Here is a 72,089-nt window from a genome sequence, read left to right on the forward strand (position 1 = left end):
TGCGCTCACACCTGCCTGCTGCCATTCCTGAGCAAGCTCTGCACTGGTGGCTCTCTGATCCCGCAGCTCAATCCTCTTTAGGAGACCATCCTGGCACTTGCTGGACTTTCTTGGACGCCCTGAAGCCTTCTTATCAATGCAGTGGAACGTTTTTTTCGGGATTAAGTTCATTTTCATGGCAAAGAAGGACTACGCAATTCATCTGATCACTCTTCATAACATTCTGGAGTATATGCAAATTGCTATTATAAAAACTTAAGCAGCAACTTTTCCAATTTCCAATATTTATGTAATTCTCAAAACTTTTGGCCACGACTGTACAGGTAAGAACACAACACTTGTAATACAATAACTATATGCATGTATATACTTCAGATTTTTTTTTTTAGATATTAGATATATTTATATATAATAAATTATATGAATAAACATCAATATTGTATGTATGTATGTGTGTGTATTTATATGTACATAATAAATATACACAGCGCACACACACACACACACACACACACACATTTTATGTGTACAAAAACTTATTTTGGATGTGATTAATCGGGATTAATCGTTTGACAGCACTAAAATATACTTAGTTACTAAAAAGTTGCACATATTCATATTAAACAGCTTTTCTTTTGGATATTGCTTCCAATTAAATCAATCAATTCAAAGGCACTTTTTCATTCCGTTCAACTTTATGAGTTGTATTTCTTCTTAATCTATTTCTAATTCTTCCATTTTAATTCCAAATGTATTCTTTCATTCATTCGATTCCTATTCAATTATAAAATTAAGTTTACACTTTAAAATTATTTTTTGAAACCGAAAGTAAAGGTTATTGTTGTATTTTATTTTATTTTTAAGTCGTGTTACTTGCCGTTTCGTTATACTTACTTGTGAAATGTAGTCATTCGCTTCAAATCGCTTCTACACCACTTTTTAAAGTGCAGCTTTTCTTTTCTACGGTAAAATCATCAGACATATGGTCTTCGAGTGCGTAAGATGCCGTTTTATATGTTTGTTTGTTTGTTTGGATTAAAACGGATTTGATTCAGTGTGACTCATCGCCATCCACTGAGCTGTTTAATCTTTTAACAACACTTGTGTTAAATAACAGCGGTTTAAACTCGGTTATTCTTACATAAACCATTATGAGGGAACAAAGATATTTATAGCAGCGCGCGCGAAGCGTGGCCTCTAGTGGTGGATTTCAAAACCGTTACGTTAACGTCAGAGTGACGTGCGTCTATAGCGTCACGCCGTTCGGCCAATCGCAGTGCTCAGATTACTCTCGTAAAGCGTTTAGACCAATAGCGGCGCTTTATTTCAGTTGCTTAGCAACGTTTTAGGCTCAGGTTGCCGTGGCGGAAGGAAGAAACAGTTACCCGATAATCTAAACACATTCAGCTTTATATGTAATCAATAAATTATTATTTAGCGCTATCTAATGGTCAAATTAAGAGCCAGATGTGTAGTCGTGGGTAAGAGCGCGTTTGTTTGTATGTGCGCGAGCAGAATGCTTATGATTTAATATAAAGTCATATGTGACTGACTCTGTGTGTGTATGTGGTGTGTGTTTGTGTTTGTGTTTGTGTTTTACATGTGTGTGTGTACATATATATATATATGTGTGTGTGTGTGTGTGTGTGTGTGTGTGTGTGTGTGTCTCAGGAGACGCGGCGGTGGGGAAGAGCTCTCTGTGTCAGATGTTCCGCAGTGATGGCGCTGTCTTTCAGAAGAACTACACCATGGTAAGAACAACACAGCATCAGTCAATAGAGACACTGAGATCAGCTCAATACAGATGATAGGTGCATCAGAGCAGGGCCTTGCAAACTGGGGCCTGGGGACTCGAAGGGGCCTGCGAAAGAGTAACACAGGGTCCATGGAAAAGTTTGGACAAAAACTACAGGTGCTGGTCATATAATTAGAATATCTTCAGAAAGTTGATTTATTTCACTAATTCCATTAAAGAAGTGAAACTTGAATAATGTATACATTCATTCCACACAGACTGAAATATTTCAAGTGTTTATTTACTTTAATTTTGATGATTATAACTGACAACTAATGAAAACGCCAGAAAATTAGAATATTACTTAAGACCAATACAAAGAAAGGATTTTTAGAAGTTTTGGCCAACTGAAAAGTATGAGCATGTCCAGCACTCGATACTTAGTTGGGGCTCCTTTTGCCTGAATGACTGCAGCAATGCGGCGTGGCATGGAGTGGATCAGTCTGTGGCGCTGCTCAGGTGTTATGAGAGCCCAGGTTACTCTGATAGTGGCCTTCAGTGCTTCTGCATTGTTGGGTCTGGCATATCGCATCTTCCTCTTCCCAATACCCCATAGATTTTCTATGGGGTTAAGGTCAGGCAAGTTTGTTGGCCAATTAAGAACAGGGATACCATGGTCCTTAAACCAGGTACTTGTAGCTTTGGCACTGTGTGTTGGTGCCAAGTCCTGTTGGAAAATTAAATCTGCATCTCCATAAAGTTGGTCAGCAGCAGGAAGCATGAAGTACTCTAAAGCGTCCTGGTATACAGCTGCGTTGCCCTTGGACCTCAGAAAACACAGTGGACCAACACCAGCAGCTGACATGACACCCCAAATCATCACTGACTGTGGAAACTTTACACTGGACCTCAAACAACATGGATTCTGTGCCTCTCCTCTCTTCCTCCAGACTCTAGGACCCTGATTTCCAAAGGAAATGCAAAATTTACTTTCATCAGAGAACATAACTTTGGAGCACTCAGCAGCAGTCCAGTCCTTTTTGTCTTCAGCCCAGGCGAGACGCTTCTGACGCTGTCTGTTGTTCAAGAGTGGCTTGACACAAGGAATGCAACAGCTGAAACCCATGTCTTGCATACGTCTGTGCGTAGTGGTTCTTGAAGTTCATGCAAGCTGAATCTGCACAGGTTTAGCGCAAATACAGAACTCATGAGACATCATGACATTATGGAGTATATTGCAAAAAAAAAACAAAAAAAACATTCCTACAGAAATGATATGATTAATAGCATTACATGATTAATGATATGATTTGATTAAAAGCATGTTTTTGAATATAACAGTGATTATCTTTAAGATGGACACCCAACATTATATGTGATATTTACCATCTGAATCAACAATTTAATTTTCTTAAAGGTGCTTTTTAAAGGAGACTTTTCTTCTTATCAAGGCTGTTTATTTGATAAAAAATACAAAAAAACTATTAAACTGCAATTTAAAATAGTGTTTTTATTTTTTTTACATACTTAAAAAAATATTTCTGTGATGCAAAGCTGAATTTTCAGCATCATTACTCTAGCATTCAGTGTCACATGATCCTTTAGAAATCATTCTAGTATGCTGATTTATTCAGGCTTCTTTGATAAATACAACGTTAAAAAGAACAGCATTTATTTAAAATAGAAAACTTTTGTAACAATAAACACTTGTTCACAGTTTGGGGTCATCAATTTTTTACTTTCTTTCTGTGAAAGACATACTTTTTTTTCAGCAAGGATGTCCTAAATTCATAGTAAATACTTATATTGTTAGAAAAGATTTCTATTTTGAACAAATGTTGTTCTTTTTAACTGTTTATTCATCAAAGAATCTGGAAAAAAGTACAGTATCACAGTTCCAAAAAAATATTAAGCAGCACAACTGTTTTCAACATTGATCATTCTAATAATAAATCAGCATATTAGAATGATTTCTGAAGGATCATGTGACACTGAAGACTGGAGTAATGGCTGATGAAAATTCAGCTTTGCATCACAGAAATAAATTATATTTTGAAGTATATTAAAATAATTGCAATAACATTCCATAATATTAGTTTTTCCCTGTAATTTTGATCAAATAAGTGGAACTTTGCTGAGCTTTTTGATGAGCATCAAACTATGCCTTTGGTTCTTTGTTTGTTTTGAATATGCGCCCTCTAGCGGCAAGAACTTATATATTGTGCCTTTAATGATGCAAATGACTTATTCATTGATTAATTGATTGTGTGTTTTGCAGAATGTTGGTGTGGAGCTGCTGGAGAAATCAGTGTCTATCCCAGACACCAGTGATGCTGTGGTACACACACACACACACACACACACACACACACACACACACACACACACGTCATACCTGCTCATTGACAGTTTGATTGATTTCTGGTGTGTTTTCTGTCTCTCAGGAGTTCTACATCTATGATTCAGCCGGACGGGAGCCGTTTGCAGACACCTGTGAGAACATGGTGAGTGTAATAAAACTGCCGGAATACACTCAGTGTGAACCCTATGTGTGTCTAATGATGTGTGTGTGTGTGTGTGTGTGTGTGTGACAGTGGAGTCAGCCGTCGGTCATGTGTGTGGTGTTTGACATCACCAGCGAAGCCTCGTTCACCAGCTGCAGCCGCTGGATCGACAGGGTCAGATCACACTGCAACGGGCTGCAGGTGCCAGGTCAGAGGTCACACACACAAAGTGTCACCAGTATTGGCCACTACTAAAAATAATTGACATTAATCAAATTAAACTGAGTACAAAACATTAGATGCTTACAAAACATTGCTTAAGCCGAGTACATTAAAGTACTAACATTACTAAAACTGAAGCTAAAATAAAATAAAATATTACCAGGGTTCAAGCACTTTAAAACATTAGCAAGCCTCTTTTGCAAACACAGGTCATTTACCTTAGAAATATTATGTTTTGTAATGTTATGGCATCGGCTGTGGTCCGATCTCCTTAAAACGTTGCATGCTTGTTTAGAATCACCTGTCGCATGAGCTCAGCAGGTTTTGTGAAGTTTTGAGTTCTCCTTTAGGCTTTATAGGATTTTGACTAAATTCGGACGGACCCCTTTTTCTAAATGACCCCATTATAGCTTCCCCAATTTAAATTTTCAGTTTCAACATTTTGTTGATAATTATTGACCTAGAGAGTCCAGAGAATTGTACTACAGTGCTTTTTTCCAGATTGAGTGAAAAACCTAGGACTAGTTCACAAAATTAGTTTTTTTTACATCTTCTCAATCATTTAACAAATGATTTGATTGACAGCAGTGGTTCTAGAGGCAAATTTGTCTGGAAGGAGGAGTTCTGTCAAGGCCATGCCCCTTTCAAACTTTGGACTTTCTTTGATAATTATTGATATTTGCTCTCCAGAGAATCTCTCTGCACTGGTTTGGTTCCAATCGAGAAAAACCTAAGACTAGTTTGAAAAAATATATTTTGCAAAAAAGCCAAAATACCTGAAAATTTCAGATTGTGCTCACGACGATTTAGGAGTTATAAACGATTTTGTAGTTTAGTGCCCCCATGAGGCCGATTGGGGCGAGCTTTGGTGACGTTATCGGGTGGTGTGAGTACCATCAGTCCAAGCTTCAAGTCTCTACGACTTACGGTTCGGTCTGCACCATCAGTATTACGCAGAGAACGCTGATCCATGCCCATTCTAACAATTGCAATAGGGTAACCCTAAATGTAATAAAAAACATTAACAAAATTACTAAAATTAAACTAAAAGTAAAACTGAAAATATTAAAATTTGAGTAGTATATAAATAATACTAAAAATAGTACTGCACATCACATTATGATATTTTTGATCATGTTTTGTTGATCTTAGTGAAGTGATTTAGTGTCATTTGATCAAACCGCATCAGTGTTTTAGAGAGACACAAACCACAAAATCTCCCTAATCCATCATTGATAACACTCACATGTCACTTCCTGAGGTCAGTGTTAGTGAGGTCCGCTGTGTTTGTGTTCAGGTGTGCTGGTGGGGAATAAGTGTGATCTGTCGTCCAGGAGGGAGGTGGACGCCGCCGCTGCTCAGTCGTGGGCTCAGAGTCATGGGCTGGAGTATCATGAGACATCTGCTGTGAGCCAAACCACCCGCATCTTCATCACCATCATCATCATCACTATCTCTCACTGTCTGCACAGCTGCACATGTGAACTGAAGCTCTCTCTCTCTCTCTCTCTTTCTCTCTGTGTGTGTATTGCAGAAGGAGATCGGACAGTATGAAGCTCCGTTCCTGAGTCTGGCTCATGTGTTTCACTCACTCTATCAGGATCAGATTCTGAACATCCAGAGCCTCGTTTAGCCTCGTCAGCGCTCGTCTGGACAATCAGTCATGTGTGTGTTTGTTTTCTGTTGACCTGAACTCAATGAAATAAAACTTGTTTCTTTCTCTAAACTGTGATGAACATCCTCAAATCTGTGTGTTTGTTACAGTTAAACATGTTATACATTCATTCTATGTCATTTTAGTTTTAAAGGATTACTCCACTTTCAGAATAAAAATTTCCTGACAATTTACTCACCTCCATGTCATCCAACAGTCGAAAAGAAATTCAGTTTTTTGAGGAAAACATTCCAGGATTTTGGACTTCTATGGTGCTCAATGGATTAAAGGTTAAAAATGGAGTTTCAGTGCAGCTTCAAAGGGCTCTAAATGATCCAGCCAGGAATAACTGTCTTATCTAGTGAGACGACTGGTCAATTTCTTAAAGAAAAAAATCATATTTATATACTTTTTAACCACAAATGCTTGTCTTGTCTAGCTCTGTGATGCTCATGCGTACTCTGTGTACTCCAGTTCAAGACAGTTAGGGTATGTCGGAAAACTCCCATCTTATTTTCTCCACCAACTTCAAAATCCTACATCACTGTTTTACCTTTTTTTGTAAAGTGTGTTTTATCTTCTTTGCACGTTCACTTTGTAAACTCTGGGTCGGTACTTCTGCAGCGATGTAGGATGATTTTTCAGTTTGAGGAGAAAATGAGATGACACTGTTTTGACATACCCTAACTGTCTTGAACTGAAATACACAGAGTATGTATGTGCATTGCAGAGCCAGACAAGATGAGCATTTCAGTTTAAAAAGTGGATAAACTGTGTTGTGTTTTAGAAAATGACTGATTGTTTCATTAGAAAAGACTTTTTTTCCTCGGCTGGGATCGTGTTGAGCCCTTTGAAGCTGCATTTTCAACCTTTAATCTGTTGAGCACCATTGAGGTCCACTATATGGAGAAAAATCCTGGAATGTTTTTCTCAAAAAACTGAATTTCTTTGTGACTTAAGAAAGAAAGATGAACATCTTGGATGACAAGGGGGTGATTAAATGATCAGAAAATGTTTATTTTGGAAGTAAAGTAATCCTTTAAGTTAGTAATGTCACGATACAGTGTCGCATAATTACATTCTGAATTAATACATAATAAAGATGTTATTTTTGTTCTTCATTAGGTCACTTGTGGACAGACTGTCTCTCCCTGAGTGGAGTAAAAGACAAATGTCAGCAATAAAACCAAAAAACTGATTTGTTTTGAGAGAAATAAAACAATAAATCACACATACTCATGCACAAACACACACACACACACACACACACACACACACACACACACACACACACACACACACACACACACACACACACACAACTCTGTATAGCTATGTTTATGAGGACACACACTGACACAATGTAATCTCTAGCTCCTTACCTTAAACCTATTCATCAGAACTTAAGTGCCTCACCCAAACCCTTACCCTAAACCTGTTCCTGGAGATCTACAATCCTGCAGAGTTTAGTTCCAACCCTGATCAAACACACCTGTCTGGAATTAACAAGTGCTCCTTCAGACCCTAGTTAATTGGTTCAGGTGTGTTTGATCAGGGTTGGAGCTGAACTCTGCAGGAAGGTGGATCTCCAGGAACAGGGTTTAGCACACCTGCCCCAAACCTAACCTTTATCCAATTATAACCTGATCCATAAAACCAAGTCTTGACCCTCAAACAGGCCTCAGAATGTGAGGACTGGCCAAAATGTCCTCACTTTAAAAAACTGCCCTCACTCCAATCTAAAACTGGCCCTCACAAAGATAGCGCACTCTCTCTCTCTCTCTCTCACACACACACACACACACACACACACACACATGTTGGGTTTACATGTTTTATGGGGACATTCCATAGGCGTAATGGTTTTTATACTGTACAAACCGTACTTTCTATGGCCCTACACCTACCCTACACCTAAACCTAGCCCTCACAGGAGATTGTGCACACTTTTACTTCCTCAAAAAAACTCATTGTGCATGATTTATAAGCCTGTTTCCTCATGAGGACCTGAGAAATGTCCCCACAAGGTCAAAATCTACTGGTATTCCTATCCTTGTGGGGACATTTGGTCCCCACAACGTGATGAATACCAGGTGCACACACACACACACACACACACACACACACACACACACACACACACACACACACACACACACACACACACACACACACACAGTCCTGTGTGTTCGTGTGATGGCCAGCAGAGGGAGTGAGAGTTTGATATTCATGCTAAAGTCTATGATGCTGCTGAAAACCAGCCTGAGTGGGTTTGTTGGTCTTACTTGGTCTAGTCTGACGACTTGAGAGGTTTTTAGGATAGTTTGAACAAACACAAGCAAATGAGTCAACATGAATCCAGCTCTTATTACCCATGATGATTTTATTGACTTCTGATTTGCTCTTTTTTTTGTGTGTGTCTTCTTGAATCAAGAAGTCTATGTGTGGTTTATTAACAGATGTTCATATATCCATGTATGTATCTTTTCTTATATTTATATATAGAGAGTCATGTATCATTAATACATTAATACGGCCGGTTTGTGGGATCGTTTTCTTTTCCCTGGGTTCACGGCGGCCACAAAGGTTCACAGTATTTATGTGCGACAAAATGAAATGATCATGAAGAAAAGAGATCTGAAGAGCTCTCAGTCTGAAGTCTCTGATTCATCACGTGGTTGAAAACTTGTTAGTTTATGGAAGATAAGAAAATCATGCATTTCACTTTTCTTTTTTTGGACTTCAACATGTAAACTCGTCATCATTAGTGTTAGAAATGAGTCCGTCTGCTCCTCGTCGGCCGTAGGGGTCGGCGTCTCTCATACGGGTGTGGTGCGGCGGTTGGCGTCCTTCGAGTCTTTCTGGATGCAGTTGTGCACCTGTAGGAAGTCCGGCTCTCTCTCGGAGTTGTACATCGGTGGCGTCCCGTGCGGAGTCTTCAGCGTGTCTCCGCCGCCGCGTCCGAGGGTGTACATGGAGATATCGGTGGACGGCAGCGCTGCGAACGCCTTCAGTCCCACGGGCGAGGCGTCTCGGGAGTGCGAGGGGTCGGTGGAGCGGCTGGAGGAGCGCGAGCGGCGGCGGTAACGGTAGCGGTAGCTGGGGATTCTGGTGATGGCGGATCCCTGCAGATAGTCTCCGCCGCCAGCGCCTCCTCCGGTCCGCGCTCGAGCCACGCGTAACTCCCGATGGCGGTCGATGAACATGTGAACGGCCAGAACGCCCACCATCTCCGCCATGATGAAGGACAGCGCGCCGAAATAAAAGCTCCAGCCGTACGAGTAGCTGTTCTTCTTCGAGTCGCTCTTGGACGGGTCGCCCGCGTTGGCTGATATGTACACGATTATCCCGATGATGTTACTCAGACCTGAGGATCCACACACAGAACGTCAGTCACAACCGACACCACTGGATCACAACAACTAACGTTTTCCACTTTAAAGAAGAAGTTCACTTCCAAACAAAACTTTACAGATCATTTACTCACTCCCTTGTCATCCAAGATGTTCATGTCTTTCTGTCTTCAGTCATATTGAAATTAAGTTTTTTGAGGAAAACATTTCAGGAGTGTTCTCCATATAGTGGACTTCTATGGTGCTCATGAGTTTTAACTTCCAAAATGCAGTTTAAATGCAGCTGTAAAGGACTCTAAACGATCCCATCCGAGGAAGAAGGGTCTTAACTGGTGAAACAATCAGTTATTTTCTAAAAAAATGTACAATTTGTATACTTTTTAACCTCATATGCTCATCTTGTCTAGCTCTGCCTGTATTCCAGTTCAAGACAGTTAGGGTATGTCTAAAAACTCCCATCTTATTTTCTCCTCAAACTTTAAAATTGTCCTAAATTGGTGCAGAATTACTGACCCAGGGCTTACAAAGTGAACATGCAAAAGAAGATCAAACGCCCTTTACAAAAAATGGTAAAACAGCGATGTAGGACAATTTTGAAGTTGGAGGAGAAAATGAGATGGGAGTTTTTAGACATACCCTAACTGTCTTGAACTGGAATACAGGCAGAGCTAGACAAGATGAGCATATGAGGTTAAAAAGTGTATAAATTTAAATTTTTTTTGGAAAATAATTGATCGTTTCGCTAGATAAGACCCTTCTTCCTTAGCTGGGATCATTTAGAGTCCTTTCAAGCTGCATTTAAACTGCATTTTGGAAGTTCAAACTCAGGGCACCATAGAAGTCCACTATATGGAGAACAATCCTGAAATGTTTTCCTCAAAAAACATAATTTCTTTACGACTGAAGAACGAAAGACATAAACATCTTGGATAACAAGGGGGTGAGTACATTATCTGTACATTTTTGTTCTGGAAGTGAACTACTCCTGAAGGTTCTTGAGGTACAGCATGTGAAAAAAGCTGATTTACATTGTGATTTCATTCACACTGAGCTTAAAACGTTTTTAGATTTTCATCATTTCTGGATAGCTGCATGGCTGAAGCGAAATGGAATGAACTGAATTAGCAGTGATACACCCTTGAAGCTCGTGATGTGCGCTCACCTGCAGATACGAAGAAGATTCCTGCGCTGAGGATGATGTTGTGTCGAGTCTTGTAGAACTCGCTGGCGGCGACACAGAGGCCACCCATGAACAGCAGGATGACACTGAGGATGGGGAAAATACTGGAGGCCCGAACCGCACCTGAAACACACACACATCACCTCATGAGACACTGGATGTCTGGACAGAAAGAGAAAGTCTGGTCTGATCCACATCACAGCATGTTCTGATCAGGATCTGCCCTCTAACAGTCAATCAAACTCCACTCAGCCAATCAGATTAGAGCTTGACATGGGCGTGTTTCTCCTGCGATCAGATCACTGTTTGAGTCTTAGAAATCAGGGCATGCAGACTTACTGTCATTAACTCAAACTAACACTTAAAACATTTAAAAAAACTGAAATAATATAAAAATATTTTATGAAAAACTGAATGCAAATTAAAATTAAATTAAAGCACTAAAATTACTAATTGGATATAAATAAAAAACTAAAACTGACCTAAAGCAAAAAAATAAATAAATAATAAATAAATAATAATAAAAAATAAAATAAAAAAAAGAACCTAAATAGCAATATTAAAACTTAAAATGTAACCCAATTAACATTACAAAAGCACACAAAAAGAAATGACAAAAAATGCAACAAATTTTAATGAAAACTAAAAATATAATAACAAAAGCTAATTCAAATGTTAATAAAAACGATAATAATATATACATAATGGTAAAATAACACTGGAGACCTTAAAGAATCAAACTGGCATGAACATACAGACACTCTGATTCATTTATGATCTATTATTTATCCATTTAAAAGCTGAAATAAATAATAATAATTATTAGTTGAAAAACATCCAACTAAAAAAATTGGACAAAAAATAAAATAAAATTATTTCAGATAAACCTAAATGTGAATATTTTAATGTTTAAAAAGTCACATAACAAAATGACTAAAACCTAAATGAATTAAGTATTCAAATAATACTTTTGTGACCCTTGAGCAGTTTTTTTTTTAGCAATAGCCAAAAATACATTGTATGAGTCAAAATTATCAATTTTGCTTTTATTGCAAAAAACCTTAGGATATTAAATAAGGATCATGTTCCATTAAGATACTTTGTAAATTTTCTACCATAAATATATCAAAACTTTATTTAAATTATTTTTAAAACTAATTTTTTATTAGTAATATGCATTGCTAAGAACTTAATTTAGACAACTTTAAAGGTGATTTTCTCAATATTTAGATTTTTTTGCACCCTAATAGTTTATCAATGGATTTTTTTTATTAATGCATAAATCTCAATTTAAAAAAATGGACCCTTATGACTGGTTTTGTGGCCCAGGGTATATATACATAAATACTACAATAAAAAAGAAATAGAGCAATAACTATTTGATCGTGTCAGTGAGAGGAAAATACACACCTGAGAAATGTCCCCACAAGGTCAAAATCTACTGGTATTCCTATCCTTGTGGGGACATTTGGTCCCCATAACGTGATGAATACCAGGTACACACACACACACACACACACACACACACACACACACACACACACACACACACACACACACACACACACACACACACACGTACATGACCTTCATCAGTGTATCTGATTGACACACATACTGGTCTCTTGTCTCCTGTGTGAAGTAGATCATCTCTAAAGTCTCTCCAGTTTCTCTGCTCAGCGTTTCTGTGTTAAACTGCTGATTCCAGAAACAAACTTCAGAAACTCATTCTCTTTTTAATTGGTGTAATATTGTTTGTCTTCTGTTCAGTTCATCTGCCTTTCCTCAGCTCAGTTCCTTCATCATCATCATCATCATCATCACACAAATGTCAGATTATGTCTTTATTACGTGACTCTGACCTCTAATCATGAGCCGGATAGTGTGTGTGTGTGTGTGTGTGTGTGCCATAATAATTGATTGACCAATGACATCACAACATGAGGTCACCACTTCCTGTCAGTCACATGACATCACTCAGAGCCCATCGATCCGTCAGTTCAGGAACACATGGCACACAGCTTCAGACGTCTGCTCTTCACAATCATCTGTTTATTCTGAGCATGTAAACTGTAGTGTGTGCTTTATCGAACACGTGTCTTTGTCTGTTTGATTGTGCGTGGATGAGGAGGAGAGGATGAAGAGCGCAGGGCATCTCAGAGTTTTGACCCATATAAACTGCAGTGAAATATTTATAGAAATAAGTGACCTAATTAAAGACTTTAAAGAGCAGCAGCAGCTCTGAGCTGCAAACCATCATCCTCACCCTCTCTCTCTCACACGCTCTTCATCTCACCATCATCATCATCATCATCACACACACACGTTTGACTTACGCAGGAAATACTCGGATGCATCGGCTTCATAGTCGGCATCTTCAGGAAAGTGATCGATGTGTTTACACATGCCTTTAAAATTACCTGAGAAACAGAGACAGAGACATTAGTCAAGCAGCTGTTCAGAGATCATTTCAGTTTCTGCTGGTGTGTTTAACAGCTGAATTCTCAGTTAAGAACTAACCCACCCATAATCCTCACACCCACCAATCAGAGAAGACGCTGTTACCATGGAAACATAAATTAAGGCAAAAGAGCTCAATAATGACCTCATCAAATATCCTGCATGACATCATCCAGATCTCTCTGCACTTTAGCTACTTCAGTAAGACTTTCATTCAAAATAAACGAATGCTTCTATTCATCAACACTCTTAAATATAAAGACTCCAAAGGGGTGTTTTAGCAGTGATGCCATAGACTGCCCAACCCTGTTCCTGGAGATCTACCTTCCTGCAGACTTTAGTGGTCAAACACACCTGTCTGTAACTATCAAGTGCTCCTTCAGATTCTAATTAGTTGGTTCAGGAGTGTTTGATCAGGGTTGGAGTTGAACTCTGCAGGAAGGTAGATCTCCAGGAACAGGGTTGAGCACACCTGCTATAGAAGAACCATTTTTGGTTCCCCAAAGAACCTTTCAGTGAACAGTTCTTAAAAGAACCATTTTTTTTTAAATCTCAAGAACCTTTTTCCACCATGAAGAACCTTTTCTGTATTTGAAAGCTTACATGGATGTTCATGTTTCTTCGTGGAGCCATTACAGTTTTTTACAGATGCTAGGACACATTTCTCAATACTTTGGTCACTTTTGCAAAACTCTTGACACAGTGAGCACAACAGAAGTCTATGTGGGCTAAACTGAGGATCAATTATCATTGTTTTGGCACAAAATGCATTCAATGACTACATCTCTCAAATTTCATGAATTCTTTTCTCACTCAGACACAACAACTGACAAAAGTCTTTGTACGTACAGGACATTTTGCACGTGCTTACATACTGTTTGCAAAACTGTTAAACTTATGTTCAAAACAATAACATAATGCAAAACTGAACAAGACAGCAAAATTCAACAGCAATATTTTATTGAAACATTTTCAAATCTAAAATGCAGTAGATTAGCATTACTATTGTATCTGTATCAGTGGATGGTGTGTATACAAATTCTTGTATTTTGGAATTACTTAGTGCAAAAAAATAAAAATAAATAAACAACATAAAATATTGACGAATTCTGCATCATGTCTGATTCATTCCAGTAACATATATTGTAGTTATAAACAGAGATGTGTCCTTGTTTTACACAAGAAAACACTGTGTAATGCTGCATGTTGTTAGTGTTTTTTAGCTCATTGTTTTGTGGGTGACAAAGTGTGTTTGTCTTCTGTCAACCTTTGCTAGTGTTCTGGAAGAAAGAGTTTATTTGAGACCTGAATAAAGTGTTTTGGTAGTTGTAGTGCATTTTGAATGTGAAATGAACTGCTTTGCCAAGCTGAAAGTCGGTTAGGAGAATTGTGTGAAGAGTTTTGCAAAAGTGACCTAAGTATTGAGAAATGTGTCCTAGCGTCTGTAAAAAAACTGTAATGCCAATAAAGAACCTTTATTTTTTGTATTAAGAGAGAAGGATGCATTAAATTGTTCAAAAGTGACAATAAAAACAAAATTATATTTAAAACAGTATATAAACAGTTCTTTTGAACTATCTGTGAATACTGAAAAATAAACTGTGTCACGGATTCCACAAGAAAAACTGGGCAGCACAATTGTTTTCAACTTTGCTAATAATCAGAAACGTTTCTTAAACAGCAAATCAGTATATTAGAATGATTTCTGAAGGATCATGTGACACTGAAGACTGGGGTAATGATTCTGAAAACCCAGTTTTGATCACAGAAATCAATTACAGTTGAACAGATAGAAAACATAGAAAACAGCTATTTTACATTGCAATAATAATACACTGCAAAAAATGCTTTTCTAGCTTAGATTTTATGTCTTGATTCCAGCCAAAATATCTAAAAATTCTTAAATCAAGAAGGATTTTCTAGACGAGTAAAAATTATTGTCTTGTTTTCAGAAAAAAAGTCAAAATTAAGTACATTTTTGCTTGAAACAAGCAAAATTATCTGCCAACGGGGTAAGAAAAATAATCTTGTTTTCTGTTTGAAATAAGATTTTTTTTTCTTACCCCATTGGAGGATTTTTTGGCTTGTTCTAAGCAAAAACTCACTTAATTTTGACTTGTTTTTTCTGAAAACAAGAAAATAATTTTTACTTGTCTAGAAAATCCTTCTTGATTTAAGAATTTTTAGATATTTTGGCTGGAATCAAGACAAAAAAATCTATCTTTTTTGCAGTGTATTTCATTGTTTTTACTGTATTTTTTATTTTCATTTTTACCAAATAAATGCATCTTAGGTGTGCAAATCTCCTAAATCTACAAATATCATAGAAAATATTATATTTAATAAGATAACTATTATATTTATATATTATATATAGTTTATATTCTAAAAAAAATTTGAAAATACATTATAAATAAATTAATAACAATAATCTCTCTCCCTTTTGACTTGCTCCCTTTTTTATCAGGGGTCGCCACAACGGAGTGATCCGCACAGCCAATATGGCACGTTTTACACCTTATGCAATATTAATAATAATAATAATAATAGTAATAATAATAATACAAATATTTCCCAAAAGGTAGAGCAGGTCAGCATTATCATTCCTCCTCCAGCTCTAAATGATGAGTATTGCTGCTGATGTGAGTTTGTGAGTGCAGAACCTTCAGCTGACCTCTGACCTCTGACCCCTGTCACATGATCTCTGACCCCTGTAGGATGACTGTGTTTCTCTGTACAGACTCTCTCTCTCTCTCTCTCTCTCTCTCTCTCTCTCAGCTGCGGCTGCTGTACGCATGTATGTTGCATAACTGCATTACATAATTCACTGTTCTCCACACGTGAGTGTGTGTCAGTGATTAGGAGCATGTCTAACAGGATTACCCTTATTCCACTGATCTCTGAGATGGGCTCTCTCTCTCACACACACACACACACACACACACACACACACACACACACACACACACTGGTCTGGTGTGTTACGCTGTGGACTGTCATCACCTTTAGCAGGTGTGAAATGTTCTCAGTGGAGCTGGAAATGTCTCAGTATCCGTCTGTCTGTCGGTCGGTCTGTGTGTCTCACACTAATAAACAGCCTCATCTGTGTCACTCGTCCAGATGTTAAGTCTAACTCTGATAGACTGACTGTAATAACTGTATGAGAGTCTGAGGAGAAACACACACACGTTGATCTCTAGTATCCTGTAACTGTGAAACGTCTTTAGCTCACACACTCTTTCTCCTCTGACATAAATGTGGTCCGGCTCATCTGAATCTGCTCTCACAGGAACAGGAGGAGTTCACTGCAAAAAAGTCTTGTCTTACACTGCAAAAAAATGCTTTCCTTACTTAGATTTTTTGATATCAAAAAATTCTTACATCAAGAAGAATTTTCTAGACAAGTAAAAATTATTGTCTTGTTTTCAGAAAAAGCAAGTCAAAATGAAGTGTGTTTTTGCTTAGAACAAGCTAAATAATCTGCCAATGGGGTAAGAAAAAAATTCTTATTTCAAACAGAAAACATGATTATTTTTCTTACCCCATTGGCAGATTGTTTTGCTTGTTTCAAGCAAAAACACACTTCATTTTGACTAGTTTTGTCTGAAAACAAGACAATAATTTTTATTCGTCTAGAAAATCCTTCTTGATTTAAGAATTTTTAGATATTTTGGCTGGAAACAAGGCAAAAAATCTAAGTAGGAAAAACATTTGTTTGCAGTGTGAAACCAGGCCTTAGTGTTATAATTCTACATGTAGCATGAGTAATGGTTCATGAAACAGCACTAACTGTAACTTATCTGGTTTTCGAACAAATATGGTGATGCTTTTAATTTATTTTCATTATATTCAACTATCACAGATGTGTAATTAAAGGCATTTGTCACGATGCCATTGTTATCACACCGATGTGATTTATGAGGATGTCTGTAATCTCCTGTTCGGATGTTAGTAGGAGAAAATGGAGATTTTTCATTGTTCAATGCACTACACAACAGAGTAGCATTTCAAATTTTAAATGACGTTATAATTAAACTATAAATTAAACCAAAGAGTGGTATTTTCTAAAACTCTGCTACCTCAGCTCAACTGGTTGAACCAGACCTGACTGAAAGACCTGATTTTACACCATCAGACAGTATCCATAGCAACCCGAAATAGAGCCGACCCTGGGGGGGTCAAAGGTTAAAAGCTTTATCTGTAAATGTCCAGGGAGAGATGAAAGCATCCTGGTCTCAGAGCTGCTGACAGACAGATGAGCTCAGAGCAGCGCATGTATCTGATGTCATCCTAATCGAATCATTCTTCGGCTCTAACTCACTGCTTGTCATCGGTTTCCAGATCCAGCTGCTTTTGAAAAAACACCTTGAAGCTGATTGGCTGATTCTCTCGCTCATTTATAATCACGCAGAATTACATGCAAATGAATCAAATTCAGTCACTATTGCAACCAGTGTTGGAGGTAACGCAAGTTACGTAATAATATGACTTTTTCCAAGTAACTAGTAAAGTAATGCATTACTTTTTAATTGACAAGTAAATATCTGAGTTACTTTTTCAAATCAGTAATGCCAGTTACTTTTTCCTCCATTTATTGATGAAAAGCTCTCCTGTCCCCATGTTGAGAGAAATTGTGAGTAAGATGTTACTTTAGTTCTAGAATAAATGTGAACATGCATTAATTCATCTCACTAAAAAAAACAGATACAGTGTTCTTCAGAATGAATAAAAACAGTTCAATTCAATGCAAACCTGTAATAATTAAATATGTTAAATAATACAAATATCCTTTATGTATTTAATCCCATTTTATTAACCTTCGCTGATCCAATTCATCCATACTAATAAGCAAAAATTACTCAAGATAATCTAACATTTATTTTCCTTTTTTTATTGCTGAAGAATTGACATTTGTTCTTCTGCGGTCTACTGTACAGACGTCAGTTTACTTTTCTCTAAGCCTGAGGCTTTTGGTGTGAAAAGGCTTTTACATTTGACAAAAATACAACTTTTATATTAAAAACAAACAAGCAAGCCCTGCCCAGATTTAAAAAGTAACGCAAAAGTAACGTAACGCATTACTTTGCATAAAAAAGTAACAAAGTAACGTAATTAGTTACTTTTGTAGGGAGTAACTCAATATTGTAACGCATTACTTTTAAAAGTAACTTTCCCCAACACTGATTGCAACAACACATCATTTACAGATTCAACAGCTGTCAGGATTTACAGTAGTCAACATTTGAGAGTGGATCAAAAAAGTGAATCAAAGCTGTCCTAAGACAAGAACAGGTATTGTTTTGGTTTTAGAATGACTTTGATGCAAGGTTTTGATCCACTTCAAATGTTGACTACTGTATCATTCCTAATGTAAACCAATTACTTGTGACTTTTTTGTGATATTTTTAATATTTTTGTCTGTTATGCTCATCAAAACTGCATTTATATGATCAAAAATACAGTAAAAATTGTGAAATATTATTACAGTTAAAAAAGCTGTTTTCTATGTGAATATCTGTTAAACTGTAATTTATTTATGCGAATTGTCTTCAGTGTCACATGATGCTTCAGAAATCATTCTAATATGCTGATTTGTTGCTCAAGAAACGTTTCTGATTATTAGCAATGTTGCTGTCCAATATTTTTGTGAAAACCATGATGCACTTTATTTTTCCTGAGATGAATAGATATTCAAAAGAACCGCATTTATTTGAAATATTAAAAATATCTTTACTGTCACTTTCGATCAGTTTAATGCATTGATAAAAGAAAAAAAATACTGAACCCAAATATTATTGCTAGTGAGAAACTGCTCTTCAGAGTTTCATCCATGTATGATCTATTCAGAAAAAAAAAAACGTTTTTATGCTAATGTCAGCATGAGACTACAGAGGATGTCAGATGGTCCAGTGAGGTCACAGAGGTCACAGGTGACATAACAGGCCATCAAACGCTGCTGTTTCCTGTTCCTCCTGCCCTCCGGACACACCATTGATCCTCCCTCCATAGAAAGCCACAGAAATAGTCATCAGGAAGTGTCATGCACAACCGAACATGAAAATTAGTAGCTGATGAATCTGTGTGCACTTACAGATGGATGCTGGATCATATTTTAGAGTTTGGTTGGTCTGATCTTTACCTGTATGTGAATGAGCTGATCACCCAGGCTTCACTAAAGACACACAACAACAACTAAAACAAAGGGAATCCTGTAAGAGGAAAGACTGATGCTGAATTCAGATCATTCTGTTATTAACATCACTGCCCTACAGCCATCAGTGTGGAAATAAACCCATGAATTATTCAGTGCATCATTTCAGTTTTGCAACGTTAAATTAAGTGTTATTTAGATTGTTATTTGGATAACTAAATATAAAGGCAGAGGATGCACAGCTACAGAGAATCACCAAACCCCTTCATTAATACATTCCCTCAGACTAATCATTCTGGAGATACTCAATAAACTAAATATCAGCCAGAAATTAATGAGAGCAACTGATGTCAGGCCTCATTGGATGAATTGATCAGCCGGTGCCATCAGATTCCTCATATATCACTATAACTGTTTGGCTGATGTTATAAACTGCTGACTGGAGCACAAATCACCTTCTCAGTGTATCTCCAGATCACTTCAGTGAGGAAATTCAAAGCATTAAGACTTTATAGTAGAAACTATATAGTTATACTTTATTCTGTGAACAGGTTTTTTTGTTTTTATGGATTTTAACATGATAAAATGCGTTAAACAAGCACAGTATTTTTTACTGCCAAAAAGTTTGAATACTTCAAAAATGCATAGCCACGGTCTGTTCACTGGAGAACAAAAAAAAAAAAAAAAAAATCACAAACTACAAATCAGAATGTCTGAATTAAAGGAGTAGTTCACCCAAAAATGAAAACATGTTGTAAAATGTGCTCACCATCCGAGATTAGGATGAGTTTGTTTGTTCATCAGATTTGTATAAATGTGTGATTCCATCACTGTCTCACCAATGGATCCTCTGCAGTGAATGGGTGCCGTCAGAATGAGAGTCCAAACAGCTGATAAAAACCTCACAATAATCCACACCTCTCCAGTCCCTCAGTTCACATCTTGACAAGACAAAAGAAACAAATCCATCACTAAAATATGAGTCCATAATCCATAATAATGCTTCCTCCAGTGAAAAAGTCCATCTCCTGTTGTCTCTCAGACCAAAATCCAGCCACATATTTGTTTAAAGCTGTTTTGGCTTGTAAATGGTTCTGGATCTGTGCAGATTTCTCTCCTGATTCAGACCAGTTTCAATGGAGGAAGCGATATTATTGATTATGGACTCGTGTTTTATTTTTAAAAGCCTGAATGATGGATTTGTTTGAGCTTTTGTCGTCTCAAAATGTTAATTGAGTGGATTACTTGTGGATTATTGTGATGTTTTCATCAGCTGTTTGGACTCTCATTCTGACGGCACCCATTCACTGCAGAGGATCCATTGGTGAGACAGTGATGGAATGACACATTTTGCCAAATCTGGTAAAGGAACAAACTCATCCTAATCTCAGATGGCCTGAGGGTGAGCACATTTACAGCACATTTTCTTTTTTTTGGGTCAACTATTCCTTTAATACAATCCTGCAGGAGTTCAGTCTGTGGGGAAACAAAACTGATTTGGTACGATCGGGGTCTGACCTGAACTAATCTAAATTATAAACTCATTCAGCTTCATCCTGCTGCTCCAGAGAGTCACCGTCAGCTGTCAATCCTGCAGCAGCATGTGTGTGTGTTTACATCTGTACATCAATGTGGACAGAACAATGATGGCATTTTTGCCATAGAACAAAAAGATGAAATTTGGAAGAATCGTAATGCAGCTCTTCATAGTGAACCTCTGAGAAAGACAATAAAAGCATCACAGATGTAGCTCATATGACTTGTGTGCTTCACTCATTTGAAAATCAAGGTCAAGGACGCCACAGAAGAACCATTTTTGGTTCCCCAAAGAATCTGTCAGTGATCCACACTGCAAAAAAAAAAAAAAAAAAAAAAAAAAAGCTTTGGTCTTGTTTCCAGCCAAAATATCTAAAAATCCTTAAATCAAGGATTTTCTAGACGAGTAAAAATAATTGTCTTGTTTTTAGGAAAAGCAATTCTTGAAACAAGCAAAATAATCTGCCAACGGGCTAAGAAAAATAATCTTGTTTTCTGTTTGAAATGCGATTTTTTTCTTACCCCATTGGCAGATTATTTTGCATGTTCTAAGCAAAAAATCAATTAATTTTGGCTTGGGTTTTTTTCTGAAAACAAAAACATATTTGTTTTTCGTCTAGAAAATCCATCTTGATTTAAGAATTTTCAGATATTTTGGCTGGAAACAAAGACAAAAAATCTAAGTAAGAAAATCAGTGCATTTTTTGTCTTTGCATGGGAAGATTTTCAGTGAATAATGTCTTAAATTAGAATCTGTTCCTCATTGTATGACTTGGAGCACACAAGTCATATGGACAGCCGTTGTGATGCTTTCATGGTCGTATGAACTATGAAGAGTTGCATGAACGTTCTTCAGAACTCCTCCATTGAACGGTTCTTCTCAGTGCTCCTACCTTCCAGACAGCAGGTCCTCCAGAGGCCAGAATGGGTCATCACCTCCTCGTTCTTCTTGCTGGTCTCGTTCTCGTTGCTAGTCTTTATTTTGCAGACCCCGCGTGAGTACAGCCAGTAGTCCGTTCCCACCGCGATGGTCATCAGGCTGAAGGCGGCGAAGGCGCCCACCGTGGTCAGGAGCATCTGCACTCCGCGCTCAAACACGCCCATGTTGCCGCATTCTACGAAAGGGGAGCCCCCTTTCCGTTTGATGTATAGGAAATAAATAGTTGTAGATTTAAGGGGACAAAGTAAGAAGAAACACGGGGCCTGAGAGACCGAGGGCCCTCGAGGGTTGGCGAATCAAACGATAAGGAAGACAAACCGCAGGCCGCTTCTACCTGCACCTACATACTAATGCAACTCATTAGTCTGATGATGATGATGATGATGATGATGATGATGGACTTGAGTGACACTCCAAACATTAACCTGCTGCCAAACGATAAACTCATCCTCACTCAATCTGGCCTGTTCTCGGTTTTGGTCTAAGGGCATGAGAGAGAGACTGAAGGCTCCCGGTGAAAATGTGAATCCTTCACGTTGGCGAACCGCTGCCGCTCGAGCAGTGGCGTGCGCGTGTCCCCGGTGCCGTTGTCCGCGCGCACATCCATCAATCTAATATTCCAACAATGGATTCAAAGCGTTGAAATCAAAAACAGTTTAAGGGTGAAAATCGTTCAACGCGTCAATGAAATCAATCCATCCTGGCGATTATCAAAGAAGCGGATTAAAAAAAGAAAATCATGAAACATAAAATCACTCGCTTGCCTTTTTCCTAAAATTCTGGTCCCCAGTTTCCATAGGTGGCCTTTATTCCGTCGAATGATTCGAGAGGAAAAGCGCAAGCGAGCATCACGCGATGGCAATCCGCTCGGAAGAAGCGACGCTCCACAGCAGCCCTGCTGTTCTCCTGTCCGCCGAAGCGCTCACATCACACCCGGTGCCCGATCCGCAGCCCACCCGCGCCATCAACCACACGTACAAGTGGGAAAAAACCGAATCACGACGGATGAACCAAACCCCCTCACCGAACGGTCGAGCGCTGCTCCTCTCACGGACGACGGAGGAAAGCGAACATCTGATCCTATTCCGTCTTTCTGCTCGGTGTCGGGTTCCAGCAGATGGAGGTTCTCGTCTGTCTGTCCTCCTGTCTGTCTGTCTGTCTGTCTGTCTGTCTGTCTGTCTGCGGTGCCGCTTGTTGCTGCGAGACTCTTCAACTGCGCTTCAGTTTGGCGTCAGGAACCTCGCGGTTCTTCAGAATTCCTCGAAGAATTCGACCGATGCGGATGTTATTCCTCCAGATGCGTGAGGAACATGTTCAACATCTGGAGCTGAAGGCCCAGAGAGTCTCATCTCAGTCTTTAAAAGCGCAAAATAAGAGTTAGATCACATTTTCGCTGTTTTATGTCATTAAAACGATATAAATGTGTGGTATTTCTTAGTAGTGAGCAGTTCACCTTAGACTGATGGATGTTCTGCAGCTGGTGCTGAAGCTGGACGGATCCTGCTGTTACCAAGGCGACTGTCTCCCTCTTGCGATGGATTCAGCGTTAGAGATGTTTGAGCATTACAGCACCCGAACATTAACCTTCGTTTACATGTCAGCGGCAGCGTAACGCTCACGACAGCCGTATACTGTAATCACTGCATTACTGCTCAGATCGTCTCCCTGAGGTTGGGATGAGACAGCAGGAGCCACTCAGGCAAATTAGCCTCTTTTTTTAGACAGCGGTGTTCCAGAGCAGAGCAGAGGACACACTTTACATTCAGGACGGCGAGCGCCGGAGCAGCAGCAGCCAGTGCGGCACAGAGAGCGAGAGATCAAGAAGATTTATGAATTTAGAATACAATGCGGTGACGTCACGCCAAGGCGGCTTCCTTATTGGCTGCGGCTCTGGCTGATGGTGCTGCAGTTGATGTGTCTGTGCTCCTCATGTCTACATGCCTCACATCACACACACACACACACACACACCATCAGCATCAGACTGAACACAAGCAAAGCAAAACACCAAAGGCACGTTCGGCACACAAGCAGAAAAATGAAGGAGAAATATGGAAATCAAATTTGCATCAAATAAAATCATTTTTTATTAAAATGCATTGAAAGAGAGAGAAAAACAATTGTTTTAAATAATGCAATAAAAGGTAAAAGTTCAGCACTTCATTTATGGCTCACTGTGTTGTCCATGCTCTGAGAATACATATGTGACCCTGGACCACAAAACCAATTATAAGTGTTTTTTTATTATTGAGATTTATACATCGCCTGAAAGCTGAATAAATAAGATTTCCATTGATGTATGGTTTGTTATGACAATAGGACAATATTTGGTTGAGATACAGTACCTACAATACCTAACCTAACCCTAACCCTAACCCTAACCCTAAATCTGGAATCTGAAGGTGCAAGAAAAATCTGAATATTGAGAAAATCGCCTTAAAAGTTGTCCAAATGAAGTTCCTAGCAATGCATATTTCTAATCAAAAATTAGGTTTTGATATATGTACGGTAGGAAATGCTAGGAAAAATATCTTTATGGAATATGATCTTTACTTAATATCCTAATGATTTTTTGGCATGAGAGAAAATTTGATCATTTTAACCCATAGAATGTATTTTTTGCTCTCTACACCAGACGCCTAACAAACTTTCATCTCAGCACTGCTGTTAATTTCACATTTAAAATGCACCGAAAGGAGCAAAACTCTCATACAGTCTCAAATCTTCTCAAATATTTTCACCCAACACTTAAAAACAATGAGCTAAACACATTGATTACAGTAACATTACACAATGTTTGCTTTTGTAAAATTTCTTCTAAACAAGAAATAACACTCTGTAGTTCAGAAGTGAGTTAAACCTGAGAAAATCTCCTTTTGGGGACATGATGTCCTTGTTTGTAAAAACATAATATGCAAATGTGACCCTGGACCACAAAATAAGTCACTTCCTTTTTGATTTATACATCATCGGAAAGCTGAATAAAAAGCTTTCGACTGAGGTATGGCTTGTTAGACTAGGATTCCAGATTTGAAAACCTGGAATCTGAGGGTGCAAAAAAATCACAAGATTGAGAAAATCACCTTTAAAGTTGGCCAAATGAAGTTCTTGGTAATGCATATTACTAAGCAAAAATTAAGTTTTGATATATTTGTGGTAGAAAATGATAGGAAAAATATATTTGGAACATGATCTTTACTTAATATCCTAATGAATTCTGGCATAAAAGGAAAATGGATCATTTTGACCCATACATTGTTGGCTATTGCCACAAATATACTGTGCTACTTAAGACTGGTTTTGTGCTCCAGGGTCACTAATGAAATAGAAATATGCAGTCAGTTTTCTGGTTGAGTTAGTATTTATAATCACTAATTAGATATGTGTGTGTGTTTGAGTGGCTCAATCAGAGTATCTGGCAGCTCTCACATGTTGGTTTATTTGCTCATTCTGCCATCAAACACACAATTCACAGCGGCCATTAGACGGATTACAGCAACTGAGCAAACACCTGTCTGTCTGTCTGCTTTATTCCTCTCAGCATCATTGATAATTCACCATCAGCGTTGTGTCTGTTTCTCGGTCAGTGTGTGAGTGTGTATGAGGTCATCTGTGCTCAAACCTGAGTGTAAACTGAGCATTTCCCTCAGATCAAATGCTGACAACCCCAAAGTCAAGGTTCGATTCCCAGAGAATGCATGAACTGATCAAATGCAGCGCATGTCACTTTGGATAAAAGATTCTGAAAAGTGCATGAATGAAAATTATGTTTTGGTATTCCACACACACACCCACACACACACCCACACACACACACACACACACACACACACACACACGCACACACGCACACACGCACACACGCACACACGCACACACGCACACGCACACACACACACACACACACACACACACACACACACACACACACACACACACACACACACACACACACACTGTGTTCTACAGCAGTCAGCTGAACATGTGAGTGCAGGTGTGTGTGAGTTTGACTGGAGCAGACAGAGACGGCTGCAGATGTGCTGACTGTCCAGTTTCCATGGGAACATCTTCATCTGCGCAGCACTCATTCATTCGTGTGTCAAAGCGTGTGTTCATGTGTGTGTCCTTCACTCCTGCACCTGTCTGCTGAACGTCACACACACTCATCACATCAGCAGCTGGATCAATCCTGTTATACACTGACTTTTCTGTCTCTGTGTGATTTACTTACAGTCACATATTTATAAGAAATGGCTCAAAAATATCCACTCTGTTAGATTCAACAGGTTAGGTTCAAAGTTTTGTAAATAATGTTATAGACTAGGCTAAACTTAATCTTCAGAAGCAGGACTGTAATTTACATCAAGGAAAAATCACCACAGTCTCAAAAACACAGAGATTACATTGTAATAAAATCAAGGTACAGACATCAGATTAATAATGGGAGGTAAAACACTATTTTAAAGCATCTGATCATACATTATTTACATCTAGATTTTTTGTTTTGTTTTACAATTTTCAATAATTTACAGTGTCCCTTAAGTCACCTTCCACCCTGTTAGTATGTGTTTTCTCGCCTTCCAAAACAGACTGCAATTCCATTTCAGGAAGAGATTTTTCCCACTTGAATTCAACCTTACAAATTGAAGTAAGTGTCAACTTTCACTCCACTTCTTTTTTATTTAGTTTTTTAAATGCTTTCCTGCTTGTCACACTCTTAAAGTTCCACCCTGTTAGGCTATATGTTATGGAGAATGTTTGTCTGGTCAAAAAAATTTACATATCTGACATAGTTATCTCTGAATGTTGATCACTCAAAGAGCTACGGCCAACTTCAAAGGTCTCCAAACCTAACAGGGTGGAAATTCCAGAACCCAAGCTTGGAGGAAAAAAGACCACCCACTAGGGCGAGTCATTAAAAAATGTTTAAATAAAGTCACCTTCCACCCTGTTAGTATGTGTTTTCTCACCTTCCAAAAAGACTGCAATTCCATTGAGACCATTTTCAGGAAATGATATTGTTCATTTTTCCCACTTGAATTCAACGGTACAAATTGAAGTAAGCGTCAACTCTCACCTTTTTTTTTTTTTAGTTTTTTTTTTTTTTTTAATGCTATCCTGCTTGTCACAGTCTTAAAGTTCCACCCTGTTAGACTATATGTTATGGAGAATGTTTGTCTGGTCAAAAATTTTTACATATCTGACACAGTTATCTCTGAATGTTGCTCCAAAATTTCCACCCTGTTAGATTCAACTCTGTTATGTTAGGTCTCCAAACCTAACAGGGTGGAAATTCCAGAACCCAAGCTTGGAGGAAAAAAGACAGCCGAGTGGGGGGATATAAAAATATTTTAATGCTGTTTTGTCTGGCATCCTCATGATCGCAGTCTTAAATGAGTTAAATAATGTCTTAAATAAACTTAAAGAGATGAGCAGCAGCAGGTCTTTCAGTCACAGCAGCAAACAAAGATATCAAATCAACGAACAAAGGTAACAGAGATAATTGTAGCTACAATATGGACAATCAAACAAAAAACAATGCAGGACAATGACGGAAAGCTCATCCACTGTTAGATCCTAGTGTTCCACCCTGTTAGACAAGTCATTTTAAATAATAATTTGACAGCACAGTTAAATATTTGGCATAGGTTTGTCTTATTTCATGAGGTGAGGAGCATTAACAGCATATATATGTTTTTGAACATAATTTTTGTATTATTTACCATCCTGTTGAGAAAAATGGGCACAGAAAAAGTGCCTGTTCTTAAAAATCAAGACATATTTTATTCATCAATAATTGTTTTGTAATTGTTTCAAGAATAAAAAATACTACCGTGGCATAAGGGACATGTATCATCCAAGAAAAGCTCATTATTGATTAGCATTTACATTATTAACATTTTAAGAGAACTATTTATATGCCCCTAACAGGGTGGAATATTTTCACAGCTTGTGTCTGAACAATTCCCCAACACTTCCCCAAAATCAACACTTGAATCACGTTTGCATCAGACTAAACTAGAAAGTGGAACATCTGAACCTGTCTGAAAGTATTAAACCTAATATTAAAGACATCTTCCTCTGTCTGCATGCCTCGTGTGTTTTATGTTCTCACGTTATTGCATTGCATTTAATTTTATTCTTTAGCATTCCGCAGCTTTAGAGTGAAATGAGAGTAAATGAATGATCAGTTTATGGATAAACTATCACTTAAATTCAATACCTCATATTCACCTTCAGACTATCAGTCCAGCAGTTTTAAATCAAGAATGACTCTTAATCAATGAATCAATTTATAGAAACACATGTGAACATCAGTCAGGATGGAGAAGCAGTGCTGCCCTCTGCTGGACACAACTGAAGATCCTCCATCATCTAAACCAGGGTTATCCTGTTCCTGGAGATCCACCAACTCAACCAGCTGATGAAGATCTTCAGAAACAGGACTCGAAACTCATGCTCCTGCTCTAATTTACATCAACATTACATCGCCACGATCTCATAAACACAGAGGACTCATATAAGAACATAATGATGGAGGACTCTTTATTGTGATATAATCAAGGTACACACATCAGATTAATAATGGGAGGTCAAACACTATTTTAAAGCACAAGTAAAAATGAAACCCTGGAGCACAAAAGCAGTCTTAAGCAGCACAGGTATATTTGTAGCAATAGCCAAAAATACATTGTATGGGTCAAAATGATCCATTTTCCTTTTATGCCAAAAATCATTAGGATATCAAGTAAAGATTATGTTCCATGAAGATATTTGGTAAATTTCCTACAGTAAATATATCAAAACTTATTTTTTTTTATTAGTAATGTGCATTACTACGAAATTAATTTAAACAACTTTTTAGGCAATTTTCTCAATATTTTGCACCCTCAGATTCCAGATTTTCAAATCGTTGTGTCTCAGCCAAATATTGTTCTATCCTAACAAACCACACATCAATTGAACAAAAACTGACCCTTATGACTGGTTTTGTGGTCCAGGGTCACATATAGTGTTTACAGAAGACAAATAATTGGAAAACACACATAAAACGAAAAAAAAAAGTAAAACCAAGAAGAGATTAATAGAGAATTAAACTGCTGAAAATTATTTCAAGCAGAAGGTTTGAGATCTTAAAAACACCAGAATCTTCAATGCACATCAGAAGCTTTATTGACAGAAACACAAATCACTAACACGGTCAGAACTAACCAGCGCTCACATAATGATGTAGAAACTCATCAAATGGCATAAAACAGAAATCGTGACTAATTATACGTGAGCCTGGAGCACAAAACCAGTCTTAAATAGCCCGGTTATTTTGTATTTTTCTTTTATGCCAAAAATCATTAGATATTAAGTAAAGATCACATACCATGAAGATATTTTTATATTTCTTACTGTAAATATATCAACACTTAATTTCTGATTAGCAATATGCATTGCTAAGAACTTCATTTGGACAACTTTAAGGGTGATTTTCTCAGTATTTTGTTTTTTTTTTCCCCACCTTCAGATTGTCAGCCAAATATTTTCCTATCCTAACAAGCTTATTTATTCAGCTTTCAGATAATGTTTAAATCTCAATTTCATAAACATGAACCCTTGTGATATCAAACACATTTCTGAGTGAAATGGCAAAAAATGCAGGTTGGGAGCAGTGGCACGCATTAGAAATGCATTGATTTCCCGCTGGTTTGAACTGCTGTTCCTCAAACAGCTGCTGATCCTGGAGATGTTCCCTCAGCGTGTTCATCTGAAACCACAAAAACACAAATATAATAGGAGCAAACAGCTTTAGATATCTGACCATGACCTGATCTGGATCTGAACTAACCCGCACACGAGACTCTAGATCGCGGTCTGATGGTGAGACGTCCTCCTCATGGACACATGCATGTGTTTCTCATGTTCACGTGTTTGTAATCTCACAGTTGTTCATGTCACAGCGGGGCAGCTCCATGCTCCGTCCACACGCTTCAGCGCCGCCATGATCTGAGAACACAGGACAGAACCCATGAAGAACCTCCATCACAGGAGCTCCAGCTCAGATCTGTGATCATCAGACGGGCTCAGACTGATCTCAGCACTGCTCTCTTCACGCTCAGGTGCGTCTCATTCGCACGTCAGCTTGCGCAGTGGACTAGTCATCACTGACCACAGACACCATCATCACCAACGCTAACCTGCTATAACCTGACTGTCACAATATCATCATCTATAGCGTTACAATATAAAGTTACTCCCTAAAAAAGTTACTAATTACGTTACTTAGTTACTTTTTATGGAAAGTAATGCATTCTGTTACTTCTGCGTTACTTTTGGGCAGGGCTTGCTTGTTTGTTTTTAATATAAAAAATTGTATTTTTGTCAAATGTAAAAGCCTTTTTACAGCAAAAGCCTCAGGCTTAGAGAAAAGTAAACTGACGTCTGTATAGTAGACCGCAGAAACTCTTCAGCAATAAAAAAAGGAAAATGTTAGATTATCTTGAGTCATTTTTGCTTATTAGTATGGATGAATTGGATCATGGAAGATTAATAAAATGTGATTAAATAGATAAAGGATATTTGTATTATTGAACATATTTAATTATTGCAGGTTTGTGTTGAATTTCAGTGTTTTTATTCATTTTGAAGAGTGAGATGAATTAATGCATGTTCACATTTATTCTAGAATTAAAGGAACATCTTACAATTTCTCTCAACATGGGGACAGGAGAGCTTTTAATCAATAAATGTGGGAAAGTAACTCAGATATTTTCTTGTCGATTAAAAAGTAATGCGTTACTTCACTAGTTACTTGGAAAAAGTCATATTACGCAGGCCTAACTTGCGTTACTTATAATGCGTTTCCCCCAGAGTACAATCTAAACATTTGAACCAATAAATACTGTCGTGTGCAGCACATAACTGATTTGCTGAAAAGTGGATGTTTGTATCAAAAATCCTAGCATTAAATTATCTATTGAACACCGTGTATTTAAGACTAGTAATGCCCACTACCAACGATATCGTTAACTACTTCAGTTATATGGTTTGCGAACCAGGTAGAGTCAACATTTCAATACATAGAGCGTGGTTTTATTTTATTTCTTTACCTTCAGACGCGAACTCATCTTTCTCACACGCGGGTCCTCTCCGCCGGAAGATGCCAGATGATCTGGGACTCAAAGCACACGCAACTTCCGTTTACAGCACCATTTGCGACATGTGCTTGCTAGATGATTTACAGTGCTTTTGGTGGTTAATATCACATTTTCATTATGTTTATGTTACAATATTGTTTTGATGAGTAGAAATGTAGCGTAGAAAATGGAGAATTTGCGTCGGTCATGAATTCCGCTGCCAGAGATGTTTCTGTTATGAGGAGATCCCAACATCCGCGGCTCGGCTATTAGCGGAAGCGTGGCCAGGGTTGCCAGGTCCCAGAAAAAAGCTCACTCAAAACCCGCTCAAAAGGAATAAAAACTAGCCTAGTTTTTGCCATGCCCAATCACAGCTGACAGCTGTTTTATTCCATTGATGACCTTTAAAATAAATATTTTGATTTTATTTATTATAAGGTTTGAATCTAAATTCTGCATTATTATATAGAACCTTTAATTTATTGATTTTTTTTTCCTTTTTCTTTTCACACTTTTCATGATAAAATGTAAATGTAGGGCTGGGTGATATGGCCAGAAATATTATGACTATATTTTTGTCCATATCAAAGGAATGATTTTCATAGTATTCATTTACCATTATTATGCAAGGAAAAGCTTTTTCCCTCCTAGAAATCCTTTTAAGCCAGCTTTCAATTTTGGGCCCCATGAAATTCACATCCATTTTATTTATTTTGTGCTTTATGATTTAATACAAATTTATCATGCAAATATATAATAATATATAAAACTTTTAAAAATATAATATAATTTATTACAATCTATAACAATGAATTTACAACAAAAACATTGCATTTTTAATTTTGTCAAATAAGGTGATGCACAACAAAACTTTATGTTTGATATTAAAACATGGATGAAAAATATTTGGATTAAATGATATTCCTTACAAATAATAGTAATAGTATTAGCCTATTTAAAAAAAAAAAAAAAGAAATACATTTTACTATATTATAGTAATATACATCTGTTAAAAGTGCTTCATGTTTGTTGTTAAGTTCAAATGATACGGTGAATAACTCTCTCTTAGAGGCTCTGGAGATGAAGTTCATAAACTGAGCTTCACATGTGTTTGAGTTTGTGTAACAGACAAAACTATGCTATTTGTTTAAACAGAGGCATGCATACTTATAAACAGTGTTGCCAAGTCCTCAATTTTACAGTGGAATTGGACTACTTTAACCGCAGGTTGTTTTTCATGTCTGCGGGTTTAAGTGGCCCCAATATTGTCATATTTAGCCCCAGTTAAGCAAATTTTATCATAGAAACCATGCAAAAAAATATGTTTTTGCCCCCTAGAATGTGACTTGTACTGTGGGACCTCTTTTAAAATGTGATTGGGCTAGTATCAATTGGGCAGGTTTTGTTGTGAAAACCTGGCAACCCTGCATATAAATGACATGCTTTGACTGGCTGCTGTGTAAAGGCCTTATCATCTAATGTGTAGTCTATAAATACACTTTGAGTGGCCACCGTACATTATAAGAGTATATATATATAAGAAAGTTTACAGCACCGTTCTGCTTTTGTTGTGCTAACATTGCAGTCTCTCTCTATAGCGGCTCTGGCAGTGCTGCTGTTCACGACAGTCGCGGACGCTTTACGGCACAGGCAGTGGCTGCGAGGTGAGCGCGATATGCTTGTTTTCTTTATGAAGCAGCAAAGATACGACTTTAATAAACAGCGTTTAGACGCGCAAAAGTTCAGCTTGATCCGTGTTTGAATGCACACATGTTTAATGATCAGATTCACACGATGGACTCTCACTGTTTACAGTCCAGAATGCTGTCAGTGTTGCTCTGCAGCTGTTTTCCAAACATGATCGAAAACTAAATGAAAGCATCGTAACAGTAGTTCATATCTCTCATATTTCAATTTCATGCACTTTATGCTTTTTTCATGTGTATGGAAAAGAGCTGCATGAAGATTCATAAAGTAAAATATGGTTTTGAAGAATGCAAGCAAGGATATGATGACAGGCGAATGATTTTAATGAGCAGACTCTTGTGTTTTACCTGCACAGGTGATGAGGTTTGATCTGGCTGCTGTCGGACCACTGAAGGTTTGCTGTCTGGTGAGTGTTTGGAATGTTTGGCTTTCATTAGTGTTATAAGTAACGCAAATTACATTATCGGATTACTTTTTTCCAAGTAACTAGTAATGTAACGCATTACTTTTAATAATTTGCAAGAAAATCCACAAACACTTCAGAATTAGAGCACAGCTGAAAGGTTTGTTCAAGTGGCGCCCTCTCCTGTACAGACTAGAATTACATTTCCTTCAGACTGAGGCTCATTTCAGTTTTAATGTCAAAGGGTTTTAAAGTAGAAATTCACTTCCAGAACAGAATGTACAGATAATTTACTCACCCCCTAAATGCAGTTTCAAATGACTCTAAATGATCCCAGCCGAGGAAGAAGGGTCTTATCTAGCAAAATGATTGGTTATTTTCTAAAAAAAAACAAAAAACTAGTTTATATACTTTTTAACCTCAAATGCTCATCTTGTCTATCTCTGTGTTCAAGACAGTTAGGGTATGTCAAAAAAACTCCAATCTCATTTTCTCCTCCAATGTCAAAATCGTCCTACATCGCTGCAGAAGTACCGACCCAGTGTTTACAAAGAGAACGTGCGAAGAAGGTCATATGCCTACACATAAAAAGTAAAACAGCGATGTAGTAACGACTTTGATGTATGATGAAAATGATGGGAGTTTTTAGACATACCCTAACTTTCTTGAACTGGAATACACAGAGTACACATGTGCATCACAGAGCTAGACAAGATGAGCATTTGAGGTTAAAAAGCATATAAATTGAACATAAAAAACAATTGTTTCGCTAGATTAGACCCTTCTTCCTCGGCTGGGGTCGTTTAGAACTGCATTTTGGAAGTTCAAACTCAGGGCACCATTGAAGTCCACTATATGGAGAGAAATCCTGAAATGTTTTCATCAAAAATCTTAATTTCTTTACAACTGCAGAAGGAAAGACTTGGATCTTGGACGAAGCTTTTTTTTTTTTATTAAAACAAAATAGCAAGTCCAGCCCAGGTGAGAAAAAGTAACACAAACGTAACATGCTTTGCGTAATTAAGTAATTAAATTAATTAAAGTAATTAAGTAACAAAGTTAACAAAGTAAAAGCAACTTTTCCCAACACTGACTGTTATGATCAGGTGTGTGCAAGATGATGGATGATGTGTGAAAACACACTTGCACTGCAAAAAAATGCTTTTCTTAGATTTTTTTGTCTTGTTTCTAGCTGAAATATCTAAAAATTCCTAAATCAAGAAGGATTTTCTAGACAAGTAAAAATTATTTTCTGTTTTCATACAAAAACAAGTCAAAATTAAATGAGTTTTTGCTTAGAACAAGCAGAATAATCTGCCAATGGGGTAAGCAAAAAAAAAAAAAAAATTGAAATAAGGATTTTTTGCTTACTCCATTGGCAGATTATTCTGCTTGTTTCAAACAAAAAATTAGCTTTTTTCTGAAAACAAGACGATAATTTTTACTTGTCTAGAAAATCTGATTTGATTTAAGAATGTTTAGATATTTTGGCTGGAAACGAGACAAAAAAATCTAAGTAAAAAAAGCATTTTTTGCAGTGTGAGTGTGTGGAGGTCCCTGAATAACCCTGTTAATGTGTGTGTGTGTGTGTGTGTGTGTGTGTGTGTGTGTGTGAGACGGTTCTGCTGGCTGTGTTGATGCTGCCGGTGCTTCGGCGGCTGGGATTGAGAGCGTTCTCCATGGCATCAGACTCATACTCGTCCGGCACACACTCCGCAGCCTTCGTCACCTGCCCCAACGACACGGTGGCCAAAGAGCTGGCCAGGTACACACACCTGAAAAACACATGACCTCAAAAAAACACAACCTAAATAAGCCTGACAGCTAGTTGCCAAGGCAACATTTCTCATTTTCATTTAGTTTAACTTAAACTATGAAAAACTATACAGCATATCTCATAAAAAAAAAAAACCTAATAATGACACGAATGCATGACAAAATCTCTAAAATGTATCTGAAATACATCCCCAGTGATATATATGTGTGTGTTTTTGTCCTCAGAGGAATCGTGGAGAAGAAGCTGGCGGCGTGTGTGAACATCATCCCACAGATCACATCCATGTGAGTGTGTGAATCACATATATATATCTGTGCGTGTGCGTGTGCGTGTGCGTGTGCGTGTGTGTGTGTGTGTGTGAGAGAGAGATGCGGTGGTTCTGATGTGTGTTTGTGCTGCAGATACGAGTGGCAGGGGAAGATCGAAGAGGACAATGAAGTTCTGCTGGTCAGTTTGACCTCTTCTTCTCTATTTCTCCATCTGATGTTGTATTATACGTTGCATGTGTTGCAAAAGAAAAAAGAATATTCTCCTCAATGTTTTTGTCTTGCTTTCCAAATATATAGACCTACTAAAATCAAGATAGATTTACTGGAAATGCTAAATATGTTGATATATGCTGATGCACATTTCTGGTTTTAATCATAAACTCAAATCAAAACATTTATTTTAATTTGACAACGTGTGTAGTTGAGTTGAACAGGGTAAAAATACTAATAGTTATCACCTTACCCAACTGATTGATTACTTTGATAATAACATTTCTTGTCTCAAATGTTACGCTTAAATATGCAAATTTAAGGCATTATTTAATGAAATATGCGCTAATTTGACTACATTTCTAGTACAAAAATCTAAACACTGGATGAAGTCCATTTTAAAATTCTTGTTTAATTTTTTTTGACATATTAGAGTCAAAAGTCTTTACTGAGGGAATTTTGGGTCTCTCATTTTGTCACTCCATAATTCAGATAAAACTTAGAACAGGAAGGATACACTTTTTTTTTTAAACCTTTTTGGGGGGAATAAAATGTTGCATAAAATCAAGCAAATTATATCTGAACAAATCCCTCTGTAAAAACCTTCAGGATATAGACAGGAATACAATTGTGTGTGTGTAAGTGCTGCTGAAGTGGAGATTTATGGCTCAGTGTAGGAGAAAAAACTCTTGGCCTTTAAAAATATGCATTGTAATTGAAATCGATTGACACAAATAGATAAAATGCAATAAAAGAAACACTTCACAGTGTCTTTTGGGTGTTTTCTTTCCACTAGTCTAAAAAACACTTTATGAAACACCAAAAAGTCCAAAATCTCAAACTTGACAGGTGCATGTGCAACAATGTTTTTGTCTGCTGTGTCTGTCCTCAATAATCTTTAGACATGTGCACTAGAAAACAAGACAGAAATACTTTTTTGCAGTGAGATCAGAAGTACAGTAAGAGTTGTTTTCATATTCTAATGTTTGTATTTAAACATTAAGCTACTTTTTTCTTTTTTGTAAAATGAATTAAAAAGTAATGGAGATTGGTTGTAAGTTGTGTTTTTAAAGTGTAAATTATTTTCAGCTTCCTAGATATTTACATGTAGAGAACATTATTATTTGACCCTCTAGCAACCTCTATTCTTTATTTTTAAAAACTTGCCTTTTTTTAGACTCTATTAATTTACTTGCTGCTTGTTTTCTTCAAGAAAAAAACAAAAAAAACAACAACACTAGCTTTTCTCTTCCTTTTGTATTCTATTTATTTTTGGGCCTCTAACACTAGCTTGCTTTTTCTTTTTTATTCTATCTATTTTAATTTTATTTATTATATAATTAAAAAACCTTGCTACATGTACTGCGTAGGCTAAGTGAGAATGGTCATAGCACTTGCATGTTATTGCTATTTTGTTGATTTTGATTGCTTCCATTCTCCTCTTTTGTAAGTCGCTTTGGATAAAAGTGTTTGCTAAATGTCTAAATGTAAATGTAAATTTTTTATTTGACCATAAAAATGATTAAATGTAGCTCTAGAAACCCTGAATAATTGAGAGGTGCAACATCTTTACAAAATCTGTTTCTGCAATCAGGGTCTACTTTAGAAGATGCATTCAGCTGACGTCTTCAGAAAACATAATGAACACAAATGAGATTAATGTTTGTTTAGATGTTAAATATACAACAACACAATCATGGTGGAAATTTGTATTCATTTACATGTATTCATGCACGTTTTTTAGAGATTGTATCATGGTGTGACAAATAAGTTGTCAAATAAATGTGTTCTTCACATATTGTTTTCCAGATGATTAAGACAAGAAGTTCAAAGATTCCTGCTCTGGCTGAATATGTCCGGTATCAGCTACAAAAACACACTCTGGTTTTATTTGAAGAGTTTCTTTGCTACATGCAGAACCAAAATAATCCGCCTGTTTGTCCAAACACAGCAGTTCATCCACCTTCAGGAAACAATCATATCAGACCCGCTTTCATCTAAAAATACAGCAGAGTGTTGAATAAGTAAAGACGAGCGTGTGGTTTGTTCTGCAGGTCAAATCATCCGTATGAAGTGGCCGAGGTCATCAGTTTACCCATCGATCAGGGAAACCCGCCGTATCTCAAGTGGATCGGAGACATCGTGCCCGAGTGAAGTGCTTTGGATCACAGCTTACGTTTTCATCATTTAATTTCTGTTTTTTTTTTCAACCAAAAGATGTGCATTGTAGCACCAGGAGATGAATATTAAAGACAGTCACTGTTGTGAACAGATTACCAGTTTGTTTAATTTGAAATGACAGGGCCAGCTTTGATCTGTTTTAAGGCGAGACACTGCAGGTGAATAGGGGGAAAAAATAACTACTAGTTCAGAAAAACATTTTGTATTACAAGCTTTTTAAAATGTAAGGTTAAGATATGCAAAGGAGCCATTATTTAATTAAATATGCACTAATTTGACTACATTTCTACTACACAAATCTAAACTGGGTGAAGTCAGTTTAAAAATTCTTGTTAAATTTTTTTGACATATTAGAGTCAAATGTCTCATTTTGTCACTCCATAATTCAGAATTTTTTTTTTTTTTTTTTTTTTTTACTATTTTTGTGTGGAATAAAATGTATAAAACCAAGCAAATTCTATATGAACAAATCTCTGTAAAAAGCTTTAGGATATAGGCAGGAATAAAAATGTAAAGTTCGGTGTGTAAGTGCTGCTGAAGTGGAGATTTATGGCTCAGTGAAAGAGAAAAAACTTCTGACCTTTAAAAATACGTATTGTAATTGAAATCTATTGACACAAATTGAAAAAGTGCTATAAAACAAACACTTAACAGTGTCTTTTGGGTGCTTTCTTTCCACTAGTCTGAAAAAAAAAAAAAAAAAAAAAAAAAAAAAAACCGCTATGAAACACTAAAAAGCCCAAAATCTCAAACTTGACAGGTGCATGACAAAACTGCATTTGTATTGCTCATGGAGATCACAGACTGTGTTTTGTTCTGCTGGTCTGTGGGATGTTCACTTTGTGGGTGTGTTTGAATCAAAGCCTAGCCAAAGTCTTTTGTTTATCTCACTAAAAATAACACATCAGTGACATTAAGAAAGACAGTCCAGCCTTACCACAGAATAAACCCTGATACACGATTACACTTTAAATGCGACTACCAAATTAATAAACAGAGATTCAATATTTATTAGGAGTGTAACTGATTTTATTCTGAATAGAATGAGGGAGTGTGCCGATACGAGAGACGGAGGAAACCATCTGACTGTGTCAATTATTCAGTCTAGAGTCATTATACACAAATAATAGAACACAGGATGACACCAGTGACCAATCACAGCCCAGTAATTATCAACAATAGCTTTTCATTTAAGATGCATTGCTGCATCTCATCCAGCTCATCTTTGTGAGTAGAAGAGCAACGCTGGGTTCCCTTTGAGCCCTCAAATGTCAGTGAACACACACACACACACACACACACACACACACACACACACACACACACACACACACACACACACACACACACTGTCACTGGCTGATGCTTCTGAATAATCTGTTTACCATCAGACTCAAAGCTCAATTGGACTATTTGGACTAAACATTTTTGCAAAAAAAAACCTCTTAGCTTTTTTTTGGCTACGTTATTAAGGCAAAAACAACAATTATACTCGAGGTAGCTCCAGTCACATTACTGCAGTAGATTTCTCCAGTTCTCAGTACAGCAACTGATGCATTAGTACTTGCATTTGAGTTTTGTTCAGAATGCATGCAATGCACATGTAAACAAATATATGAATCAGATTGCAACGTTTAGGGGTAATGTCATGAATCTGAAATCAGATTGGATTCATTTAGAAAATGAGTGCATGTAAACATACTAATGTCTTCCAGTTTCCTGGTTAGTGAACACTTCAGTACATGCACCCTCATAATGAGATTCAGGCAATATTGCAATTAAACATTACCTCATCTAAACACATTACTGAATTGGTGTTCGCGTATAATATGTATATTTTTATAGCCTGGAATGAAATCAAGAGGCTGTAGGTTTCAGGTCTGTACGTTTCACTTTAACAATTCAATGATATGAAGAAAACAATGAGCACAAAACTGCACCGGTCACCAGATGCTCCAATATTCAGCTGTTCCTTTTGGTTTACATGATGTATGCTCTCCATTAGTGTTTTAAATAACTATTTTTATTTTGTTTTATTTATTATTATTATTTCGGTGGCACTCTTCCAAAGAAAACAGTTGCCAAACAGTTAAAGGGTTAGTTTACCCAAAAGTGAAAATTAGTTTACTCACCGTCAAGCCATTCTATAGGCGTATATGACTTTCTTCTTTCAGACGAATCCAGTCAGAGTTATATTAAAAAATGTCCTGGCTCTTTTAAGCTTTATCATGGCAATAGGTGGGTGTTTTTCTTCAACAGGTCAAAAAAAGCCCAATAAAGCGCATCCATCCATAATAAAAAGTGCCTCACACGGCTCTGAGGGGCGAATAAAGGCCTCTTGTCGCAAATTGATGTGTTTTTGTGAGAAAAATATCCATATTCAAAATGTAATAATCACTTAAATCTAGCTTGCACTCACTTTTGTACACGGAAATTGTTCTGTACGCACCTATGATTCTCGTGAAAACCAACATTTGTTTACAGGAGCAAAGGAAGCAAAACTTTCCTTTAGCAAAGGAAAACTAGTCTCCTCTTTGCTTATATCGAAATCCTCCAACATTTTTCTTTACAAATCCTTGTTTTGTACTTCTTATTTGTGACCATTGTTTTGTTTTGATCTCTCCACTTGTGCGTCCACGTTCGCGTGCATCAAATTTGAGCGGCGCATACCCAACATCGACATTCTACGTCATCCGCTGCTTCCATGTATACAACAGTGAGCAAAAGCTAGATTAAAGTGCTTATTACATTTTAAATATAGATATTTTTCTTATAATTCTTAAGATTTTTTGACCCCCCCCCCCCCCCCCCCCACACACACACACACACACACACACCAACTTTTATTATGGGTTGATGCACTTTTTTGGACTTGTTTTGGACTGTTGAGGAGAAACAACCGCCTATTGTCATGATAAAGCTTGAAAGAGCCAGGACATTTTTTTATATAACTCCGAATTGATTCATCTATACAGCTAGGATGGCTTGAGAGTGAGTAAATAATGGGCTAATTTTGATTTTTGGGTGAACTAATCTGTTAAATAATTGTCACTGACAAATGAGGGATGATTTTTTTTAGGTGGCTAATTTTTAGATGATCTGCAGGCATCTTCACACTGTTTTTTGTTTGTTTTTAATAGTGGTGGGCATAGATTAATTTTTAATCTTGATTAATCTCACTGTAATCTGGGAATTAATCTAGATTAATCTAGATTAAAATGGCTAATTTGAATTCTGCCGAAGGCATTCAGAATATGTGTGCTACCAAAATAATGACTAAAAGTAAGTCTTTGAGAACGGGTTTCTCAAGCCAGGTGGCGCATTAGACCAGAGCTCATCTCCTGTTTCCAAAATGCATCACAAACTGCTTGACAATTACATTTACAACACAATTAACTATACAAACTTGTGTGACCAACTATTCCTACACTGCATGTACTTCTGCGTAAAAGGCTGCGTGAGTGAGCGTTGCAGTTAAATACACAGACGTGCACGGACATGGATATCTGCGTGCATAGTTAAACTGCGTTGCTTTTAGAAGCGTCAATTCAGTTGTTGCATATAGTTTAATGTCTTTATTTCGGGATTATCAAAGTAAATTATAACTCAAATTTGAGATTTTACTGGGCCACAGCAGATTTTCACTGCGGCACGTGCCCTAGTAAAAAGGGTCTAGTAACGCACCTGCCCTGAAGCAAACCCGGCCGCTTCATAGCTGCATCCATGTCAGCACGTCTGGTTTGATGTGGTAATTTCACAGTAGGTATACACACAGGTTCGAAGACTCGTTCTCGCCCCCTACAGTGCAATTCAGCTAGGTATACATCCGCGCTAAACTATCAAGGTGAAAGTCATCATAGCTTGCGTAGTATAGACCCAGCTCCCAACCCAACTTTGAGAATAGATTAACGGCGATATTTTTTTTATCGCCCGATAAGAGTCTCACGTTAACGCAGCATGGCCCACCACTAGTTTTTAATGATTTTTTGTGCCATTTTCACCTTTATTATGATAAGACAGATCAGAACTGACAGGAAACGAAGTGAGACAAAGATGGGACAGGGTAAAGGTCCTTGAGTCGGGATTCGAACTCGGGACGCCTGAAGCACTGATCAATGTCGAACTGTCCAAGCGGCTATCGGTGCCAACTCAACGTTATTGTTTTAGCCAATAAAGTCTGGACTCGAGATTCTTGTGAAAAACAGAGAACAATAATAGCAGTCAAATAAGCACACTTCTTAGCAAATAATCAGAATAATGAGTACTGCATGTAAACAAGAGTAAAGAGCTTTGCTTATGTCATGTAAACCTCGATTTAGTCCAAACTCTGATTATTGAAAATCCCGTTATTGGTGCACACAGTCAGTGACATCACAGATGGACATTAAAATAAAGAACAGGAGCAAAGCTCATGTTTTTTTGAGAGCTGATGGGTCACAGTTGGCGGTGTTGAATGGACACTGTTGCCAAATCATCTGCATTTAATAGTCATAAATGAACATTCACATTACTCATTACAAACAGCTGATCTCCAGGACAGAGCGTTTGTCGTCACTGTTCTCCGGCAGGTGTTTGTGTGTCCGCCGCGCACCATTACGGACAGCTGCGGGGTCAGAGGTCGGGCTGATGGAGCGCTCACATTGCCCATCCATTCCTCCCGCAGCGGCGTCCTCGTGACATCCGTTCCGGAGTTTCGTCATTTCTCGGTCGGCGTTGTGTTCTTCTACTTTGGTCACCTTCAGATGCTCCTTCGGATCTAGTTCTTTTCGAATCTCCTCTAGCGGTAACGCAACCATTCCCGTTCCCTGCTGCTGTTCCTGGTTTTCCACACGCCTGGAGGATCTGCACAAGGCTTTCCGGAAACCTCGTTTGAAGTTATCCGAGAGAAAACCATACAGAATGGGATTCGCGCAACTGTTGGCGTAAGAAAGAACCACGACGAAGTAATACAACCCTCTGAACTCGCCCGGCAGGAGAACCAGCAGATTCACGATGTTTAACACGTAGAACGGCAGCCAGCAGAAGACGAACACGGCCACGACAATCACCACCATGCGTGTGATCTTGCGTTCGGATTTTCTGCGGCGGATTGACGTGGCACGGACTCTTCGTCCGGAGCTGCGCACCTTCACTACGATCAGCAGGTAGCACAGACAGATGACCATCAGCGGGCCAAAGAACCCAACGGTTGCAGTATAGATGATAAACGCCGCTTTCCAAACCTCCGCTGGCTCCGGCCACACAATGCTACAGTTTCCGTCGTCCTGCAGAACATCGGCGAACACCACCACCGGCAGGACCACCACGAAAGAAACGCCCCATACGGTGGCGTTCACCGTTTTGGCCACACGCGGCTGGCGCCACCTAGAGGACCGGAGCGGATGCACCACGGCCAGATAGCGGTCAATGCTCATCACCGTCAGGCAGAAGATGCTGGTGAACTGGTTAATGGCGTCTACGGTCATGACCAGGCGACACATGAGGGATCCGAAGGGCCAGGAGAGAAGACCGTTCTGAACGGCGAGGAACGGCAGACCCAGCATGAAGAGCTCATCTGCGATGGCCAGATTCAGGATGTAGATATTGGTCACCGATTCCGCCTGAGAATATCGCAGCACGATGTGGATGACGAGGGTGTTTCCGATCAAGCCCACGACGCACACGGTGATGTAGATGAGTGGGATGAGGATCCCAGCCACTCCCGGAGCGTAATCCAGAGCCCGGCCATTGGTCCAGTTCTCAGTCGGAAAGGGAAACGGAGGAGGGAAGGTTTGGTTGGGACTTGAGGAGGACGCATTAGTCCACACTGGAGCTTCTGCTGTGGAGGGAGGTGGAAGGCGTCGATGTATCTCCATCGGTATACAAGAGATTGAGCCTTACAGCGATCAACTGCTGCCCATCTGATCTACGAGTGAGACAGAATACTGGTTACTCATTGGGTCTACAAGAACTGACAGATTTAAAGATATAATTAAACCCAAAAATGATCCTGTCTTTTAACACATGTAACTTTTTCTGTTCTGGATAGGGTTGCACCAGCCAGTCGTAAGTTTTTACTTAAATTGGAACGTTAAAGGGGTCATATGATGCGGTTTCTTGCTTTCTTTTGTCTTTGGAGTGTTACAAGCTGTTTAGATAAGGTCTGTAAAGTTGCAAAGCTTAAAGTCGCAAAACCAAACAGATATTTATTATACAAGTTAAGACACAGCCACACCTCCCTAAAACGGCTCGTTCAAACACGCCCCACTGGTCCACGTCACGGGGCGAGTAGAATAGCATAACACCGCCCATATGTATATGGAAAGAAAGAACACGCAACTTACTGGCTGTAGTAATGTTGCAGCGGCCAGTTTGTGGAGACGCAGTGTGTTTCATTACCAACGCGAAAGTACTTTGTTTGGCCTTCCAAATGAGGACACAACTGGAAATCAGTGGTTATATTTACATCACTGTTCTGGAACAGTACAACGCAAATATTGGAGTGGGTGATGCGCATTTCACAGAGGACTGTTTCCGGAACCTAGGAGAGCAGCTTACAATGCCAGCTGTACACAAAGGGTTAAGGCTATAAAGTGGGCAATTCCAGTGTTGCAAGGACAGTCTGCGCTTTTGACTCACAGCCTGTAAGTACGTTTTCATATTTAAAGAATTCAGTACTGACTATTCAAACGACAGTTTTGAGCAGTGTATAGTAGTGCTTGTTGTTTCTCATTCTACATTCGCAAATGGAGACATGGTGTTGTGTTTACGTGGCGCAATGCAACGAGTAAAAAGACAGCATGAGTCATTATAATCAGTAGTTATGTCGCCACTGGATGCAACAAATGCCTCATTTATAATGGGTTTTGTTGTTTCCGTCTCGTCGCGCCCATAAAAAACCTGGTAAGGGGCGTAACATTTCTGTCACACACTTGAGGTATTCGGCCAATCACAACGCACTGGATAGCTGGCCAATCAGAGAACACCTTGCTTTCCACCATCGATGAGTTTTGTAAAAATCGAAGCGTTTCAGAAGGTGGGGCAGAGAGAGCAACAATAATGTACAGTATGTGAAAAATAGTATGTTTTTTGAACCTTAAACTGCATGAACACATTGCATTACAACAAACACACAAAACAATGCTCTTTTTAGCAACATCATATGACCCCTTTAAGTTCACACTAGAGACTTAGTAACTACTAGCTAGTTTATAACTAAATCTATACATTATTTGGTTGCACCAGTTGTTCGTAAGGCAGGACTAAGCTAGTAGTTTGTAAGCTCTCCGTAAAGTAATGCGTAGTTGCATAATATGACATTTACACTAAATCATCCATTAGAAACCTTCAAATACGTGCGCAGAACTTGTTTAAATGCTATGAATTTTAATTTATCCTTCATTCTAACTTCTTTTGCCTCACGTATACTAACGGTGAAAACAAGTTTCCATTAAAAACGAAACAATAATAACATTAGTCTATATGTAATCTATTTTTTTTGTCCAGGGTCACATGTAAATAACATTCAGAGGCTGTAACTGAAATAAATAAGAATCAATAAACACTGAAAAAAAAATGCCATTGATTTATTATTTCATCTGACATGTGCAACCTGGTCGCGCAGTACAGTAAATGGTGCGAAAAAAGAAACAAGTACGTTTATTTTTCATATATGCCAAAAGGATTGAAGGTTGTTGAAAAGAAGAGCATATTGATGCAGTTCACTCAGTCTGCTATTTTATTCCAACCGTTACTCCTGACGTAGAGTTACGTTAAAACTAAGTTTAATGGTGCAAAGCAAAAATATCTAGTAGTGCATAAATTGTAACTTAGTGTCCTTTTACGTCACAACTAGGTTAAGTTGTAACTTGCGCACAGCTAGTGCAACAGCCCCTGTTCAGTTCAATTAATTTCTGAATGAATTATTCCTTTAATACACTAGAACTGAAGTGGACTTAAATGTTTACTGAGTTCATCTTTTTTACTGCTGTTTCTATATAATTACTGACTCAAACATGAACATGAAGCCTGTGTTATAAATCAAGCACAGCGGCGCAGAATCACGTCTGCGGTACGGGAACGCGATCCTGGACCCCGACCGGGTGGGAAATGAGCGGCAGATAGAGAATGGCGTGTGATTATGCTTGTTCTGTCAGGTAGCGTTGGGTGATGTTATTTCTGAGCCGCATCTCTGCGAGAACACTAATGCTAGATAATTAGTGCACTACAGCAGCGGCAGCGACGCAGACCGACCCCGTGAGCGCGTGGCTCCAGCTGAAAACCACTTTATTAGGAGCACAGGAAGAAAGCATACAGTCTCAGATTTGATATATAGATGAAGTCTAGGTGCCATTGGCTGCTTCTGGTTCATCCTCTGACTGAGCCATACCAATTATGATGGAGAAATCAAAGCTCTGGGTCATTATTTGGCCTCTTATTCTGGTCTATTGTGATGCTGTGCTGCTTTTGGAGACGCACTCGTATATCTCAATAAACAGGTCTGCCAGAAAAGTCTGAATGATCATTAATAATAGAAAACATGAGCTCACTGACCAGCCCGGTGAAAGAGACAGTCGCTTTATGTTTTATTGGTCACTCGCTGGAGTATCTGTGTCACATTAGAGAAATTTCTGGGCAAAAAAAAGTAAATTGTCCATTCTCAATAGTCACTTTAATACCAGTTTTCTGTTGGTCAACACAGTGAATCTGCATGACCAACTTGAATGTGAATGTAAAACTTCCCAAAATATTAACCGTATGGAAGCCCATTTCTGTCACATAAGAAAATCAATCGTGCTTTGATAAGCCATAATTATTGGATGAAAAGTCCAAATTATCTAAATGTCTTAATTATACTTAATTAACAAAATATGACTTTAAATGTCATAATTATGTCATACTAATTTAAAATGTTGACTTATTAGCATACTAAGTGATATTTATTTGATTCAAAAGTCAAAATTAAGACAAAAAGTCATAATGAGATAAACATACAGAATTATGACTTTAAAAGTCAACATTATGACACTAAATCCAAATTATGGACTAAGTCATGATTTAATTTTTTAAAATCCATAAATATAATTTAGTATCTCGTAATTTCAACTTCATCTTGACTTTTTGTCATACTTTTAATTTTTATCTCATAATTATGACTTAGTATGTCAGTTTCAACTTTTAAAGTCATAACTTAACTTTATCTCATAATTATGACTTAGTATCTCAATTTCAACTTTTGAAGTCATAAATTCTAATTTATACCTCATAATTGATTTAGTATGCCAATTTCGACTTTACCTCATAATTATGACTTAGCCTCTCAATTTATTTAGTCATAATGTCGACTTTTAGTATGTCAATTTCAGCTTTATCTCATAATTATGAAAGTATGTCAATTTCAACTTTTGAAGTCATAATTTCAACTTTTTATCTTATAATTAACGTAGTATCTCAATTTTAACTTTTAAAGTCATAATTTTGACTTTTTATCTCATAACTGAATTAGTATGTCAGTTTTGACTTTATCTCATAATTATGGCAGTATGTCAATTTCAACTTTTAAAGTCATAATTTCGACTTCATGTCATAACTGATTTAGTATGTCAATTTCAGTTTTTCAGTGAACATTGCCAAAATTAACCACAATAAATGCTTTTTTCACCACAAAACAGATGTACATAAGCTGAGACCAGTGAGGCCTTTTGATCAAGTTCTACAAGAAATACAAAATCTGTATTTATAAAAAAAAAAAAAAAAAAAAAAGACTGAATCTAAGATTTGTTGGGAAAAAAACTGACTAGTTAAAGGATTATGAGCACAAGACTAGGTGAAGACCGTTGCATGTGAACTATATGGTGTCTGCAATCATTTAAAGTGGCTCATGATCAGAAACAAACATTATTTAATTTTGATTTCTTGCTTATTTTAGTGCCCAACATACAGACAGACATTTGAGAAACATCTTGGGAACGTAAATCAGGGATTACGCAAGGACCGGTGAAGATAATCATCCCTCCTGTGTGTTTTTGTGGATGTTTCGTGCGTCAGACTGTGTTTTCCTCTTTCCGCAGGTAAGAAGCTTCACCTCTTCCATCCATTATGATCTAAACGCTCTTCCGATAATTTACTCCAGAGTTCTGTGCATCATTTTCTCTACTGACATTTACAACTAAAAGAGACGCAGATAAGTTAAAGGCCTCGTTTAATGACGCGGTTTAAAAGCGAATAGTGCGCGCACACACACACACACACACACACACACACACACGCACGCACGCACGCACGCGCACACACACACACACACACACACACACACACACACACACACACTGGTTTACATGTTTTATGGGGACATTCCATAGGCGTAATGGTTTTTATACTGTACAAACCGTATTTTCTATGGCCCTAAACCTACCCTACACCTAAACCTAGCCCTCACAGGAGATTGTGCACACTTTTACTTCCTCAAAAAAACTCATTGTGCATGATTTATAAGCCTGTTTCCTCATGGGGACCTGAGAAATGTCCCCACAAGGTCAAAATCTACTGGTATTCCTATCCTTGTGGGGACATTTGGTCTCCACAACGTGATGAATACCAGTACACACACACACACACACACACACACACACACACACACACACACACACACACACACACACACAGAGTTGAGTACGGGCAAAGGGAAGGGCATCCTTGTCACCGTGGAAACAGCCTGGTCAGTGTCTGAAAGCCCATAAAAGAATACAAGACAAAAGAAGACGAGGACACACACGCAGACTGAGGATTGTGAGAGTGAGATTAGACCTGTTCATTATCTGAACACAATGACTGTCACTGAGACAGTTCAAGACTAAAGAGACAAGACGGCATTAGCGTACAATACTCACAGCGGGTGTTTGAGTGTGTTTAGTGGTTTTTGCTGGTCTAGAGCAGTCAAGATGTTCAAAGGGGTCACTTATAATATTAGTAAACTATCCTGCACCAAAAATCAACATTATGTAGTTTGCACCAGTCACATGTCTGTTAGACAACCTCTTCTACTATGCAACTGTTAGAATCATTCATTTTTATTCATCAAGGAACATTAAATTGATAGAAACGACATTTATATTGTTACAAAAAAACTGTTTCAAATATATTCGGTTCTTTTGAACTTTCCATTCATCTGTGAATCCTAAAAAAATAAAGTGTATGACGGGTTTCCACAAAAATATTGTGCAGAACAACACTGATAATAATCAGAAATGTTTGTTGACTAGCAAATCGGCATATTAGAATGATTTCTGAAGGATCATGTGACACTGAAGACTGGAGTAATGATGCTGAAAATTCAGCTTTGATCACAGAAATCAATTCAGTTTTAGCATAGATTCAGATAAAAAAAACATTATTTGAAATCAGAATAATATTTCATACTTTTTGCTGTATTTTTGAGTAAAAAAAATGCAGCCTTGGTAAGCAGAAGAGACTTTTTCTGTACAGATAGTGTGTTCTTAACCAGAATAAACTAATGCACTATATTAGACTAGTGAAGCTTTGATTTGAAGGCCTATACTTGATGCACAGATGAAGATCTGAGGATTCACTGATCTACACTCTTAAAAATACAGGTGCTTCGAAAGGTTCTTCACAGCGATGCTATAGAAGAACCATTTTTGGTTCCACAAAGAACCATTCAGTCAAAGGTTCTTGTGGCAAGGGGGGCGTGGTCCGGCAGAGCTGGCAGCGGGAGAGAAGGTTGGGAGACAAGCGGTGAGTAAGTAGGTCAAGTGCAAATTATTAACACCTGTGTTTGATTGCAGTAATTGGCATGGAGAGACTGCTTATAAGGAGAACAAAGAGAGAGACCAGATAGTAAGAGACCAGCAAGAGAGAGACTGGAGGTGCCTCGTCAGGCTGAGGAAAAGAGCCACGTCCAGAACTTTGTGTTGGAGAGAAATTTACTTTTTGAAAAGTCGCCGTGGGCGCAATTATTGTTTCTTTTTGTTTAAAAGAGCGAATAAAGCCTGGTTCTCTCTACCACCGACCTGCCCTCTTCCTTCATTCATCTGAACCTCTACCACACTGGTGCCGAAACCCGGGAGGAAGTGGGAACGCTACCGCCATCATGTCTTCTCCGTCAGGTTCGCCATTTGCGGAGGTCATCCACTCGCTCGCGGGCCTTCACCAAGAACACCATCAGGCGCTGTTGGACATGCGGGAGGACCAGGAACGTAGGTTTCAAGCCCTCGTTCGCACGCAGCAGGAGGACCGCGAGTTGTTCCGGAGCTGGATGGACCGGGAGGTTCGGGCTGGGGGATCCACATCTGTCCCAGCCCCACCAGCTCACATGCCTTTGAACAAAATGGGGCCGCAGGATGATCCAGAGGCATTCATCGACCTCTTCGAGAGGACTGCTGAGGCATGTGAGTGGCCGCGCTTGAACTGGCCCGTGCGCCTCATTCCGCTGCTTTCGGGGGAAGCACAGATGGCTGCACAGCAACTGCCAGTTCAGAACCTCCTTGTCTACGATGACCTAAAAAGGGCCATCCTCCAGCGGGTCGGCCTGAACCCTGAGCAGCACAGACAGCGATTCCGTTCGCTGGAGCTGGGGGAAAGCAGCCGGCCCTTCGTGATGGCTCAACAGCTCCGGGACGCGTGCCGCAAATGGCTACTGGCCGGAGGAAGCGACATCGACCAGGTCATCGATCGGGTGGTACTAGAGCAGTTCATTGCGCGGCTGCCGAAGAAGACTGCGCAATGGGTCCAGTGCCACCGCCCATCGTCGCTGAACCTGGCCATTCAACTGGCGGAGGATCAGATGGTGGCGTGCCATGGGGTCGGCGAAACCCTGCCCTCTGTCTCTCTCTCTCTCCTCCCTTCTCCCACCTCCAAACCTGTCCCTCTCCCTAGGTCCCGGGTGAATCTCCCTCCTAGAGTGCAGCCCCGTTGGAGGGGTGGTCCGCCACCGGAATCGGCGGAGCCGAGACCCCAACCCAGGGGTACGGGGTTGGTCACCCCGAGTGTCGCACCTGGTCCCCTTTCTACACTCTCTCCACGTCAATCGTTTGACCCTCTTACTGCCACTAGGGTGGCGGGGAAGTCTGGGCCGGCCTGTTGGCGTTGCGGGGACCCAGGACACTTTATTGATCGGTGTCCGGTGATGGAGGTGGGGACACTGGTCCGGGTTCCGGATGCGCCACAGGCTGCCCTCGATCAAGCTGGCCTGTACCAAATACCTGTGAGTATTAAGGGGGGTACTTATTGGGCTCTGGTGGATTCAGGATGTAACCAAACCTCGATCCATCAAAGCCTAATTCAGCCCGAGGCATTGGATAAGAGCCGCATGGTTAAGGTAAGGTGTGTGCACGGGGATGTAGGGAAGTACCCTTTAACGTTTCTAGCCATCCAATTTCGGGGACAAAAGCATAATGTGGAGGCTGCAGTTAACCCGCACCTCAGGCATCCGCTGATTTTGGGAACCAATTGGCCAGCTTTTAGTCACTTATTAGGGTATTTATGTGCGGATGTCTCTTGGGAAAAGCAGGGAAGGGAGGCGATTGTCCAGATGGGAGAGGTGGAACCGGGACCGGCTGAGCCTGACCCAGGGGAACCAAATGCTGCTGAGAGGCTAAACCTCACAGAGCGTGATGACTTTCCCCTGGAGCAGTCTCAGGATGAAACGCTGAAAAATGCATTTGAACAGGTCAGATCCATCGACGGACAGCCTCTCCAACCCGCACGACCTCCTTCTTACCCATATTTTGCAATTTTAAAAGATAGGTTGTATCGAGTGACCCAAGACACTCAGACAAAACAGGATACAACTCAATTATTGGTACCCAAAAGCCGTCGGGAAATGCTTTTCCAGGCGGCTCATTGTAATCCTATGGCAGGACATTTGGGACAGGTAGCAACACTAAACCGTCTAATGGCCCGATTTTTTTGGCCGGGCATTCACGAGAATGTTCGCCGGTGGTGCGCGGCTTGTCGTGAATGTCAGTTAGTGAATCCCCCGGCCTCCCCAAAAGCGCCATTGCGCCCTCTTCCTCTCATTCAGGTCCCCTTCGAGAGAATTGGTATGGACCTCATTGGGCCATTAGAACGGTCAGCACGAGGGCATCGCTTTGCATTAGTCCTAGTGGACTATGCAACACGATACCCAGAGGCAGTGGCCCTCCGCAACATTTCAGCAAAAAGTGTGGCGGAGGCCCTCTTCCGTATAATCTCCCGGGTGGGAATCCCGAAAGAGATTCTCACCGATCAAGGCACGTCGTTTATGTCACGCACGATACGCGAGCTTTACGAATTATTGGGCATTAAATCGATTCGCACCAGCGTCTTTCACCCACAAACCGACGGACTGGTGGAACGATTTAATCGCACTTTGAAAACCATGATTCGAAAGTTTGTTCACGAGGACGCCAAAAATTGGGACAAATGGCTGGAACCCCTTCTGTTTGCAGTACGCGAGGTCCCGCAAGCCTCCACGGGGTTTTCCCCCTTCGAGCTTCTCTATGGACGCCAGCCCCGTGGGGTTTTGGATGTCCTGAGGGAAGCTTGGGAGGATGGACCTTCGAATAGCAAAAACGAAATTCAGTATGTACTGGACCTGAGAACAAAACTCCACACCTTGGGGCGGCTCTCTATGGAGAATTTGTTACAGGCCCAGGACAGACAGAGCCGACTGTACAATCGGGGAACCAGACTACGTAATTTTGCACCGGGAGATAAAGTACTTGTATTGCTCCCAACGTCTAGCTCCAAATTACTCGCCAAGTGGCAAGGACCCTTTGAGGTCACACGACGAGTGGGAGATCTCAATTATGAGGTGGTTCGAACGGACAGAGGTGGGGCACGTCAGATCTACCATCTGAACCTCCTAAAAAAATGGAGTGAGGTGGAACCGGTGATGCTGGCGACGGTGGTGAGTGGAGAGGAGGATCTCGGGCCAGAAGTATGCGCAAAAAACCACTCTCTCACTCTAAGCCTAGGGGGAGATCACCTCTCACCCTTCCAACTCACCGACGTCGCCAGATTGCAAGCCGAGTTTGGGGACGTGTTCTCCCCCCTGCCCGGTCGAACTAATCTCATCCAGCACCATATTGAGACTGAGCCGGGGGTTGTAGTGCGCAGTCGGCCATATCGTTTACCAGAACACAAAAAAAAGGTGGTTCAGGATGAATTAGAAGCGATGCTAGAGATGGGAGTAGTAGAAGAATCCCACAGTGATTGGGCAAGCCCGATAGTTTTAGTGCCTAAAACAGACGGCTCAGTTCGGTTCTGTGTGGATTACCGCAAGGTGAATGCGGTGTCGAAATTCGACGCCTATCCAATGCCGCGAGTTGACGAATTGCTTGATCGGCTAGGTACAGCTCGCTTTTATTCGACACTGGACTTAACTAAAGGATATTGGCAGATCCCCTTATCGCCCTTGTCCAAAGAAAAGACAGCCTTCACCACGCCGTTTGGTTTACACCAATTTGTTACCCTTCCCTTCGGCTTGTTCGGGGCTCCGGCCACTTTTCAGCGTCTGATGGACCGGGTCCTCCGGCCGCATGCCGCCTATGCCGCTGCCTATCTGGATGACATCATTATCTACAGTCCGGATTGGCAGCGTCATATGGTGCATTTGCGGGCGGTCCTGCGAGCGCTGCGAAGGGCCGGGCTGACGGCCAACCCAAAGAAGTGTGCGATTGGGCGGGTGGAGGTCAAGTATCTGGGCTTCCACTTAGGTCATGGACAGGTGCGTCCCCAAATTAATAAGACGGCAGCAGTTGCAACCTGTCCAAGACCCAAGACCAAAAAGGAGGTGAGGCAGTTCCTGGGGCTGGCGGGATATTATAGAAGGTTTGTACCTAATTATTCGGACCTCACCAGCCCGCTGACTGACCTCACTAAAAAGGAAGCTCCAGATCCGGTCCAGTGGACGGAGCTGTGCCAGCAGGCTTTCACCCAGGTAAAAGCTGCTCTGTGTGGTGGACCGCTGTTACATTCTCCTGACTTTTCTCTCCCTTTTTTGCTGCAGACCGATGCATCGGACAGGGGGCTTGGAGCGGTCCTGTCCCAGGAGATGGAGGGTGAGGAACGGCCGGTGCTGTACATCAGTCGTAAGCTCTCTAAGAGAGAGACGATGTACAGCACTATTGAGAAGGAGTGCTTAGCGATCCGATGGGCAGTTCTAACCCTTCGCTATTATCTCCTGGGACGGGAGTTCACTCTCTGCTCAGACCACGCTCCCCTGCAGTGGCTCCACCGCATGAAAGACACCAATGCGCGAATCACCCGTTGGTATTTGGCGTTACAACCCTTTAAATTTAAGGTGGTCCACAGGCCGGGGGCTCAGATGGCTGTGGCCGACTTTCTCTCCAGAAATGGGGGGGGGGGGGCTGCAGGCCGGAGGGCTCCCCGGCCTGTGTCGGGCGGTGGGGGTATGTGGCAAGGGGGGCGTGGTCCGGCAGAGCTGGCAGCGGGAGAGAAGGTTGGGAGACAAGCGGTGAGTAAGTAGGTCAAGTGCAAATTATTAACACCTGTGTTTGATTGCAGTAATTGGCATGGAGAGACTGCTTATAAGGAGAACAAAGAGAGAGACCAGATAGTAAGAGACCAGCAAGAGAGAGACTGGAGGTGCCTCGTCAGGCTGAGGAAAAGAGCCACGTCCAGAACTTTGTGTTGGAGAGAAATTTACTTTTTGAAAAGTCGCCGTGGGCGCAATTATTGTTTCTTTTTGTTTAAAAGAGCGAATAAAGCCTGGTTCTCTCTACCACCGACCTGCCCTCTTCCTTCATTCATCTGAACCTCTACCACAGTTCTTTAAAAAAAACATCTCTTTCTTGCCATTTTATAATCTGAAGAACTGTTTTTGAAACAGAAAGGTTCTTCAGATGTTAAAGGTTCTTTAAGGAACCATTTAGACAAAAAGGTTCTTCTAATGCATCATAAAGCACCTTTATTTTTTAAGAGTCTGTGACCAGCTAAATCCAGACAAGATCATCTAACAGAAGAAATTAATGTAGAGACACAAAGCAGACATGTAAATCAAGAGATTAATGAATCTCCGGGAAAAGAGAAGTGTTAAATGTAGGATGGTGTTGGAAACGGACACACGTCTCACTGACGTTCAGTCTAACATACGGAAAAACTCGATAAATCCAGCACTGAGACTCTGACTCAACAGATCAACTCAATCTGAAACACAGACGCTTAACTGTGTGCATCTCTTAATGAGAACTAGTGTTGTTCAACAACATCAGTCTTGGTTTATAAGGATTTCATTCATTGTTTTACAGTATGTAGTTTGTAATATTGCCTCAACATCCTTATTTCTAGTGTTAAACAGCAGCTGGCATTATTTAGTGTGTGTTTAACATGAAATCAACACTGACTCTAACTGTTTTAATTGAGAATGATTCATCAGTGACGTCATTCCAAAGAAAGAAACGCCTTTATAATTTTTCATTCCGATTCAGAAACGACTTTCCTTCAGCTGACGTCGTCAATCGCTCTTATTGATCAACCAGCATCATTTAGAGAGACGCTACCATCAACTCATCATGGAGAAAATCAATTATAATCATTTATTTAGATTTAACTGTCAGAAATACATCACATTACAAGAGAAGAATGTCCGTTTCAGGTTAAAGCCAAAAATGAAAATCTAGTCATCATTTACTCACGCTCATGTTGTTCCAAACCTGCGTGAGTTTTGTTTTTCTGTTGAAGCCAAAAGGAAATATTTCGAAGAAGATGCTGGTTAACCATTGACTTTCAGTGCATTTTTTAACACTACTGGATGGAAGTCAATGGGTACCATCAGCCGTTTGGCTACCAGCATTGTTCAAAATATCATCTTTTGTGCAGCTACAAGAAATTTGAAGGTGGGTAAATGATTGAATTTTCATTTTTGAGTGAACCATCCCTTCAGCTTTAAAATGATGAATGAATGTTATGTTATGAATGAGAGAAACATGAATGTAAACGTTTTGAACTGAATGGAGTTTGAGAGCCGATGGAGGATCAACAGGAGCGAGAGCGTCAGAGGTTAAAGCAGGAGCCGACTGGAGCTTTATTGCTGCTGTTCTTCCTCCATCTCTCAAAGTGAATCGAGCGGCAGCAGTGTGAACAGCTGTGCAGGTTAATGTGGATTAATGGCACCTCTGGGAACAAAAGCTCCAGCCATTTTGATCTCAGTCAGTCTGCTGCCATTGAAAAAGCCTTTCACCAGAAACCATCCCAAACAGCTGCGCCGCACACGGGTTAAATGCCAGCGCATTCAACCACCATTCATCACTGCGCAATTATTATTAGTTCATCTAAGCATAAAACATCTCATCTTCATCTGAGAATTATGCATGTTTGGGAAGGAATTAAGTGGATCTACTGTATAATGGATAATAAACTAATTCTACACGCACATGCAGAAGTGTTTGCATAATTTTTCACATTTTTAAAGAAATCCTCCATGATCTGTGACATGCTTGTCAATTGAAAAGCAAGCACAATAATGCATTTACAATCAAAACACACTGTTTAATGATCACAAGCATTATTTTAAGTTAACGTGAGACTTACTAACTTCATCCGCTGACAAACCTGATAAATTTTGTAATCAACCTGGTTTGATAATTTAAAGCTCAAAAACAAACATTTGTGCATGCTAAGTGATTTAACAAGCATAAACATTGTATTTCTGCATCTACATGCTCTAGAATGTGTTTCATTATTAATGCACTACAACAGTAAACATTGTTTTTAACTGAGGGTCGAGATGAATCAAGGAATCCAGAATTTTTCTATACAACATAATACTCTTCAGTGTTCATGTAAACGGTTCTGTGTGAGCTCAGGACAGACAGAAGTTGACTGTCAGAAGTTCAAACACCAGCATTTCTCAAATTCACACAAGATCATATTTAGTTACAAAATTAGATGAGTTGGTTTCAAATCCCTCTGATTAACAATTTCAGACTACAGTCAAATTTTAAAGTAACATGGAAACTCACCGTTAATAAACTTCACGCGTGTCCACCTGCTCGAGCGGCTCTGAGGAAATGAGCCGCCGCAGCATCAGCAGCACGAGGAAACACAGCATCCCGTATCCAGGCAACCACAGCAATGATGCACTGAGAGAGAGAGAGAGAGAGAGAGAGAGAGAGAGAGAGAGAGAGAGAGAGAGAGAGATGCTCCTCTGAGATTTGCTCATGGAATATATTCCTTTTATAAATGTGGGCACATGTCAGGTCAGATGAACCTGAACTGAAATAGTTTGACTCTTGTGTGTGTCATTAAAAATTCAAGTAGAACTTTGATGGTATAGCAAATGAGAATTAGTTTTGTTCAGGTGCCAAACCTACAGAAAAACAGCCGGAAATACCAACACAAGTCAATTAAAAAACCTCAGTGATTAAAAGTGTACAAAGAAGAGTAATCATGTAAACATAACAGAACAGAACAGAACCCTGATGTAAACCATTTGCTTTTTTCCTCATTAGTGATCTGTATCTTCTTAATAGCATTGACTCCAGATGGGAATTTATTCATTTGGACGACACACGGTTTACAACGTGACAAATGAATGAACAGCAAACAGAAACAATATTACTGACAATATTAAGATCTTGTCCAGATCTTGTCAAATAGTTGATGTTGAACCTAAATGAATTGAAAATGAATGACAAATTCTGTGATTTTAAATCCAGTTTCAATTCAGTTCAGTGTTGTTATTGTTCATTTAAACTAAAATAGTTTTTGTTAAATATAAAGCTGGAATGAAGTACACTCTTAAAAATGAAGATGAAGATGACAGCGATGCCATAGAAGAACCATTTTTGGTTCCACATTTTTGGTTCTTTAAAGAACCATCTCTTTCTTACCTTTTTATAATCTGAAGATCCTTCTTTTGCCAAAAAGATGTTTCTGAAGGTTCTTTATGGAACCATTTAGACAAAAAAAGCTCCTCTATGGCATCTTATTTTTAAGAGTGTAATATAAAATTATGAGTTACAAAACTTTAAAATTTAACGAAAATTAGAAATGAGACTACAAACACGTTTTAATAAAGAAACTAAAATGACAAATTTTTAATTAATTGAATTAATTAATTAAACTGGAAATATAAAACAGATAAAAGCAGAAATATTTAAATGCACTATTGTCTGTTTTATTATAATCTTTTATTTTCTCTTCTTTCTCCAGTTCTTTATCATAACTATTGACCAGCAACTGCTCAATATAGATGTACCATAATTTATCACATAAATAAAGCCCATTGAGACAGAGAAGCACAGACAGAGCTGGTTCATCTTCCTCACTTGCTGTTTCCATAGAAGAATCTTTTTTGTCTAAATGGTTCCATAAAGAACTTTGAACTTCTGAAGAACCTTTCTGTTTCACAAAAGGTTCTTCATGGCAAAAGAAGGTTCTTCAGATTATAAATAGGAAAGAAAGAGATGGTTCTTCAAAGAACCGTTGACTGAATGTTTCTTTGTGGAGCCAAAAATGGTTCTTCAATTCGCTGTGAAGAACCTTTTAAAGCAGCAAGAAAACAATTTTCACAACACAGCAAAAACGTACTCAACCCGTTCTCAACATACTCCTACAGTAGAGTCACTTTCCCTGGTTTTACAGTCATAATGAAGCTCTTGAATGATCTCAGTAATTCAACAGCTCATTGAAGGTAAAGTGCCAGTCGGCATCCTTCAGATCTGCATGCGTTCAGCTGCTTGTATGAAAAGCTTCTGATTAGTTTTTAACACAGATTGGTTCTGCTGTCAGCTGGAGGTCTCCATCGGCTAGAATGCTGAGTTTCTCAGAATAGTCATGAGAATCGTGCCAAGGATTGGTTATAAAACGACTGTGGTTTGGTTACTGTGTATCTCAGCAGGTGCTCAAAAATGGCCTTCATTCAAGTTTGTAACAATGGCTTTGTTCATATTAAATCCATATCTATCCATAAGCGCAAGATGAGCATACAGACTCCTGAGTGACATAAAAATAAATAAATAAATAATCAGACCTTATAAATAAACAGCCTTTGGCACTGATCCGGTTTTGTGGCAGTAAGCGGATCAGTCTTGGCAGCTTCTGCAGTTATTAAACAGTCCCAGAGAGAAAAAACAGACAAGTGGAGGTTAATGAGGTTAATGCTTGCACTTGCTCAGAATGACGGTGACCTACCAGCAGTTAAAACTAACCCACACAACCCCTCTCTAACTAATGAGAGGTGGCTCTATTTTTAGGACACCTATGGCATTTCGATTTCATGCTGCTGAAGAATTTGCTTATGTACCATGGCGTTAATTGACTTCAAAAACTCATTATGTTCAGTGTTCTCGTGAACTGTTTTTTTGATTCTCTTTCAGTCAGGAAGATGTCTTTACCTGCAGTGATTCGTTCCTCATCAATGTCAAGGTTTTTGTCAGTCTGTTTTAGATGATTGTATGTAATTATTTCATCATTTTGAGCTTGTTTTGTTCTCTGTGTTCTTTAATTATTGCTTTTCTGCTTTACAGAGTTAGAAACCACTGCAAATGACTCAGAGAACGATGTTAACTGTCTGAATCTCAAACCGATTCGATCAGACCAAAACTAATCAACTCAAGACAGCCATTCATTTGCGATTCGGCATCGTTCCCTAATGCTGATTAGAAACCAACGACAGAAAATACAGGGAAAAAAACGTGATTTTCTTCAGTACTGTGCATGGTTTCATCTTCTTCAATATCTACATGTGTAAAATAAAACATCAGAACATAAATCACCCATTGAGTGAAGTTTCAGAGAGAATTTTCTTTTTCCTTGGGATCAATAAGATTGTTAATGTTTTTAAAAAGGTCTCTTATGCTCATCAAAGTTCAACCTTTGATCAGAAATACAGAAAAAAGTAATAATGAAATAATATTGCAATTCAAAATAATTTTTTTTAATTTATTTGAATACACTTTAAAATATAATTTATTTGATGCAAAGCTGAATTTTCATCAGCCAATACTCACATGATCCTTCAGAAATCATTCAAATATACTAATTTATTACTTTTATTATCAATCTTGGAAACAGTTGTACTGCTTAATATTTGTTTCTGGAACTTGTGGTAGTTTTTTCAGGATTCTTTGATCAATAAACAGTTAAAAAGAACTGAATTTAATAAAAATAAAAATCTTTTCTAATAATATAAGTATTTATTATTACTTTCTTTTTCTTTTTTTATCACACATTCTTGCTCAATAAAAGTACTAATTCTTTCAAAGAGAGAAAGAAAAAATGTACTAAACATAAACTTTAACTTTTTGTTACAAAAGTTTTCTATTTTAAATAAATGCTGTTTTTGTAAACATTTTATTAATCAAAGAATCCTTTAACATTGTATTTTAAAACCAGTATTTTAAATTGCATTAACATTTCACAATATTACAGTTTATATATATATGCAATATAACTTTCATTGTAATTAAAAACATGATGTCCATTAAACATTATAGAACATCAGTGTTTAATGAAAGGCTAACAAGTAATTAAATCATAATGTAAAGTTAAAATGATTTATTTTATAATTACAATCATATACTTTATGTTTAGGATCATAGATTGTTTTTCTGTTTTTCCCTAGTGTTTTTTCCCTCCTGTAGTTCCAATGTGTTGGTTTCTTCCTTTGTCTCCCCTATTGTTCAGTTTGTTTTGGTTTCCCCTTATGCCCATATTTGGACTTCCCCCTCGTTATCCTGATTGTGTACACCTGTCCTTGTAATTAGCAACTCCCTTTAAATAGTCGTTTGTTCCTCAGTTTCTTTGTCTGTTCTTAAAGTTACGTTATGTTGTTTAACTCCTGGTTTTCTAGGCATTTGTTAATAAATATGTGTTTTGTCTCACCCCCAGCAAACTGTGACACATGCCTTATGAACATTAACCAATATCAGAGAACCGTGAACATGCAAATGCAATACTTATTTAATTATTATTATCATGTTTTTAAATCTCAGGTTTTTTTAAAGGGATCATTGATTATGATTTCACATTTTTTAACTATAGTTAGTGTATAATGTTACTGTTTGAGCATTAACAACATCTGCAAAGTTACGACGCTCAAAGTTCAATGCAAAGGGAGATATTTTTAAAGTAAATATATTACACTCTTAAAACTTGCTTCACAATGCCATAGAAGAACATTTTTTGTCTAAATGGTTCCATAAAGAATCTTTAACATCTAAAGAACCTTTCTGTTTCACAAAAGGTTCTTTGTGGCGAAAGAAGTTTCTTCAGATTATAAAAAGGTAAGAAAGAGATGGTTCTTTAAAAAACCTTTGATTGAATGGTTCTTCTATGGCATCGCTGTGAAGAATCTTCATTTTAAGAGTGTAGGTGAAAGAGGTTTAGATTACATACAAATTTGAGAATTTCTGCAACCATGAATTTGTGCATTTTAATGAGTTTGGCCTTTCAATAAAACATGCTTAAATAACCTATTGAATGATATTCAAATAAAAATAAATGTGTTCATCAGTAGTTGATGCAGTGTTGAAACACTTCTTAAACCTGAAATGATTTTTGTAAATCCACTGATCAAATGATGTGTCACCATCAGAATAATAAATGATCTTGTATGAATGTCCACAAAATTGAAATTTCTGAGTGTATAAATGGTAGACTGTTTTAGAAAGGAAATTTTAAAAGATAAAAAGAGGAGTTAGAGAGAGTCAATAAATTATGAATCATTCATTGTTATTGTGTAAATGATATGTAATCATGGAATCCATAAAAACAGTAGTCTGATTACAAGTCTTTTAAAATGTAACTTACTCTAATTACAAGTACTTCATTTTTGCAATCTGATTATGTAATCCAGATTACATGTAATCAGTTACTATCAGTTTTGGGGAAAGTTACTTTTAAAAGTAATGCGTTACAATATTGAGTTACTCCCTACAAAAGTTACTAATTGCGTTACTTAGTTACTTTTTATGACAGTAATGCGTTATGTTACTTCTGCGTTACTTTTTAAATCTGGGCAGGGCTTGCTCGTTTGTTTGTAATATAAAAAGTTGTATTTTTGCCAAATGTAAAAGCCTTTTCACAGCAAAAGCCTCAGGCTTAGAGAAAAGTAGATTGTCGTCTGTACAGTAGACCGCAGAAGAACAAATGACAACTCTTCAGCAATAAAAAAGGAAAACAAATGTTAGATGATCTTGAGTAATTTTTTCTTATTAGTATGGATGAATTGGATCATTGAAGATTAATAAAATGGGATTAAATACATAAAGGATATTTGTATTATTGAACATATTTAATTATTGCAGGTTTGCGTTGAATGTCACTGTTTTTATTCATTTTGAAGAACACTGTATCTGTGTTTTAGTGAGTGAGATGAATTAGTGCATGCTCACATTTATTCTAGAACTGAAGTAACATCTTACTCACAATTTCTCTCAACAAATACTTCTGACTGACAGGATACATTGGCCGTAAATGCGCTTGGAGAAGCGAAGGCATTGACTGCAGCACTAAATCAGCTTCACACTTGTGCCGAGAGAAACACGAGCGCTCTTTTATCTTCACTTTCAACTCGAAATAGATCTTCTAATGAATCTGAAGATGCTGTTTGTTATTTACTATTTTAATCGGAGTACATTTGCATGTATGAGCCGTTGCCATGGCGACGCCGTGAGGAGAAGAAGAGCTCTCAAGACTTGTGTTTGTTTGGGCTGGTTAGTGTCACAGCGCTTAATAAACTATTCAACCTGACGCAGACTGCTCATCTTCATCATGCATCACTCTATGAGACATGCAACATTAAAGGCGTAGTTCACACATCAACATTCTGTTATTGTTTACTCATTCTCTGTATGACAAAAAAGTAATTTGAAGAATGTTGCTAAGCAAACAGTTGACAAACCACTGACTTCCATAGAATGGAAGAAAATACTGTCCGTCAACTGTCAAACTCACACAGGTTTGGACATGAAAGAGATTAAATGATGACAGAATGATCCTTTGGAGCCAAATGCAGATTCTTCACCATCTGCTGTTTCTAAAGTATTTTATGCATTTCACAGAAACTGTTTGCTTTGAGATATTGAAGTATTGATGGTTGTACTAGAAAGAGCATACATTATGAACATACATTCACTCTGCAGGCGGTCTGATGTTTCCAGCGCTTCAAGCCAATCTTTAGTCCAAAAATAAACACACATAAAGATGTGTTAACACGTTAAAGTGAGGTGTAGAAGCAGTTTTTGCTCAGAAAATGTTGTACTGCAAAAAATGCTTTTCGTACTTAGATTTTTTGTCTTGTTTCCAGCCAAAATATTTGTTTTCATATTCAAAATGAAGTGAGTTTTTGCTTAGAACAAGCAAAATAATCTACCAATGGGGTAAGCAAAAAATCTTACTTTAAACAGAAATAAATATTATTTTTCTTACCCCATTGGCAGATTATGTAGCATGTTTCAATTTTTACTTGTCCAGAAAATCCTTCTTGGTTTAATTTTATTAATTTTTTTTTAATTTTGGCTTGAAACAAGACATACAATCTAAGTAAGAAAAGCACGTTTTATTTTTATGTATTTATTTATTACACAAAGAAACAGCTAGTAACACTTTGACTCAAAGGTAGAAACACTGCAATGCAATTCTTTTCTAAACTAAAAGTTATTAGTCAAGAACTGTTTTGCCTGTGTAGGGTTTTTGAGCTGGTTCTTTGTGGATTGAGAAGGTCTGGATGTTTTATGTTGAGGTTCTTCAGATCTTCAGTGTTGTTTTACTGTGGTGTACTTTACAGCTTCCATCATTCCTACAGTTTGGTGGATTTTATGTTCCTGTGAAACAGTATTGTATATAGTAATATTGTATATAGCATAATTATACCTAAGAATAACAATAATTTTAAAAACTTTTTGAGGCACTTGACAGACAAATTCCCAATCAACTGCAATTTTCTCAACTGCAGTTTGAAATAATGGTTGCATAAATGTTGAGTATTAGTACATTTACTTGTTCTCTACATGATGCATATTTTTGAATGTGTGAAACCATCAAATGAGATTTTGTCCAAAATGGTCCATTGCTGCTTCTTGTCTGTGTGTGCCACAAATCACATGACCTGACCAAAGTGACAGCATTTCCTCAGAGGGAAAGTGAATCCAAGAACAAATGAAGTATTAGTCATTAAGTTTTTTCTCTTTTCCTCATTTTTAGAGTTCTTATCTATTATTGTAAAATTCAACATGTCCGCATGTTCAGACAGTGTATAATGAAAATGTTAAAGTTCTTCCTAAATGTTCATCTTCTGCTGAAATATGTTTTTTTCTAGCCAGTAATGGGCTTCAATAGTTCATCATCCAGCCTGATACACACCGCAGTGTAAAAATGTTCTGTAACGGGTGGACAAATTGAAATATGTGCTCAGAATCACTCGATTCTGTTGTAGTTTGAAACCTGAGCTCTAACAATGCTTTTTCTGATAGAGAAATATTTTCCAACTCCGATAAGACTAATAAAAGCATTGCATTTAAATTTTTTTCACCATATCTGCTCAGTCCAAAATCCACCAAACTATAGGAAGGACCCAGAACACAGATTATTTAACTTTTTCTCATCAATCAGATCAATCAGATTATTTAATTATCAGTCAGAATATATAATTATTATATATATTTTAAGTTTGTTTTATTGTTTATTTATTGATTTTCATATATAAAAAAAGCAAAACAAATGTTTAAATGAACAAACAATGATACAGAAGTACTGGAATCTCCAGTATTGGAGAGAGATGAAAAACTACATACTTAGAATGAAAACATGAAGGTCAAATCATCAAATCCAGCTTATGTAATTACACAAGTTAAAATGAAACTAAAACAGCAGCAGGTAGATGTTCAGTGTGATTGACAGATGATGTGAGGTTCATCAATGATGGAGTTGTTCATCAGTCGTCAGTGTGTTTGTAGTGTGTCCATCACCAGCAGATGGCATCATCAGATCAGCTGAAGTCCTCTCATCATTTCTCATCAGATGTGTGTGTGTGTGTGTGTGTGTGTGTGTGTGTGTGTGTGTGTGTGTGTGTGTGTGTGTGTGTGTGTGTGTGTGTGTGTGTGTGTGTGTGTGTGTTTGTGAGGTCCTGCGCTGCTCCTCCTGCGGAAACGCTTCACTTCTGGTGTGAAACTGGTGTTTGCAGGGCAGGGCAGCGGCGGATAGAGGAACTCACACCATCTACAACAAACATGAAGAACGTCTGAGTCCAAACACACAGCAGATCACCATTAAGTATATATATATATATATGTTTACAAAGTCACCATGACTGAGAGCTATAGCACAGGTAAGACAGAGTTTAACTTTATCTAAACTCAACTCTTATTACTAACAGACAGCTCTACTTCACATTCAACTCCAGACTGTTTTTGCAGAAGAAGTTTGTTTATTGTTTATTGGTAATGTTTTATTGATCTCCACTTTATATCAAAACACCAGCAACCAGAAAGATAGTTCTAATGCAGGTTATAAATGATTAAAGTATTAGATTATTCCTTACTGCAATAGCACGCTTCTAGTTAGTTTTGTATATTTATTGTGATGATTTTGAAATAACGTTAAAGTCTTTTGGAGTTCTATTTCAGTGATGTCTGGAAATGTAAATCTATATTCCAGGATACTTCCACTCAAGTAGCACAGCTGCAATATTATTTTATCAGATGATCCGCTGTCAAATTCTGACCACCAGCTTCTTTGTTTCAAATCCGCTGCTATGACTTCATGTAGATCTGCTCTTGTTTCTGATCACTTCTGATGGCTGTGGTGTGTTTGAATGCTCATATCTGAAGTGAAACACACACACACACACACACACACACACACACACACACACACACACACACACACACACTGGTGTGTGTTCAGAGGCCCCTCGCGCAGGAGCCATCGGGGGCCCCCATGACAACAGATTTCCTGTTTCATAAAGCAGAACACGACTCAGTGCTCATGAAATGTGAAGCTTATTGTTCCAGTCTTTACTGTAAATTTCAGGAGTGTGTTTCAGACAGCTCTGATCCGGTCAATAATCTGTTTTCATGTTTATTTTGTTGTTGTCATGTTGAGTAGAGACTCACAGCTGGTTATATAGAGCTGGATGTGAATCTGCAGAGACACACTGGTGTTTGTTCAGACATTCACTCCTGTGTTCGGCTTTTCTCATTAGATTTGACGGCGGAGGAGCAGATGGAGATCGAGCGGCTGAAGATGCACAAGCAGATCCTGCTGGAGGACATCGAGGTACATGAACATCAGCAGAATCACACATAAACACACAGCAGAGTACAAGACTGATTCTTTCATTGTGATACGACATGACATGAATCAAACCCAAAAAAACAACAACAACAAAATAACTGAAAAGACTCATATTGGACTCTCCCAGCTAACAGGGAACACTTTTACAACTTTTAACAACATTTTTTAAGGTGAGACACTGCAGGTGAATAGGTTAAAAAAGAAAATGAACTTATGACCTTAGTTACCCAGTTGATCGATTACTTTGATAATTGCAAACTTTTTTTTGTATTACAAGTCTTCTAAAATGTTAGGTGTAAATATGCAAATCAGCCATTATTTAATAACATATGCACTAATTTGCTCATTTCTATACAAAAACCCAAACACTGCCTGAAGTCAGTTTCAATTTTTGTTTTATTGTTATTTTTTGACATATTAGAATCAATTGTTTTTACAGAGGGGATTTGGGGTTTCTCAAAGATTTAGAACAGACAGATAACAATGCATTTTTTTTTTACTATTTTGGGGGGAACAATATGTTGTATAAAATCAAGCAAATTATATAAATAAACAAATCTCTCTGAAAAAGCCCTCAGGATATAGACAGGAATAAAAATGTAAAGTTTGGTATGTGTAAGTGCTACTGAAGTGGAGATTTATGGCTCAGTGTATTTTCTCATTTTGAGAAAATGGCCTTTAAAATGTGTATTGTAATTAAAATCTTGACACAAATATAGATAAAGTGCTATAAAATAAACACTTAACTGTCTTTTGGGTGTTTTCTTTCCACTTGTCTGAAAAAACACTTTTTGAAACACCAAAAAAACTTGACAGGTGCATGAAAAAGCAACGTTTTTGCCTGCAGTGTCTCTCAGAGTTGCATAAATGTTATAGTAATTGGTGTAAAACGTTCGTACAACTTATTTGATATACATTCTCATAACATGTTTCTTAAAACCTTTGATACTTTGTACTTGATGAACCTTCTACGAAACATTTATGTAACCTTTAAATAATGTTATAATCATGGACATTTCAGTTTTTAGAAACAATGTTTCCACAGCGTTTTTATAACCTAAATGACCTGGGCTTGATTGTGTTCATATGAGCATCTAAAGTTGTTTAGTGTGATTGTGTGTAGTCGCATGTGTACAACAGACAATTATGGTGAACTATATACTGTATGTGTCTTTATCATCTGTGTGACATTAGAAACCTAATGTTTGAGCTGATCATCCGTTCTGAATCTTTAAAAATGTTTTTCTTACAGAAACTGAAGAATCAGATTGAAAACGTCATGGCAGGTATTCAGGATTTCAAATCAGCAGAAGACAAGTGAGTGAACAGATGAATGTTTATGCATCAACTTTGTCTCATGAGCAGGGAAAATATGCTTTATGTTAAATTTTTGGATGTTTAAACAAATGCATCATAAAGAGAATAAGTAAATGTGCTAATACTCAACATTTAGTAAAATAAATATGTAACCTTTATTTCAAATTGCAGTTGAGAAAACCTGATTGGGAATTTCTCTGTCAAGTGCTTCAAAAAGTTTTTTTTTTAATTATTGTTATTCTTAGGTATTGATAATTATGCAATATACAATATTACAGTATGCAGTACTGTTTCACAGGGACATACAAACATATAGTTTGAGTTTTTATTTTAATATTTTAACTTTTTTTAATGTTTTTATTAAATTTTTAGTTAGAAATTTAATTTCAAACTGTAAGAATTATTTAGTCATTTTGTTACGTGCTTTATTTTTGTTTATATATATATATATATATATATATATATATATATATATATATATATGTATAGTTAATTTTTTTAATTGTAATTTTTTATTATTATTATTAGGGTAATTAATGTTTTTATTTCATGTTTAGTTAAATATTTAATTACAAACTGTAGGAATGACAGTTCTGTAGCTGTAAAGTATATACTACTATAGTTTTTATTCAGATTTTAAGTTTTTAAGTAATTTTTATATTTTATATTTTTGTAATGTTCGTTACATAATTAGTAATTTTATTACATGATTTATTTATTTTTTTTTAATATATATATGTAATGTTTTTTTTTTTATTGTAAATTTTTTTTTGTTTTTGTTTTATTTGACCGTTTTTTAAATATTACTGTCAGGGTAATTTAGGGTTTTATTTAATTTTTAGTTTAAAATTTATGACAGTTCCATAGCTGTAAAATGTTTTACTATAGGTTTTATTCAGATTCTGAGTTTTTATTTTGATATTTAAATTTTTTTTATGTTAGTTACATAATTAGTAATTTTGTTGCATGCTTTATTTTTATTTAAATGATAATAAATAAATATATTTATATATATAACTTTTTTGTAATTTATGTTTTTATTTCATTTTTAGTTTCAGTTAGCTGTCAAGAAAACATTTAAAATTTTTGTTTAGTTTTTTTAATCTAATATTTATATTTTATTTCAGCTATTTGTCAGTTAACAGAAATGTTTCTAATAGTTTTAATTAATTAATTGTTCGAAGCGTCAGTCTGTCAGTTTCTAATTATGAAGTTGCTCTGTGTGAATCTTTTGCAGTAAGATGCTGGAGAGAGAGAAACGCTTCTGTAGTGGCAAGAAGAAATTCAACATGGATCCTAAAAAGGTGAGATCTGGAGGAGGAAGATGATGATGATGATGTTTCCAGTGTGAACTGATGAGTGGAACCTTCACAGAGACAGATCACCTCCACACATTTGTCATTCTTTACCGTAAACCTTAGATTTGAGACAGAGAGACATTCAGCTTTACACAGCTCTAGTGTTGTTCAGGTCTGTGTCTGCGTGTGTGGGTGACAGACGGAGAGACGTGGAGGATCTGAACACCCTCAGGTCAACACCTGAAATACTTTTGGTTTTTCTCACTCTGAGTCGATGTGGTTTTGCTGTTGCACATTAAACAACGAGACCACCGCCAGCTTCTGCAGACCTGACGAGCTGAAGAGAGACGACTCAGAAACACGATGGTGTTTGATGTTTGATCTCTCTCAGGTTTAGACACAGCAGTGTTTCCACCACAAACATGCTAAACAAATCCAACTCAACTATAGACGCACACACTAGTGTTCAAATGTAAAATTCTGAAATATTATTCTAATTTAAAACAGCTGTGTTCTATGTGAATATCTGTTCAAATGTAATTTATTCCTGTGATCAAAGTTGAATTTTCAGCATCATTACTGCAGTCTTCAATCACATGATCCTTCAGAAATCATTCTAATATTCTGATTTGCTGCTCAGGAAACATTTTGGATTATTAATGTTGAAAACAGTTGTGCTGCTCAATAGTTTTTTTGTGCAAACCGTCATGCATTTTGTTTTTTAGGATTCATAGATGAATAAAAAGTTCAAAAGAACAGCATTTTTTTTTAATGGAAATATTTTCTAACATTCTAAATGTCTTTACTGACACTTTTAATCAATTTGAAGCATCCTTGATAAGTAAAAGTATTAATTTCTTAACTTATTTTTAAATAATATAATAAAACGTGTGACCTTGGACCACAAAACCTTAAGTAGTATTAAGTGGTAAAGTCTTAAGTAGTATAGGTATATAGCAATAGCTAACAGTGCATTGTATGGGTCAAAATGATAGATTTTTCTTTTATGTCAAAAATCATTTGGATATTTAGATTATGCTCCATGTAGATATTTTGTAAATTTCCCACAGTAAATATATCAAAACTTAATTTTTGATTAGTAGTATGCATTGCTAAGAACTTCATTCGGACAACTTTAAAGGTGATTTTCTCAATATTTAGGTTTTTTTGCACCCTTAGATTTCAGACTTTCAAATAGTTGTATCTCAGCCAAATACTGCTCTATCCTAACAAAACATAAATAGTAAGCTTATTAATTTAAATTTCAGATAATGTATAAATCTCATTTTGAAAAAAAAATGACCCTTATGACTTTGTGTTCCAGGGTCACAATATATAATATAATATAATATAATATAATATAATATAATATAATATAATATAATATAATATAATATAATATAATATAATATAAAATATTATAATATAATATAATATAATAGTTAACCAAGCTGAACTAGAGAAATAGTTATCTGATTTTGCGTTGAGGGTTTTAGTCTTTCTTTAGTCATTCTGCTGAAAAGGGAAGTGTCGATTTGAAGGAAAATGTCTAAAAACAGACGTTGAACTGATAAATTCTCACGAGCTGCGGGTCAACGAGCATCTCTTCTGTGTTTTATCTCAGTCTGTGTGTCACTGAAGGGCTCAAATGCCTCTGTGTTTCAGGGAATCAAGTATCTGGTCGATAATGAGCTTCTGGATTGGAAACCACAACAAGTGGCTGAGTTTCTGTATAAAGAGGAAGGACTGAATAAGACCGCCATTGGAGACTTCCTGGGAGAGAGGTGACACATGAACTAATAAACATGAGATCTGTGTGTGTGAATGTGGATCTGATCATGTGTGTTGTTTCAGGGAGGACATGCACCTGCAGATTCTCAAAGCGTTCGTAGAGCTGCATGAGTTTTCAGATCTGAACCTGGTCCAGGCGTTACGGTAAGAACACAAGCTCTTCTTCCTGCACAGATGAGCACATGAACTCGTCTTATTTCTGTTTGATGTCTCGTTCTTTCCGCAGACAGTTCTTGTGGAGTTTCCGTCTGCCGGGTGAAGCTCAGAAGATCGACCGCATGATGGAGGCCTTCGCCACACGCTACTGTAACTGCAACGCCAACGTCTTCCAGTCCACAGGTCAAACTCACTCATCTTAATATCTGATGACTGATAGAATGATGATAAACACTTCATACACTTTAGGCCTGAATGCAATATCTAGGTATTTGTATTGCACATAAAAACAGCAGATACAGCAAAAATAAGTATTTAAAAAATATATTTGTGGCCGAAAAAATGCCCAAAAAATATATTTGCCAAAATATGCTTCAAAATGTATTTGCGTAAATATATTGTCGATTGTCTATGTCTTCGTATATTTTTGAGATAACTTAAAAAAAAATATATATATATATATAAAAAAGCATTTAAAAAATATATTTTGTGCTTTATATTTCAATCCAAGCAAATACATTCACATTTGCCACATTTTAAAGAAAAGTTTATATAATATATATATATACAAGCATTATTAAATCAATAATTTTGATCTATTCGCTATTTCAGCCAAAAGATTTAGTCTAAATGTAGACTATTGTAAAACTGGAAATGTATTTTCTTGGCCCTGTAATATATTTTAAAATATATTTTGGAAAAAAGAAGTATTTTCAAATATATTTGTGGCCAAAAAATGCCTAAAAATATATATTTGCCATAATATGCTTCAAAATATATTTGCATAAATATATTATATACCAATATTTTTTACCTATTTATTTGTATATTTAATTTTTTTAAATATAAATGTTTAAACAAAAATAAAAAATGAAAATATATTTTGTGTTTTATATTTAAAAGAAAAAAAAATATTTATTCACATTTGTTATATATATATATATATATGTGTATATATATATATATATATATATATATATATATATATATATATATATATATATATATTGGCATATGGGTTATGCTGCTTCTAAGCAATTTGAGTAAATGCTTGTGTTTGTGATCATCAGACACGTGTTATATCCTGTCGTTTGCCATCATCATGTTGAACACGAGTCTGCACAATCCAAACGTGAAGGACAAGACCTCACTCGAGAGATTCATCAGCATGAACCGCGGCATTAACAACGGACAAGATCTACCTAACGACCTTCTGACGGTGAGCAGCCAATCACAATCACCCCTTGCTGGTCACATGACGTCTGATTATAGTCCTGAAGTATTTGTCCTTTTTTTTACAGTCATAATTTTATACTGTTTTTATACAATGATATATAATAAATAAATAAATAAATGTTAATATTATGCTTAAGTTCAAGTGATACTTTAGGCACAATATTGTCAGTATGGACTCTTTTGCTCTATATTTTACCAACCATTCAATGTGATCAACATGGTAGTTTTTAGTTCTTGAATGATTCAGCGATTTTAAACAAATCAAGTGAGTCGATAATTCAAAAACCCATGCATAAAGATGGATGCTAAATTCAAAACTGCATTCTAGTATACCACTTTAGATATTTTAGCATATCTTCCTATAGTATAATTAGTAAGAGTATAATACTTGTACGCGGTTCCAAGATCAGCACTCCATTCCTGAATGAATCAGACACTTTGAATAAATCAGTTGAATGAGTGAATCAGTGACCGAATGATTTGTTTGTTTAGTTTCATATTTAAGGTGTCATTTCAGAGTTATATTTTATATTAATCTTCTAACATTAAGCAGTGTAAATGCATTCATTGCATATTCGAGCTGCATTAAACTATCTATGTAAATACATCTATTTCCTGCTTTAAATGCAGATTCTTTGCTGCTTC

General features: G+C 37.7%; 5 protein-coding genes, 1 long non-coding RNA gene and 1 other non-coding gene across 7 annotated transcripts in view; 3 read left to right on the forward strand and 4 right to left on the reverse strand.

Annotated features, from left to right (window-relative positions):
• The first annotated feature begins 1,342 nt into the window (after positions 1–1,342).
• Positions 1,343–6,193, forward strand: ift27 (intraflagellar transport 27 homolog (Chlamydomonas)). The gene is made up of 7 exons (XM_073852140.1): positions 1,343–1,481; positions 1,672–1,751; positions 4,014–4,073; positions 4,180–4,239; positions 4,330–4,447; positions 5,759–5,868; positions 5,996–6,193. The coding sequence occupies exons 1-7, from the start codon at positions 1,448–1,450 to the stop codon at positions 6,092–6,094; spliced, it is 561 nt and encodes a 186-aa protein (XP_073708241.1). The 5' UTR covers positions 1,343–1,447; the 3' UTR covers positions 6,095–6,193.
• Positions 6,194–8,493: 2,300 nt separating this feature from the next.
• Positions 8,494–23,523, reverse strand: cacng2b (calcium channel, voltage-dependent, gamma subunit 2b). Its single transcript, XM_073851848.1, has 5 exons — positions 23,189–23,523; positions 21,689–23,090; positions 12,985–13,068; positions 10,631–10,771; positions 8,494–9,482 (listed from the first exon to the last, which is right to left on the reverse strand). The coding sequence occupies exons 2-5, from the start codon at positions 21,897–21,899 to the stop codon at positions 8,935–8,937; spliced, it is 984 nt and encodes a 327-aa protein (XP_073707949.1). The 5' UTR covers positions 21,900–23,090; positions 23,189–23,523; the 3' UTR covers positions 8,494–8,934.
• Positions 23,524–28,277: 4,754 nt separating this feature from the next.
• LOC141347482 (uncharacterized) lies at positions 28,278–30,887 on the reverse strand. Its single transcript, XR_012357365.1, has 3 exons — positions 30,834–30,887; positions 29,573–29,730; positions 28,278–29,491 (listed from the first exon to the last, which is right to left on the reverse strand). It is a non-coding gene; the product is annotated as an uncharacterized lncRNA (long non-coding RNA).
• Positions 29,803–29,895, reverse strand: LOC141347723 (small Cajal body-specific RNA 18). The gene has a single exon (XR_012357417.1).
• Positions 30,888–32,488: 1,601 nt separating the features above from the next.
• On the forward strand, positions 32,489–37,499 carry LOC141347271 (protein CutA homolog). Its single transcript, XM_073852282.1, has 7 exons — positions 32,489–32,524; positions 32,923–32,973; positions 34,587–34,735; positions 34,972–35,031; positions 35,149–35,194; positions 37,036–37,085; positions 37,281–37,499. The coding sequence occupies exons 2-7, from the start codon at positions 32,926–32,928 to the stop codon at positions 37,378–37,380; spliced, it is 453 nt and encodes a 150-aa protein (XP_073708383.1). The 5' UTR covers positions 32,489–32,524; positions 32,923–32,925; the 3' UTR covers positions 37,381–37,499.
• A 4,422-nt stretch (positions 37,500–41,921) lies between these two features.
• Positions 41,922–43,262, reverse strand: LOC141347088 (somatostatin receptor type 5). The gene has a single exon (XM_073852069.1). It carries the CDS (start codon positions 43,260–43,262, stop codon positions 41,922–41,924), a length of 1,341 nt encoding a protein of 446 aa, XP_073708170.1.
• Positions 43,263–64,543: 21,281 nt separating this feature from the next.
• The window catches only part of cyth4b (cytohesin 4b), a 13,078-nt gene continuing 5,532 nt past the window's right edge, over positions 64,544–72,089 (forward strand). The window contains exons 1-8 of the mRNA XM_073851568.1: positions 64,544–64,678; positions 65,555–65,628; positions 66,899–66,963; positions 68,201–68,267; positions 69,927–70,045; positions 70,116–70,196; positions 70,279–70,391; positions 71,279–71,427. Coding sequence (XP_073707669.1) covers positions 64,657–64,678; positions 65,555–65,628; positions 66,899–66,963; positions 68,201–68,267; positions 69,927–70,045; positions 70,116–70,196; positions 70,279–70,391; positions 71,279–71,427 — 690 coding nt within the window. The 5' untranslated portion in view covers positions 64,544–64,656. The remainder of the gene's footprint in view (positions 64,679–65,554; positions 65,629–66,898; positions 66,964–68,200; positions 68,268–69,926; positions 70,046–70,115; positions 70,197–70,278; positions 70,392–71,278; positions 71,428–72,089) is intronic.

Source organism: Garra rufa, chromosome 12, assembly GCF_049309525.1.
Source record: "Garra rufa chromosome 12, GarRuf1.0, whole genome shotgun sequence".
Classification (NCBI taxonomy): domain Eukaryota; kingdom Metazoa; phylum Chordata; class Actinopteri; order Cypriniformes; family Cyprinidae; genus Garra; species Garra rufa.

Excerpts from the sequence above, each read along its gene's own strand:
- ift27 (XM_073852140.1), top strand. The coding sequence starts at position 1,448 with ATGGTCAAATTAAGAGCCAGATGTGTAGTCGTGG. Across the intron at positions 4,074-4,179 it reads CAGACACCAGTGATGCTGTG|GAGTTCTACATCTATGATTC; the intron begins GTACACACACAC and ends TCTGTCTCTCAG. Across the intron at positions 4,240-4,329 it reads CAGACACCTGTGAGAACATG|TGGAGTCAGCCGTCGGTCAT; the intron begins GTGAGTGTAATA and ends TGTGTGTGACAG.
- cacng2b (XM_073851848.1), bottom strand. The coding sequence starts at position 21,899 with ATGGGCGTGTTTGAGCGCGGAGTGCAGATGCTCCTGACCACGGTGGGC. Across the intron at positions 13,069-21,688 it reads GAGGACCTGCTGTCTGGAAG|GTAATTTTAAAGGCATGTGT; the intron begins GTAGGAGCACTG and ends TCTGTTTCTCAG. Across the intron at positions 9,483-10,630 it reads AATCTTCTTCGTATCTGCAG|GTCTGAGTAACATCATCGGG; the intron begins GTGAGCGCACAT and ends GTGGATCCTCAG.
- LOC141347271 (XM_073852282.1), top strand. The coding sequence starts at position 32,926 with ATGAGGTTTGATCTGGCTGCTGTCGGACCACTGAAGGTTTGCTGTCTG. Across the intron at positions 34,736-34,971 it reads GTGGCCAAAGAGCTGGCCAG|AGGAATCGTGGAGAAGAAGC; the intron begins GTACACACACCT and ends TTTTGTCCTCAG. Across the intron at positions 35,032-35,148 it reads ATCCCACAGATCACATCCAT|ATACGAGTGGCAGGGGAAGA; the intron begins GTGAGTGTGTGA and ends TTTGTGCTGCAG.
- LOC141347088 (XM_073852069.1), bottom strand. The coding sequence starts at position 43,262 with ATGGAGATACATCGACGCCTTCCACCTCCCTCCACAGCAGAAGCTCCA.